Here is a 72089-nt window from a genome sequence, read left to right as displayed (position 1 = left end):
TTGCCTCCAGCAACCCTTGGAAGTAGCCTTTGTCTTCCATTCCTGCTTTGCTCCCACTGGGGCTCTCCCCTGTGTGGCTGCTGGCTTTTGAGGTGAGCTTGCTGTCCTGGGTGGTAGTAAACCTTGTGATTTTTCTCTGTGATTTTCACATGGAGGTTCAGGAGACTGCTCTTCAATTTTGTTTTGGTGTGTCTGTCTTTGCTTGGTTGCTGGTTCTGTATTGGTAGAGAGAGTCTGTGCCTGATCTGGGTTCTGTTGGGAGCCTATTTCCAGCTGCTATTCTGACTTACTTAGGATTCTCAGCTCTCTGCTGTAGATTGCTGGCAGTTCCCGCCTTTGGAAGGGTTGAGCAGCCTAGACTGCTTGTGTTTGCTCCTACGGATGTTCTTGTGAAGAACAGATGCTCTGGATGCACTCTCCCAAATGCTGGAGTCTGCTACGGGCTCCTGATGTGTTTTTGTTTATTTGTTTTGGGCTGGTTGTGGGCTTGAACTCTAGGTTTGGGTGCTGTCCCTCAGCTTTTCAGCTCAAGGCTGGCACCCTACCGTTTGAGCCACAGCACCACTTCTGACCCTTTTTGCTTTTGTGATGCTGAGGAATCAGATCCAGGGCCTCATACATCCATAGACTACTCTATTGCTGAGCCGCCTTAACAGTCTGAGCTCCTGCTTACTATCAGGTGCTGGCAGCCTGTGTTGCCCAATTCCCAGTCTAGGGTATATGGGTGGAGTTTTGGTGGGGTTTGGGCTTCTCTTGTCCTGGGCCTCCAGGTCTTTTGTTGTCACAGGCGTGCTTCCCGGGGGAGTGTTGTTTCCTGGTTTTCTCCCCTCTGTTAAGGCGTATGCTCAGCTTTTTACTTCAATTGGGAGGAGTTGGTTGTGTTGTTCAGGTGCCGGATCCCCGGGCCTGGTTCCGGCCCCAGCCTGGAGCGCGCTTGTTAGGCCTGTGCTGATGTGTATACCACCTAGGTTATGCAGCCTGGAGCGCACTTGTTAGGCCTGTGCTGATGTGTATACCACCTAGGTTATACAGCCTGGGGGACACAGTTCAAATTTCTTCTACTGTTGGTAGTCTTGACCCAGGGGCGCTGTTCCTGGCTTGGGCATTTAAGCTCCCTTCCAGGGGTGCTCTTGCTCTAGCCTGGCCAGCTGAGTGTGCTCCACGGGCTGGTGGAGCTCTCAAACAGTTCCCAGTTTTAGTGGGTCCTGTGGTCCGGGTGCTGGGGTAGGGAGTCTAGGTCAGGGTCTGGGGATTCCCTCCAGCTCTGGTCTCCCTTGAGGGATACACTTCCCCTGTGGGGTACTCACCCTGGAGCTGGTTGTTTCTGTGTGGTGTAGGTCGTCAGTTGTTGTTGCAATCCGGGCTGGGTTGGGCGGTGATGGCTCTGTGTGATTCTTTTCTGTCTCTGCCTCTGTCGAAGCTGTCGGGTCAAGAGTGTCCACGCTCAGGCAGCTTCTTCTCGGTACCTCTGGGGCCCGAGTGACCCCGCCGGGTCGTTGCGATCATGATCGGGCGGGCAGGTGGTCTGCAGACAGGACCCTTTGTCGCGCTGCTGGCACCGAGAGGCTTTGGCGGGATGGAACCTCTCTGCTCGGGTGGAGAGTGCTGGATCGTTGTGATCGCGATCAGGCGGGCCGGGTGGTCTGCCGACAGGTCCTTTTGTCACTCTGCTGATGCCAAGCGGCTTTGGCGGGATGGAGCCTCTCTGCTCGGGTGGAGAGTGAGGGGTGGGGGTGGGATACTCGTGGAGACTCCCGGCTGGTAGGTTTCTCTGTTCCTGGCGATCTACTGTTCTGCAAACCAGTACCTGATGTTCTGAAAGTGGCCCCCTGTGTCTCTGCTGTGTCTCTTGGGGCTCCTGCAGCCCCCGCCGGGCCGGCTGGCCGGCGGCTTGGCGCACTGCCGCGGCCAGTAAAGGTTGGGGGAGGGGTCTTCGCTTTTCTCTGTTTTGAAATTCTTCTTTTCCTCTCTTTCTTTTTTTTGTTATTCTCCGCCTCTGGTTTTTCTCTGAGTGTTCGTCTTTTTGTTGTTGTCGGTCTCTTGGGGAGATTAAGCGTTGGAACTCGAACTCTCTTTTTGGTTGGAGAGAGCTGTGGCGTTTCCCTACTGCCCGTCGCCATCTTGGTCCCCCCTCTTGCTAAAACATTTTTGAGAAAACAACAAAAATGTGTTGAAAGTGCTGACTTCTGATTGTCTCCTCTAAAATGGAACAAAGCTGGGCAGGGTGGCACACACCTCTAATCTTGACTACTCAGGAGGCTGACATCCAGAGGTTAGAGGTTATCTAAGCCACCTGGGCAGACTCCATTTCTAATTAACCAGCAAAAAGCCATTTTAGGTGTGGCTCAAGTGGTGCAAACAATCTAACCAAGGGACACTTCAAGCCACAGAACCTGGTAAAAAAAATAATCAAATAAAAGTAAAATATAAAACAAAATCAAAGAAAGGAGAAGAAAGCACAGAAAAGACCCAATAAGTTTTCTAGGAAAATTTGAAGAAATACAAATTATGTAAGACCTTTGAGGGCTCAGAAATAAAAAGATTTCTCATCCCCATCTTATTCTAATGAAAAACTAAAATTAAGCAATTGCTCCAGATTAACATCAAATCTAAGGTTGTCTCTAAAAGCCTTCATTAAAATCACAGAAAGATTTACAATGATGTCTGTGTTACGTGTACCTCCCACCTGAGACCATGAAGGTATTCATATTTTACCAATTATTAGAATACAGCCAGCCTTTCTTGATGATGTATCAAGTGCCCTGTTCTAGGCAAATTCTATACCACTTAATTTATGCCTTTCAATAAATAGGTATTACATCAGACAGAGAAAGGGTGGTGTTTATGAATACTAATGAAGAGCAGTCATTTCTCCTTGAGCTATATCTGCCAAAGCCTGCTCAAACTATAGATTTGGGAATTTTTTATTTTATTTTTAATGTTGACTATCACATAAAAATGGTGTAGGTAAAAAGAAGGTGCTAGGTTTATATTTGGGCTAGATGTTTTCTGAAATGTTCCCTTAAATAACAGTATCCGTGGAATTGAAAGATACCAATGGTATAAACATAGTTAAAATTTATTGTGCTAACCACTACAGAATTATATACCTAATTGATGCAAACAAAAACATTATGCATAGATAAAACAAGAAGATAGTCACTCAGGAAATTTCCCCAAATTATGGGACTATTGATGGTTTTGTTAATCCTTCTTTATTTTACAGTAATTTTCAACACTTCTAAAATATACATTATTACATTCAAACTAGAAACACACAATATGCCAATTTTTATAAAACCTCAGTGATTGGATGCAACTTCAGCACAAAGCAAAATTATAGCTTTCTGCCTGTTAGTTGTCATTTCAGGATTTCAAGGCAAATAAAACCCGAAATGTTTGTTTTACTTTCTTGAAAACATTTAAAAAATATGCCTGGGTGAGATGCTTCCCTCTTTTGTTTTATTTTCCAAACATTCTTCAGACAAAAAGAGCCAGTGGCACCCAGCTGATTTCTCATCTTTTGCGCAATAACTTTAAGTGTCCTGTAGCACATGGAGAAATACAGATGCACATTTTCCTGATCATGTTTCTAAAGAACCCTTCTATATAACAGTTTTTTTCCCTGACCAGATCAACAAATCACCACTCTCTCTCATCCCTCTTTCCTCTTTCATTACTGTATTTTTCAGTAATCTATAATGTTTATGAGTGTGCATATATGTTGTAGATATCATGGTTTTTCCAACACTAATACTTACTCTCTCATGCCTATAATATTCAAGGATTTCCTCACTTTCTCATGTTATTCAATCAGAACCAGAATATTCTAAAATTATTGGCTTTGAACTTATAACTTAGTTTTCATATACTTAGTTTTCAATATTTAGTTTTCATAACTTAGTTTCCCCATGTCCATGTGAGTAAAATAATAAAATGATTTGTTTTTGAGTAAATCAACGACTCAAATACAAACTCTACAGTGATGGAGACCATTTAATCCAGCCTTTTTATAATTACAAAGTCCATCCCTTTTATAATTACAAAGAACCATAAGGTTTTTTTTTTCCGCTGTGTTCGCTATTTAAAATAGCGAACCCGCTGTGGTTATTTAAAATAGCAATGTTGCAGCATCTTTCTCATCTCTTCCTTTGCTGTCAGAACTGCTCACTATAAATCCCTGATGCTGCTCCCCCATTGCAGATGATTGATCGGAAGTAGTAAAATTTCTATCAGCCAAACTTCCTGACTCATCTGAACCTTTATAAGGATGCAAAAAAACAATTTCAGGAGAATTTTGTTTTTAATTAGACAAAATAATAGGACAATCAGTAACCTAAAATTGTGAAAAGAAACACTAACCTGTAAAAATGTTATCGTTTATCTGAGGACAATTTTGTTCTGGGCTTTGTTAGTATGTTTCATGTTTGTATAGTTTTCCTATTGTGCAGAACAAGTGAATATGCAGCCATATAAGCAAAAATAGACCTCTTTGAAAGTATTAAATGTATGGTTAGTGTGGGTGAATATGTTATATTACTCTGGAATAGTAAACCATTGATTAAGTAAATGAAATACTCAATGATGCATTGAAGTTAAGTGACATGATACTTAAGAGTCTGTGTAGTAAAGGATATAACAATCTTTGCTCACATAATCAAAGGCAAAGAACAGAAATCAACTTTCTTTTATGCTACCAAACATTGAAATTATATTCCATAAAATTATTGCCCTTCATTCTTTAGTGCAATTACTGATGGTCACAAGATTTTGGAAAGCAGTTTGACACTATGTACCACAAGCCACAAAATATTTGCTATCTTAGGGCCAGTCATTGCATCAATAGAAATTATTTTTGAAAAGAATCCATAACAAGGTTTGGCTTAATGGTAGAGTGCTGGCCTAACATGAATGAAGTCCTGGGTTCGATTCCTCAGTACCACATAAAGAGAAATAGCCAGAAGTGGCACTGTGACTCAAGCATGAAAGTGCTAACTTTGAGCAAAAGAAGCTCAGGGACAGTGCCCAGGGTCTGAGTTCAAGCCCCAGGACTGCCAAAAAAAAATGTAAGAATCCAAAATAGAAAAAAGTATGAGTTTGTACGATAGTAAAAGAAAACAAGAATAGCTCATATGACTGAGATCAAGCACTCAATACTACACTAAAAGTAAAATTGAGCCTTATAAATATCATATTGTAGGAAATATAGACCACAAAAAAGAGATGATGTATTTTGCCACACTTTGATGATTTATTCTTATAAATAAAGTAACTAGAATGAAATCTAGAGATATAGAAAGAGCTGACAAGTAGGTCCAGATTACTTGAATTACACTGTCCAGACAAAAATGCTAGATATCTTAGCATCTATCATTTCCTCCTCTCTCCTCTTATTTCTGTATTTCTCAATACTATTAATATCTTCAAAAAGTATACTTATATGTTTAAGCATATTTTGCTTTAGGAAAAAGAAATGTTTTGACAGTTAAATGGATATATAGACATGAAAGCATATATAATTACATAAATATACAACAGAGCTATAATTTGGGAGATACCTTGTATCTAGAGTTTTGACCTCTCAGCATCATATAGCCTACTTCTTAGGAAGAAAACCACAACAGAAATAGAAGGTAGGGCCTCCAACAACAGATGCTCAAAAGGGATGGATGGTGGTCCTTTCCCAATTGCTTGACATCTAACTTTTGGGTACATGACACAATGCTCATCAGACATTATTTTTAATGGCATGAAATTTTGGGGAGTTAGTAAGGTTCTAAGTTTAAGCGACTATAGAAAATAGAGATATACCCAAGGGCAATTGTACCACTAACTACAAATCAGTCTGGATTTTTGAAAGAAATCTTAGTTCTGTCATATATACATAGGGATTTATGGATGAGTTTCTCAAGGATATGAATTACATGAAACTAAGTACCAAATAGTGACTGTGCATTTTTTTTTTGAGCTCCCTAGATTTCCTCTTGGAGACAAATATATTCATCATTTGAAATAGATGAAACGTCCTTGAGGTAGTTGGAATTACCAGTGTTCTATATACTTCAACTTTCATCCATCCCTTAGATATCTCATGGGACTTGAACATTTAATAGGCAGAATTTACAATAAACCAACATGTTATTTTAGTCAACTAATGAGTCAAATACATGAATCCATTTATTCAATTACTTAAAAATATTTATTGCCACCTTCCACCTGCTGTGCATGGTTTGGCAGAGGAGATAAGAGAACGGGAGTCATGGCAGACATTTCAGGTCAAGGATAGAGACAGATGCATGAAGTCATTGTAGTCTTGTTCTCCTGGAAAATTGGCACAGCAGATGTCCTGAAAATCTCTCACTACAAAACATCTAAAAGTGCCAGACAAAATATATACAACATCCTCTTTAATAAAGGAATGACCTTGCCAGGCAGTAATGAAAATCTGAGAACTAGCAAAAAAGAAAAAGGACAGTTCTCCTAGGTAGGTAAATCTTGCAGTCACTAACAAGCAGTGGTACCTACAATTCTGGGTGCGTTCAGAGTTAAATGTAAAGAGCACATGAATTTTACAAAAAGGAGAGTGTGGCCATTGGTAGAAATTTAATATTGATTTGAATCTAGGATTTCTTGTAGTTACCAATATTGGATTCCTGGTGGCTGCAAAATTCTACTCTTGACTACTTTGCTTGAAGATGAACATATCCTTCATCCTTTATATTCCAACACTTCCACTATTGAAAATGTAATCATAATTCTTCTATTACTTTTGTAGATATATGAAAGTACTAATATATAATTGTTATATAATATAGTTGCCATTATACATGTATACATATATATATATATATAATTACATTGGTATACCCATGTACAGACAGGCTTCATATGAGTCATCTTTGGGTCACATACATGCCTTAGAGCCTAACAACAGAATAGCACTTGGACTTTAAGCTTAATGGAACCGTGGGACCTAAAGGAAAGAAATTCCTAATAAGGAATGTCAAATCAATTCTGAAAACTTGTCAAATAGACAAGCAAAGGGAGAAATTCCAAATAAATTGGTTAATCATTTCATTTTATCCAGGAATAGCTTAAGCATAATACATTCTTAAATAACAGTTTCCAGTCTCTAATGAAACATGGAGAGTAAAGAATGTCTATGTGAACTCCAATGCAGTGCATAATGTAATGGATGTATCATTTAGTGTTATATTAGAAAATGGCATGAAAACTAGCTCCAACAAGCCAGGGAACCTGTGATGTGTCACTCATTTAGGGGATCATGTCAAGGATAAAAGATGTGACAAAGAATGAATGGTAAGATTCCCTAAAGTTTATATTTATTTCCTTTTGGAGGACAAGTAATGGGAAATGGAAAGAATCTATATAATATATCAACAGGTTTAGGTGAAAAATCACAAAAGGTATTCGAATCATATATTAAATTTATAAATATTACAAAGTTTAGGTGGTTTGGACACTTCAGATATAACTTAAAATGTAGTCATGAATATAGAGGTGAAGTTCAACCTCTGAATAGGAAATATCAAAATAAGATTAGGCTTTAAAAATGTAAAGTAATGCATCTGGGATGAAAAATTCACAGATAATCAGGGAAATGGAGGTACTATATTTGGAAAAAAGTGGTGTTGAATGAGACCTGGGAGTGATCGTTACAGAAAATTAGTATGAGATTGCATGGCATGATATAGTGGTATATAAAAACTGTTTGGGCAGCACATGCAGAGATAACACATCACAAGTCAGACAAGTGTGTCCATTTATGAAAACCTCAGTTGCAGAAAGATGTCATCTTACGGGAGTGAATATAGAGAAGGCTACAAAAATGATTGAGAGGCTGGAAGGACTGATGTGAGGTATGATGAAAAAGAACTAAATATGTATGGCTTATCCAAATATAGACTATGTAACCACAAAATGAGGTGCTCACATGCTAAGGAAAGAGGAAAAACTTTTTGAGGAAGTTTTAGCAAAGGTTATTGGGAACATTCTGAAAAAGGAAAAAGTTATGGTCAAATCAGGGTTCCCTAGTGGGCTAAGTAGAGAAAATAAGTGTACCACTTTTGTTCTTTGTAGACCCATTTTGCAAAGTGAAAAAAAAATACTATAATTCAATCTCTGAGTTCTTCCGTTTCCAGGCCTTTTAAACCAAAATAATGATACCTTCTTAGCAAAATAGCTTCTTAGCAGGACTGACAAGATCAATGCTGTCCTATTCCTTTTAAAAATGTTTAACACAAAGTCTAATATCTATACTAGGTTGTAGATGTTTTTGTTAACTGAATTAAGTTGATCTGAGAAATTTAAAATTGTTTAATATGCAAACGTGAATTTTCTATAGTTCTATAGAAGAGGCTACAGTATTGAATCAATACACATATTCAAGGAAACAGTCAAAATTTGTTGAGGTCCCTAATAAAGGTCCAAAACAGAACAACTGAGACTCTGAAGGTTGGAGGGGAGAATGCTTCAAGGATGTCATGAGGAAAATACCAAATATACACCATTTAACCAAGAATTATCATGTGTACATATAGTTGAAAATGTTTCAATCAGTCACTGAAATTCTACTTTCTATTTATAAATTTATTTCAAGGAGAATTTAGATTTCATTTTATTCTACTCATCTTTACCAAACCAATAGCCAAGGTTTGAAACACATGTATTTGTCATGTCCAACAAAAAATAGATTCATTTCAGGCCCAGAAATCTATTATTCATTATATAACTATAAATCCCTATGAAAAATATGAATGTGCCAGGCACCGGTGGCTCACACCTGTAATCCTAGATACTCAGGAAGCTAAGATCTGAGGATCGTGGTTCAAAGCCAGCCCAGGCAGAAAGTCCATGAGACTCTTATATCCAATAAACAACTCAGAAAACCAGAAGTGGTGCTCTGGCTCAAGAGGTAGAGTGCTAGCCTTGAGCTAAAGAGCTGAGGGACAGTGCCCAGGCCCAGAGGAGTTCAAGCCTCACCACCAACCAAAATAATAATAATAATAATAACTATTATTATTATGTAACCAGAGTACTCATTTCACGTATTAATCTCAAACCTATGATACTACTTCTTACTTTGTATGTCTAGAATCACTGACAACAATATTGAAGATTAAAATAAAATTTAAAAATAAATTACAGATATCAGCATATCCTATATTATCCATTTTAGAGGAGGCATTGCAAATTTAAAAGAAAATATTAGTTATATAAACTTCTCTTTACATCAATATAGTTTTATATCTTTTATATGTAACTCTATCTAACCCTTAAAACCTACTAGGCACATAATACCACCAATATATATTTAGTGAAGGCTGAGAGAGATATAAGGTGTTCATGTTTTAAGGAGGTATGTATGGATAGACAATAGAAAGTAAGAGCATTATAAATGAATTACACCAGAATAATTTGTTCTAAACAATAAGTATTTGGTTTTCCCTTGAATATGAAGACAGTTCAGAGGAAAAAAAGGTCTGGACAGCAAGAAATCAGCCAAATCCATAAAGAGCCAAGTATAGCTCCAATCTATCATCTGCAGCCTGTAAGAGCTGAGCTAAATCTCAGCCAGGAGAGTCAAGTAGAAAATATGCTCAGACATCCTGATTTCTCTCCAGCCTTTTACAGTCTACTTTAGCTTATGTTCATTTGGATTACATTGTCATTTTTTTTCAAAACAGGAAAACATGGATCAATTTAAAATGCTCTTGATTAGTTTCTTTAATAAATGCAAATGGTGGTTAAGTTCTAAAGTTACACAGTTGGTTAAGAATCTAGGTAGCATATTTTTAAATATATTATCTAATTATGTATGCTAACTATGAAGTTTTTCTCTCCTTCCTTCCTTATCTCTGTTCCTCCTTCACCCCTTGTTTCATTCTTCTATTTATCCTTTCTTCTTTCCTTCCTTTTATCTTCTCTCCATCTTTTCCTTTTTATTTTCTCTCCACCCTCTCCCCCTTGCATTCTCTCTCTCTCTCTCTCTCTCTCTCTCTCTCTCTCTCTCTCTCTCTCTCTCTCTCTCTCTCTCTCTCTCTCTCTCTCACACACACACACACACACACACACACACACACACACACACAATTGGCTTGTTGGTGGCTTCTTTTTATCTAATGGTCAGAGTTTACAGAACAGAGCTTTGATGAATAAATAAAAAATCAGCCAGACATTGGTGGCTCATGACTGAAATCGTAGCTACTCAGGAGAGGACTGCAATACAAAGCCAGCCTAGGCAGAAAAGTATGTGAGACACTTATCTCCAATTAGCTACCAAAAATTCACAAGTAGAGTTGTGCTTAAAGCAGTAAAGTGCTAGTCTTGAGCACAAAAGCTTGAGTACAGAGCCCAGACACCAAATTTAAGCCCCAGGACTGGCAGTCACACAATACACACACACACACACACACACACACACACACACACACACACCCCACATTTGACATTGAGATATTAATTTTGCATTTTTAATAATGATTTCTAGTTACTGCATTGCTAAGACCCCTGTGTTTACTGAATATTACAATGTAAGCTTTTGGTTTCAATTAATAATCGTTCTGAGAAAAGTGACTGAGGAACAAGTCAGGCAAACAGTTTATAAACTAGAAATTTCTTTACCTGAAATAATGTTTCTGTAGAAAGTGTAAGAACATGTATTACATTTGATCAGTACAGATAGGTTTCCCCTATTCTGAATTTCTCAAATCTGAAATGTTCCAAAATCTAAAAGTTGTTGGTAGCCAAAATGGTGTCCCAAGTGGACAACTCCATATCTGACCTCATGTGATGGACTGAAGAAAAAAATGTAGATATGCTAAAAATATTGTACGAAAGTCCCATCAGATTCTGGATATATATATATATATATATATATATATATATATATATATAGCATAAATGAATTTCATATTTAGGCATGGATCCCATTCCCAAGATAGCCCATTATGCATGCGAATATTCCAAAATAAAAAATCCAAAATGTGAAACACTTCTGGTCCCAAGCATGGGTAATAAGGGATTTTATATATACACACACACAAATACATATATTCCCATATATATACATATATATGTATGTATATATATATGAAACATATATATGAAACATACATATGTATGTATATGTGTGTATATATGATATATATGATAAAGTTTTGTAATATTTTATCATATTTTATTTACTTCTTTTGGATCAAATGATTGACAAAACTATTGTGCAAAAGCTACACATAAAATCAAAGATGTCTGTGACCTTTAAGAATTTACATCCCAGTAACTCCTTTGAGGAACTGTAAGAGGTAGCTGATCTCAACCTTAATGATCAAGTCAGTAGTATGGAAACCCTGGATGAAAGACATCTGACTATAAATGCAGGATCTTTCCATGGTTCCATGTTTCCGATAGCTATACTAAACAAACCTGCATCTCCATTGATCAAACTTTTCTAACAATCTGTAGTTTTGATTTCTGTGTTCCTATCACAGAATGTTACAGATTGGATAATTTATAATAAACAGAAATGTGCTAGTTCACAGCTCTGGATGATGGGAAATCTAATATCAAGGTCCTAGTAAGTGTGATGTCACTAGACAACATGATGCCCACACCTAAAATGGCACCTAGAATATGTATCCTGAAAAGAGGAAGCACATTGACCTTTACATGGAAGAAAATCAAAGAACCAAGAAAAAAAACCATTCCTAAAGCCCAATATAAGTGCTCAATGCACCTTTAACAAGACAGAAGCATTGCTACCTCTTAAAGCCCCACCTCATCATGCTATTTCAGTGAAATTCAAACTTCAACGTAAGTTTGAGAGACAATAGCATCCAAACCATTGCTTTTTCAAAATAAGCATTAGAATGTGTGTGTCTTCTCTCAGGTGAATCCCTGCTCTATTTTCTTTTCTTGTTCTTTGTTAATGAGTTGGTTTTATTTATTCTTATTTTTAATTTTATTGTAAAGGTGATGTACAGAGGGGTTACAGTTAGATAAATAATGAGTACATTTATTTTGAACAGTGTTACTCCGTCCTCCATTTTTCTCCCACTTCTCCCTGACCTGAGTCCTCTCTTCCCCAAGTTGTAAAGTTCATTTCCAACATAATGTCTAGTATCACTGTTGCCTTGGTTCACCTTTTGTCCCATGTTTTCTGTGATTCCCCTCCCTTTCCCCCAGTCAGATAACATTATGTACAAGACAAAGGATACAGTAATCAAAAACAGTGACAATGGGAAATAACCAAAGGAAAAAAAAGAAAGATAAAAGAAATAACTGCAAACAGTACACTAGAAAAACTTCCATTTCTTGAAGTCAACTTTTTGTTGTTGGTGGTGGTCGTGGGGTTTGAACTCTGGGTTTGGACGCTGTCCCTCAGCTCTTCAGCTCAAGGTGAGTGCTCTACCACTTCCGGTTTTCTGAGTGGTTTATTGAACGGAGATTACTGCCCAGGCTGGCTTTCAACCGCAATCCTCAGATCTCAGCCTCCTGAGTAGCTACGATTACAGGCGTGAGCCACTGGCGCCCGGCTGAAGTTAATTTTTATAGGCATCATATTATATGATCTTATACAGATACTTATTGAGCTATTATGATCCTCCGCTAAGAATATCCTAGACGCATTCTATTATTCCAAATGAGGGAAACCATGCAGCCTACGTTTCTTTGGGTCTGGCTTTCTTCGTTTAATATAATTTTTCCAAGTCTTTTCATTTCCTCATGAATGGTGCTTTCTGAGAAAAGCATCAAATTCTCCTGTGTATAAACACATTTTCTTGATCCATTCATCTACTAAGGGGCATCCAGGCTGATTCCATATCTTATCTATTGTAGAGTCTATCTTCTACTAACAAGAATCTGAGCAAATTGCTTACCTTTTCTGTGACTCTCCATTTGTCATGGGACTGTCCGGTCCAGCTGCGACAATTGTGGAAATTGCAAAATGGGAAGATAGAGCTGAGGCTAATAAGAGGAAATCGAGACACTTGCCTGGGTGCAACATGAAAAAAGAATGCAGTTCATATTTTACTCTATTTTTGGTGCAATACCAGGGATTGAATTTGGGATCTTGTGTTCTTGCTAGACTTTCTTCTTGCTCACTGCTGGTGCTGTTAGCTGAGCCACACCTCCAACCCCTCATTTTGCTGATTGTTTAGAAACAGAGTCTCACAAGACATTATGTTGGAAATGATCTGTACAACTTGGGGGGAGAAAAAGTAGGAGAAAAATGAAGGAAGGGATAACAAGTTTGACAAGAAATGCACTTATTACTTTACTTATGTAACTGTAACCCTTCTGTAAATCACCTTGACTATAATAAAACATATTAATTAATTAAAACAAAAAGAAACCCTGTCCTTGAAGCCTCAGCCACCTGTGTAGCTACGATTACAGACATGAGTCACTAGTGCCTAGATAAATGTAATATTATTAGAAAAACATATATGTTTATTTTTAAAATCATACTATGTAAATCCTGGTTGCGACAAGCATAAAGCAGGTCAGTTAGTCATTCTGGGTCTATGAAATTTTTTTTGCATTTAAGATAAAAGCACAATTGTCTTTAAAATTGTGATCTTTTGTTTAACAGTCTAGTGGGCAGAATTTCTAAAAGGGATCCTTCCCCAAGACTTCTTTACCTCATTCCCGGAACCTATAAATATGATGAGATGTGACTCTCAGGCTTACATTATGGGGCATAGTCATTAATCCCATGAGCCCTTAAGGCAAATAGCTTTCCCTGGCTGATTACAAAATAAAATGCAGAAGTCAGAGAGATTAGAAGAGTGGGAAGGATTCTACTTGCCATGGTTGACTTTGAAGGAAGCCTCAGGAAAGAAGAAAAAGGTATCCATGCAGAATGACAATGTCTAATAAGGAAATGAGAACCTTGGTCCTAGGACCACAAAGAACTAGATTCCAGCATTGGTAGGAACGAATTCAAAAGAGTACCTTAAATTGGAATTTAACTTTATTCTTGTAAGATTCTGAGTAGAACCAGCCATACCATGATAGACTTCTGACCTACAGAAATTATTAAATAATAAATGGGATTTTATTACTAAATTTGTAGTCATTTTATGCAGTAATAAAGTTGATAACAATAAATATTATTTAATTTTTGTTTTGACCATCTTGCAATAAATCATCGCTTATCATAATTACTAAGGATTTATTTTTTTACTTGGGTCAAGTTTCTTTACTTCCCTTAAGTCCAAATCTCTTAAGACTTGACATGATGTAAGTTTCAAATTGCATGACCCTATCATTAACCACATTAATCACAGGGCCTTAATTCTAATTTTTTTTATTGTTGTTGGTCATGGGGCCTGAACTCTGGTCCTGGGTACTGTCCCTCAGCTCTTCAGCTCAAGGCTAGAGCTCTACCATTTGAGCCACAGCGCCACTTCTGGCTTTTTCTGCTTATGTGGTGCTGAGAATTGAACCCAGGGCCTCATGGATGCAGGGTAAATGCTCTACCACTGAGCCACCTTCCCAGCCCCCATTCTAACCTTATTACAAGGAGTCACCTCCACCTTCCTCACTTTGTCTGTTTCTTTACTCATCTTCCCTATCTCCAGTAAGGTCTACTTTTCCATGCTTGTATCAATTCCATACAGGTCTGGGACTACCTAAATGATCACTTAATCAGAGTAGTACCATAAGGATATCAACACAACTCATAACATAAATCATCTTCTTTAAAAGTGTCCTGACGTTCAAATAACTTAAGAATTATTTTCCTTTCATATGTTTGGGAATTTATCTTCACTATTTGGAAATTTTATTTAGTCATTCATACAGCATTTTTGATATATACTACCAATCATTTTTATTCCTATAGATTTCACCTTTTATAAAACTTTATTAAAAATGATTTGCTAAATTTCAGGGATATGGGATGTTTAAGTCAAGAAACAAGAGTGAATAGGGAAGATGCAAACAAAAGCAAGAAAAGGAGTAGCTTTCTGAAGTAATGTGTTGTGAACTGTTACAATGACTCTCACTCAGGAGTCCTACTTTGTTATAAAAGGAAGAGAAGGGAAATGTAAGAGTCATTCATAACCACTCATAATGACTGTTTTCACTACAATTGAATCAGAGATATTTTATATCTATAGAAAGTGGTCATTTTTACTGGGCTTGTTGATTCATAGTGGCATAACTAATCATGACAACTTTATTAATTGCTTATTATCAAGGGTTTTCTCTTTTATTAGAGAACAAGTGACTTCCTTTCCTCGCACTGGTTTATGTATATCTCCCTGTGTGATAAAGATTAATGCATAAAGCTTTGCAGGAAACTGCCTCATTGATTTTGTTGCCTTTGTATTTGTCTTCCTTAGATGACTTCCACTAACGTAGATGGAGGATGCATAGTCCATTTCAATGGGACATCCAAGGCCTTGTCTACAGTGAATGGGGTTCTGGCTTGAGTACAGGCAGTTCCGTAAGTGACAGGTTAAAGTGATATCCAAAACATGAATGCAGTGTATCAATGGTTATTTTTAAGGTGTCTAAATATAGTGTTTGTTTCATGAGGGGGGTGACTTTAATCATGCATTCATTTTTTGCTTGTATTCTGTGTACTGATTAGAAACCCTATTAAAAATTGATGTGATGTTGTGTCCCACAATATTACTCAATATTATAATGAGCTGGCTATAAGTTGTCTATCTAATCTATGAATTTGAACAGAATGTTCAAATTCTTCAAGTTGTACGTTAACCTATCCTCTGCTCTATCATATAGCTTCAGTGTGTTTTTAAGCCCTGTGTCGACTTTTCATCCATTATTAAGACTTAAACTGAGCTCTGATAATTTTAGGTGGTAGTAAATTCTACTCTCAAACATAACTTAATCCAACAGCTTCAGAGCTAATGATGGATAAATGCAGCTTACCTCCATACATGGTACCTCTCCTCCCTCCCCCCGCACAAAAAAAGTCTATATTGAAGAAAAGTACAAAATCAGTACCTTTGAATCTTCTGTGCTATGATAGTGCATTGAATACAAGAAAGCTGATGGGGTAGTTTTAAAAAATGTCCTGACAGAGTCAAGGTGATGGCCATTTTTAGCTGCCCTGCTATCCATCACCTCTTTCAGCCAAGCATACTCCATCATATGCAACAGCCTCATGAATTTATGCATCAAGCTGTGCAGCCAGTCGTGCCGAGGGCGCTGGTGACAAGTGAAATTGCTGTGCGCCTCATTTAGCTGTTTATTGCGCCTGAGTACGTGTTGCAGCTGTCATCCCACGACGGGATGATAGTGCTCGTTAATAGACAAGACAGGCAAATAATGATGGAGGCCACAGCAAGAGATGCTCATCTGCCAATGGGCTCTGAGCAATATCACAAACATCCACGAAGTTTTCCATCAAAAGCAGCCCTGAAAGAAAATAGAGAGGGCAGGACTGTGCTTCATGGGACTAACAATGGAGATTAAACTTTTGAAAAAAGTGTAGCCCAATGGATCATATAACTTAAGGCTGGCATTTGTGTGTCTACTCTTATGCTCCCCTTGGAAAAGGATCACTGAAAAAGTCCCTATGCTGTAGTCAAGCTTGCTTCCCGTCCCCAAGTCCTACCACACACCATAGGCCTAACTTTAACCCATCCAAACAGCTGGCTTCATTCTCCTGTCAGCCATGGTACTATGAATTTGTCACTGTTATTTTTCAACTCTTTGAAGACTTGTTTCATACAGTCACAATTTTGGATTGTTATCTTTCAATTCTTTTCAGTAATTCAATGGACAGTAACTTGAAATAGAAATATTCTATCTTTAGATTTGAATTGAATTTTCTTTGTATAAAATTGAATTATATTCAAGCATTCATATCTTGGCACATAGCAAAGGACCTCTTAATGAAATCTTCCAAAGATGAAAGTGTGTTAAAACAACTGACTTTCATTTCTTTTCTTTCCCTGAATGTAGTCTGCTTAACCTTACAGTTGTTTCTTTAAACAAACAAACAAAAAACTGTTGGTCATTCACTAGTGTTTAAAGTACGTGCTTAAATGTGACTCTCTATGAAATTAACAATAAACCATTCATTTGTAAGAATACAGAGCTTAAAGAGTTAATTAATATGTTTATGTAATGAAATAAAGCAAATTCTGGCAATCTTTTTTAGGACTTTTATAAATTCACATAATCCACAAGAAAACTTTCATTCAATACTTGAGAAGTAAATGTTATTTTATAATCCAAAAACAGGAAAAAAAACAACCAAAGTCCAATTTCTGAGTTCCAGACGTAAATCATTATAAATATTTTAGAATGTAACAGAAGAGCTGGAAAATAACATAAACATAGACAACTGAAAATCAAATACAGGAATGATCCATTACACACACACACACACACACACACACACACACACACACACACACACATACACACACACACACGCACACACACACACACACAATTTAGAGAATGGCTATCTTGAATAATAATCTGTGACTCTGGTCTTCCTAAAGATGTTCATTGTACTAAGGGAAGGGCCTGCAGAAAGCTTAACAAAGACATTATCATTAATAAGTACCTCCAAACCATAGAAAGTCTTATGAACACTTACATAGAAAGAATACCTTCCTTGGAATCTTAGGGTAAACATAATGAAAGAAATCACCAGAACCCTTTAGTACAGACTCTTCATTTTAAAGACTTGAAAAAACCAATTCTCAGAAAAGTCAAGTGATGTGGTGAATCTGCAGTGAGTCACTTGAACCCAGGTCCCTGGATTCCTAATGCCACATTCCTCATAACCTTGTTGTAACTGATCTTGTGGAATTATTTTTACCACTAGGTAACAAAAGTTTTAGTTTTACTTATATATCAGTTCATCAGATCATTGTGATTTCTTTATATGCAAATTTATTTTTTGTATTTTTAGTTATTTTTAAAGAGAGGAATACAACATATCTAAAAACGCTTTAGATAAAATACCAACAGTAATAGCGCAATGAAAAGAGATGAAAGAATAGTAAGGACAAAAAAAAAATCCCTCAAGCCAATGATAATTGCTAGATTTAAAGATAAAATTTACCACTAATCTAAATGGGTTGATTCATTCTTAAATGTGATTATTGTCTTTGAGCCAAAAATTACTTCAGTGAGAATGGCCCTTATGTTTTATGATGGAAATAAAGGAGAAAATATAACTTAACTTGCAAAAGTAGTTTTACAATGCACATTTCAAATATATTCATATTCTATAAAATGAGGCCTATCTGTATTAATTATTTAAAGGTCCTTTTCTTAATATCTGTGAATCTATTTTTTTCTCAAAATGTAGAGCAAAAGTCATTAAAAACACCTTTGCATGGAGTATCTTGGTCCGGAAAGATCTATTTGCCATAGGATTCTGATAACAATGTATAGGGCAATGTATTTTCTACAAGAATTAATTTGGATGTACAAAGGCACAGCATTGCACTTGGATTACACATTGCAGTAGTGATTTAGCTTAGACTGTTAATGTAACATCCTAAGAACTAACCTGTAATAACTTTATATACTTTATTTCCTTTTCTCTGTTTTATGCTTACAATGAAACAATACAGTGGAGGTTATGTTATTCTGCTCCTGTGTTTTTCAGAAATAATGACAATGAATTTCTTTTTGGCATTTACAGAATTAATGGTCAGCAAATCTGAATATGTTGACTCCTTTTTTTCTTAATGAAATGGAAAAGAGATGTGTGATACATACACACACTCACAAAGTTTTATTAATGTTTCATAAAATGGTTGCTACAATCAAAGGAACTGCTCTGAAAATTAAATTACTGGGCTGACTCTGAAAATCAGCATAATATGCTCTGTTTAATTCAGTCATGCTAAGATGTTAGATTCTCCTTCATTCTCTCAGCTTCCTCTCTCCTTCACCTGAGGGCATCTGCTGATGAGTCTCTTCTAGAGGTTGTTTAATGACCATTTTACAGGAACTGTCAGCTCTCTAAAGCCCAGTGGCATTGGGCGTCACTGTATTACCAGCCTTTTTATACAATTTGCCTGACTGTAAATCGGAGGTATAAAAGTATAAGAAAAATGCCTATTTGATTTAATGACTGGCTGATGGGGGTCAATTAATCTTTCTATATTCAAATGTTTTACTCCTAAAGGTCATCTATTGTTTGTTTATACTCACTTTCCTTATTTTAATACAAGAAAGAAGACCATTTTGAGAAGAGCAGAGAGTAGCCTTAAGAAAATCCTTGTCAGATGCACTCTGGGATTCAGACTCAAATCCTAATTACACAGTAAGTCAGAGAAATGCAGCTTTTACATTAGCCTAATATAAGGCTGCAAACCATATTTGCTCATTTTGGTCACAGAAATCAAAGATAATGTTCTGATTTTGTTATTTTTATGTTTGCTTCTGTGTGTATGTTGAGAAATTTGTTTATTTCTATTTATAAAAATAAAGCTCTAATCACGGGAGGAAAATCTTTTTTTTCATTCTCTCTTCTTATCCCGTTTGATAAAAACAATTCATCTTTTAACAATATCATCTTATTTTACTTAGAACATTGCCTTTCTACAAGGTCAAAGATACTCTTTAATTAATAAAATGCATTCTTTAAAAATGTGCATTAGTTCACCATACTCTTAATATATAATACGTTCTTGCTTCTTGAATTTTAACATGAACACTCAGGAGATGCATCATGTTATTTTGGTCACTTTGAATCTTCACAGTATTGAAGGAATAAAGGGAAATCTTTGGATCAATACATCAGGCAATCAAAGCTAGTCATCAAGGTGAATGACCTAAAATCACAAGAAAACAGCATACATACAAAGACAAGGCTAAGGAAATATTTAATGTGTTTCTAACTCTATCTCCTTAAAATGTTAGCAAACAAAATAGAGTTGTTCTTATTCTCTTATCAGCCAAAGCATTATCTAACCATTCATTCCTGCAAACAAATGCAAAGGAGCAATTACTATAGTATTCCCCCATGATTAGTTCTTTTTACAAGTGACTAGGAGACAAACTGAGCTATCTTTGATTCTCATACCTGTAATTCCACCTGCTCCAGAAGCTGAGATCCAGATGATGGCAGTTTGAGGCCAGACAGGGCAAAACACTCACTAGACTTTTTCTCAAAAACAATGAGCAAAAATGCCAGGCTGGAGGTGTGGCTCAACTGGAAGAGCAATGCCAAACAAGCAAGCTGAGTATGAAGTCCTGAGTTTATGCCCTGATACTAATCAAGAAGAAACAGGAATATCACCAGTGACAATGGTACATACATGTGAGTGAAGATCATTGTAAATCACTCTTTTTTTGTGAAGAGTGTGAGTAATACAGAAATTGAAGTAAATAGTATCTGTAGCTCTTCATCAGACAGTCATGCATGTAGAGCAGAATCTCTGTAATATCAACTTTGCAAAATCTCTAGAGTAGGAATTTCTGCTATTACCAAGCAATTCAATGTGTCAAAAACCCACTTTAGTAAACTTAAGACCATTTGTTTTCTGTTTGAATTTCAATCAACAGTTTACATAATATCAAATGAACAAAATATGTAAGTAAAACACTGGGTTAAAGTCTGGTCATTTGTGTGTGTGTGTGTGTGTGTGTGTGTGTGTGTGTGTGTGTGTGTGTGTGTGTGTGTGTGTGTGTTATGCGTGTGTGTGAAGTATCCTTTGGTTAAAGTTTGGAGGAGGAATAAAAAGCTTCTGATAGCTATGGCATAGCATACTAAAATTTTCTAAAAACACAACTCAAACATCAGCAACTTTTTGGAAATTTCTGGAACTATTTTACTGTTCAGCCCCTTGCTCAAAAAGTTAATGCATTGAATTGCATTTATTTGTTTACATAATGATCATTTCTGGAAATGTTTTTTTTCTCAAAGGCTGTTTTATATTTATCTTGATATTTTCTACATATCCCTGTATCTTAAATAGTCTTGGACATATTGCAAGCACTTAATAAATACTCTTTAAATGAAGTCACCCAGTTAGAGTGTTTTTCATGTTTGCTACAGGTCTCACTAAAGTGTTCAGAATATTACATTCCTCTTTGGAATTCAGACTGTCTCCTGCTGCTAAGCTTGAAGGAGCACTGAGATTGGACATAGAGATGGAGACTCCAGGCTGGGCTCTGTCTCTGTGACTACCAAAGAATGCACTTAAACTTGTGATTATTCAATTCCTTATCAGTAAAATTCAGAATTGGGTAAATCCTGAGATCCTTGACATCTGTAATGCTCCAATTATTAGAACTCTGCCATTTGAATTTGTGCTCAGCCATTTCCTGTCAGTCCACTTGTTCCGCTTATTCCAGATAGCTAATATTTACTAATCATTTACTCATAACAACACTCCTACAGGTTAACTTTTACAAGTACAGAAATTTTAAAAAAATTAATGAAATACTTTCCCAAGGAATTACATGGATCATACATTATATATATTGTATATATTCAAGCACTGACCTCCCAAGGAAGATTTCCCTGTTCTTTCCATTGTGCTATCTAATTCTATTTGGGACTTATCCTTTTCTGGACTTCTAATGGATCACAATGTGATGTTAGAATTAGAATTCCCCAAGATCCTCTGAGAAAAGACAACTGGTGATTAAATCAGTTTCTCAGAATTCTTTTGTTACCAGAGGTGATGAGGCTCCTGTGATCCTCCAGATCTTTCTCTCATACTCTGGTGGCAAATGTCATGCTTGCTTTTTAAAGACAGATGGACAATGGACACTGTGGTCATAAAATAGAGCTCAGTAAGCTGCTCTCACAAGCACTGAACTTGTGACCTCAGCATCATTTGCACCACATCCCAAGCATCTGAATTAAATAGCCAAAGGAAAGTCTGACAAGCTCCACATGAAATGAAACATGGGCCTTAAGAGGTATAAATATTTGTCATTTGGTCCATTTATATATCTCAATTAATTTCCATTGGTGACTTTGTAAAGCAGTGCATTGGGAACTATAGGATGAATGTATCATCTGCATTTGTAGAGCACAAAATATAAAGAGAAAGAGGACAGATGTGAGCTTACAGATTGCTACAGGTCTCCGAGGAGGACAAGGCCAGGCCCATAAATTACAAAGGTAGAGGAATCCCCATTCAAATCTAAGATATCAGAAGGAGCTTTAAGCGGTAACCCTGAGAACATCTCTATCTCTCCATAGCTAGAGAGTATTTTGTGATCATAAATAGGCCCAAGTCACTACTTCAGAAGGGCTTTACAGTAGCTCACTGGCTCCTGCAGGTCCTTGGATGCCTCAGTCATGGAATTAGGCTTGGTTATATTCTGACTTTTCTCTGTATTGCGATATGTTCTTGTTTAACCTTGACTGCTTCAGATGGTTGTCAATATGATGTTTAAATTTCTGTGGTCAACTTGACAAGGCTAACGTCTTCTCCGTTAATTTGTGGGATGTAGTTCTAAAGTATAGCTCTGTAGGTGTCTCTAAAAAAGAGTAGCATTTGCATAGGTGCCCTGAGTAAAAATGGCTAGCGGTCCCTAACATAGGTGGACATAATCCAGTCAATTGAGGTTCCTGAGCAGAACAAGAAGGAACTAGGGTAAATGTATTCATGCTGTGTTTGAGCTGAGGTATCCATCTTCTCCTTCCCTGAGGTATTATTAGCTTTCCTGGTTCTGAGGCCTTCAGATTCAGTTCAGTTCTTAAACCATCACACACTTCATCCTCATCACCCCATCTCGGAACTTTGTATTTGTATTGAATTAAACCACCAGCTTTGCTGATTTTTCTAGATTGTAGATCTGGAACTGCTTGGTGTCTATAAGTAAGTGATCCAATTCCCATCCTATCTTTCTATCTATCTAGCTATTATCTATAATCTATCATCTACTTAAACTTTACTGTTCATTCATTCTCTGGAGAATCCTGACTAATACACCAAGTTTCTTCTTTGTTGCAAAGTCCCATTTCAGACAGAGCTCCTCTAGTCCTATCTATGTTCTGTCTCTTTAACTCTGAATTATGGCTCAGCTTTGTTAGTTTTCTTCCCCTGCCCTGCATGGAAGCTTTAACTAAAATTGCTCTCAGAATTCCTTTGAGCATCCACACAGTTCTCCCCAGCTTTTAGAGATTCTAGACATCTCAATTTGATATTTAGGGGTATCTTTTCATGTTAATTGCTTAGAATATGGGTTCTAGGAGCTAGAACCTTTTGAAGAAAGAAATAATGTTTTATTTTAAATGGAGTAAACTCAACTAAAAATTTAACTCAACTTCAGTTCTACTTTGAGCTTTATCCTTCACCTAATAGTCAAGCAACAAAACCAAAGGAACAGTGTCAGGAAATGATTTTCTTTTTTCCCTCCCCAAAATCTTAGCCTCTCCATCTCTACTGTCTTTTCCTAAAGGTCCCTTCTACTTCTGCAGTTCAAAGACTCTCTGTTGGTTGCCTGAATGAGAGAGTATGATGCTGTTATTTGACTGTTTTTTTTTTTTCTATAAATATAGTTGTTTCTAGGAATTCAGTTCATAAGATGGTTTCTTCTTTAAACTATCAAAAGAAGTACTTTAAATGGGTAGGGATTTAGAAAAACTGATTTCCCTCCAATATTGTCAAGAAAATAGTAATTAATACAATTGCCTCTCAGTCTGTGTCACCTCTTAAAATATTGTCCCTCAGAAGCTACACATGCTATTTAAAATTAACTTCATGTTTTATTATTGCCCTTCCTACCCAAAATTTTAAACTAAAAGTAAATTCAATCTCTTATTATAGGCCACCTTCAACATTCAGCTTCAATATACATTCAGGATTCAATTTAGTCAAGTTATTCCCCTGCATACACTTAACTGTTTCTCTTCTAATATTTCTATGAAATCGTGATGACTTAAAAAAAGTCTATAATGATAAAAAAGAATTACATTCCTACCAATAATTGCTTATCAAATAAAACATAACTGAACCCTAACTTGCTGAAAGACTGTTCTCTATTGCTTTAGCAGTAGAACTTGGGACTTACTGAAGTTTTCTTTCACCATTTCCCCTCAAAATATTACAAAAGTTTAATGTGTTATCTCAATCTGTAATGGTGATGGGGAGAGAAAATCTGGAGTATATAAGAAGTCATTTCTTAGGCTCATGGGCAGATTTTAAAACTACTATCAGTTTCTTTGCTGGCTAAAATATTTGAAAAAAAAGAAACCTATGCTGACTCACTGGCACTATGAGTCATATCAAATTATGAATAATATTCAGTGCAATTAAATGACTTGAGCTTGGAGGGTGAAATTTTTAAAAAACAGAACAGTAATGTGAGGTTTTACATACATATAAACAAAGCTTTACAATGGTTTATTATATGGAAAGGTGTATGGGTCCATATACCATATGTGGGGTTCTCAGTTCTTACGTGTTAATCTTAGACATGGGAAATTCTGTGAATGTAATTCAATGTTAAAATTGTAAAAGGATTGTCAAAGATATATGTATGTGAGGGAGTGTTTCTTTTATACCCTGTATAAGGAAAATGTGATTCAAAGTCTGAGAAAGGGTTTATTATCACTTAAAGTACTTCATAGGAAGCTAGAAAACAAGTCATTGTTTCTAGCCATCTATTCAGGTAAATATTTACCTCACTCCCTCTTGCCTCATTCCTACAGCCTTCTTAAAATTTAGATCTACCTACCCATATCCTAAATCTATTCCTCTTTCCCAACTGCCCTTTTTTTTTTCAATTGTGAAAATACCGTACAGAGGAGTTACAATTACATGGGCAAGATAACGAGTACATTTCTTATCAAACATTGTTGCCTCCTCTTTGTTCCCCCTTCCCATCCCTTCCCATACATCCCCCACCTCCCCACATCTGATCCTCCCCCCCTCACCAAAGTTATAAAGTTCGTTTTTCGACATAACGACTTGTACATCTCATTGTTGCAATGGGTCCAACTGTATCCCTAGTTAAACAATTTGTTTTTGCCCTTCCCCTCCACAAATTATACCAACACCAAATACAGTGAAAGCATGGGATATACCATGGGGGAGGGACATACAAAGCAACAAAGAAATTATCTTATAAATGTGTTAGAAACAATTGCATGAAAGAAAAAAATTTGAACACTTATCTTGGGGTCCTAACTGCCTTCACCCCCCCCACACTTTTCCTCTTCCATTTACTCATCATTTATTCAAACACATGACTAGTTTTCTTTCCAAATACAGAATCACCAGGATCTTACTTCCTCTAACATGCAGTGTAAATTATAATTCACTCTTAGAAATACTGTTGTTCCAAGGTCAGGGTTGAGGTCATTTACAAGGCAATGTGGAGAACAGCATATAATTTATTAGCCAGAATCACTCACAGCTAATAGATGGTGAGAATTCTTCCATCAGAAATCTATACTCATATAGCTTTCATAAGCAAATGCTTGTAAAAGTATTAAAATATTGTGCTGTGTGCTTAATTAAGAAGCATCAAATTACCCACTGGTTTGTTCACCTTCAGAACACATAGTTAGGAGCTGATAATTTGTGACATGTTGGTTGATTTAACAGGAGTAAGGAACTCACTCGGTATCAACATGTGCTATCCTTTGCAAATGAACAGAACGTTACTGATTCACAAACAGGAGCCCTGTAATTGTTTCTTTCTTCTTTTGGGAGACTGTAGTATTAATTATAATAGACTATTAATCCAGTTTCTTAATTTACCTGTGATTATCAAACTGCTTTCATTTGATAAAATAACTACCTTGAACAAAACAAGGTAAACATGGAATAAAAATATGTTTTACCCTTTACAAAGTGTCTTGTAGATTTTAAAGTACTTTGAAGGATCATAATTTTGGTGTTCCAAAACTTGTTTATGTGAGAGGGCAGCAATTGGGCTTAAATTCAGGGCATGGGTGTTTTCCCTGAGCTCTTTTGACTACTTGAACCACACTTTCACATAACTCTTTGAATGGGATTGGGAAAGATGGGGGAGAATCACAGAAAGGGTGACATTACTCAAGATGTATTTCACTCATAATCTGATTTGTTGCAATGAAGACCCTTTGTATAACTACTTTAAGCTTACAAAAAATGCTAAAAGAACAGAAAAGGCCAGACAAATATTTAGTTGATGTTCTTATTCACCATTACCAGTTACTATAAACTCTTTCTTCATGCTCTGAGGGAAAATAAAGACCATCAGGAAGGAATACAGAAAATGTTAACATCAAACATAGGTAGAATCCATCTGAGCACGAAAGCATAATAGGCTGTGTATTCTGAGCTCTGTATGCTCAGTTTGGTATTTAAAACCATCTTCATTTGCCTTCTCATTTCAGTACATCATGAAAAATCACCATTTCCAGAACTTCTTCCCTTATTTGTCCATTTATCTCTTCCTTCTTGTGAACATTCTTTCAGGGAATACTGCTTTCTGCAGAAGGTACTCAAATGCAAAAGAAATGAGGCCTTCAGTTCTCCTGTAGGAAATACAAATAAATAGAATGTACCTATTATATATTATCTTTATATTTATTAAGTGAGTTTCACCTACCCCATAGAAGGGACATGCAGTGCGTGCTGCAGTGGCAAGGAAAAGTGAATTGCATTGAATGAAAATCTAGCTTCTTACCCACCCTCTGTCAGCTAGCTTTCTTGTCTGCATGCTTACACTGCCTCTGCTTCTATACTTTGAGAAAGCTAGCCAGTGCTACCTAGCTTTCAGTCTTACCTATGGTAAAAAGTATGACACCTTTGGCTAGGTATATGGTTCATGCCTGTAATCCTAGATATTCAGGAGGCTGAAATCTGAGGATCATGGCTCAAAGCCAGCCTAGGAAGAAATGTCCCTGTGAGATTCGTACCTCCATTGAACCACTTAAAAGTCAGAAGTGGAGCTATGGCTCAAAGTGGTAGACTGCTAGACTTGAGCAAAAAGAGCTCAGGGACAGCACTCAGGCCCTGAGTTCAAGTCCCACAACCACCACCAACAACAACAAAAAGTATGAAGCTTTCAACCCTCTTTTCTTGTGAAATACTATAGTTTCAGGAATTCTATAGTATACTTTGCTCCAGATTCTTTTCCATAATTTCACATTCTTTCCTTGAGCCGTATTTTAAAGCTGTTAATTTTGAGTTTCCTGCATGTCCATGGCTCTTTGTGCTCGATGCATTGTTTGCAGAGGAATGAAGGGAGGGCTCATTCACTTACTTGGGTTTATCTACCACCTATACTCATATCTACATTGCTTTTTCCACTGACCTTCTCCATCACCCTTGTCTTTAGATTAGGTGGTATTGGAATGACTTTAGTATTTTGAACCTCTGGCTAAAAGCAAGGTGAGTCGAGGATATATTAGTTTGGGATCATAATTAGTTTATATGGTTAGCAATCACTAACTAAATTACTTACTAGCTAAATTACTACTCAACATCCATAAGCAAGAGTATCTTCCAGAAATATTCTTCAGCTCCACTGTGCCAATCATATGAAGAGAAACAAAGTAGCAGATGCCAAGTCCTGAGTCATGAAGTGACCTTGTCCTCTGTCTATAGAAGCTGAGGTGTGCAAGAGCACAAAATCTACTCTGTGGAAAAATTCTCCCACTCATCAAACATATTAAAGCACAAGTACAAAGCTTACCTCTCATTGATCCTGAGCCAAAATGGAAGCTGTGTCAGTTCAGGAATCTGCTGGAACATACCACAGATATAAATCTGCTTGTCCCTTTCTCTCTTTTTTTTTTTTTTTTGATCGTTTGTGGGGCTTGAACTCATGGTCTGAGCACTGTCCTTGAGCCTCTTTGTGCTGGATGCTAGCGCTCTACTATTTGAGCCACAGCAGCACTCTAGGTTTTTAAGTTTGTGGGGCTTGAATTCAGTACCTGGGTGCTGTCCTTGAGCCTCTTATTACTCAATCAAGGCTAGCCCTCTACTATTTGAGCCACAGCAGCACTTTGGGTTTTTGAGTGGTTAATTGGAGATAAGAGTCTCACAAAAAATTTTTTCTGCCCCAACTGTCTTCAAACTGTAATCCTCAGATCTCAGACTCCTGAGTAGCTAGGAATACAGGTGTGAGCCACTGGCACTGGGCTCCCTTACTTTTTTTTTTTTTTTTTTTTTTTTGGAGAGGACTAAAATGAGATGGATTGATCAAATGTTCATATTTTTTCAGGCTTAAATCATGTATGTGTATGCATCCGTGTGTGTGTGTGTGTGTGTGTGTGTGTGTGTGTGTGTGTGTGTGTGTGTAATGTCATATCTAGGGCATTAGCTCACTCCTTCAGAAGAAGTGCCCCCTTGATAATATTCCTACATGTTAATTGATGTTGGTTCACATAGAATAATATAAATTGGACTATACATTTCAGCTGCTCAGTGTATTTGTGTTGTGCCTTTCTATACTTGAAAGATCCTCAACCTTGCTTAGGTTAATTATCCCCATTTTTTAAAACTACATAGATTAAGTCACATCCAAGGCCGGCTAGGTGTTAGTGATAATAACATTCAAATCCAATTTTTTAATGTTAAAACCATACTAGTGTCTACTATGTTCTAGTTCCACCTATAGTTTTCTGCATTTTTAAAAAGTATTATTAGTTTTCTTTTATTTATTTGTTTTTTACTTATATATATATTGTGTGTGTGTGTGTGTGTGTGTGTGTGTGTGTGTGTGTGTGTGTGTGTGTGTCCTGGGGCTTTACCTCAAGGCCTAGGCATTGCCCTGAGCTTTCTGGCTCAAGGTTAGCACTCTTTCACTTGAGCCACACCACCAGCTTTTTGGTATTTAATTGGAAATAAGAATCTCACAGACCTTCCTGGAAGAGCTGGCTTCAAACTGGAATCTTCAGATCTCAGCCTCCTGAGTAGTTTAGCTACTGGCACCAGTGGCTAAACAAAAGTTCAATATCATTTGTTTTCCAAAAGATTTTTTTAATATTTTAAAATAATGTTTTTAAGGAAATGTTCTCATTCAGAGTGCTTTGTGTAAAATTAAATTAGCTGTACATGTTATTATGCCATATGTTTGCGTAATAATTTGCTAATGCAAAATTTAAAGAATACACTAGTTAAATACTAGCAAATTTGATTAATTACATTAATGGAATCATTTTTTTAATTTGCTTATAAAGCTTTAAAATTATCAATGTGTGAAAGTAATCTGTTCCCCTCACTTTAGCCCTGAAAGCTGATGTTCGCCCTTCTGAAAGTGGCTAACAGAACTGGAGTAATCATAGACGAGAAAATGAGTCCTTGGAATAATTAAAATGACAGCCAACTGAAAGATCATGACAAAACAGGGAATTACAGGTAGTGGAAATTAAAACCTAAAATTAATCAAAATATGAAATAAGCACCAATAATTAAATCCCATTATAGGAAGTAAATATAGTGACTCCTCTAATGATAAGAAGCCTTAAAGTTAAGACTCTATTACATTATAATACTGTCTGACAGTGGCAGTATTCAGTTCACATATATTCAAGTAAAGCAAACACAATATATTTCTTACAGCTTGAGAGCTATCTAAATACACACAAATTGTTCAACACAATATGAATTAATTCTTATTTTTTTTACAGAGACTACAGACAATTCACATTGGATAGGAAATCCTTTGAAATGGAAAAGGCAGGAAGGCAATAATATGCTTTAGTGGTACCCCTAAAGTTTTCTTTTTCATATGTAGAAATATTTCATTAACATTTTCAACAAAAGTAGGAGCAGACACTTAAAAAATGTAATACTTTATGTTTTTTAAAATTTTATTTTATTTTATTTGTGAACATACTGTACAGAGGAGTTACAATTACATGGGCAGGATAATGTGTACATTTCTTACCAAGCATTGCAGCCTCCTCCTTTGTTTACCCTTCACATCCCTTCCCAGCCTCCCCCACAATCCCAATCCTTCTCCTTCCCCCCCTTCTCCCCCCCCCCCCCCCCGCACTGACGAATTGGACTCATCTGTATTTGGAAGAAAGCAATAAGGAAATATCTAATAGCTAACAGCAACACATGAGGAATTCAGAAGTCCAGATTAGAAATAGACTAAAATATGGGCCATGTGCTGGAGGCTTATGCTCATAATCCTAGCTACTCAAAAGTTTGAGATCTGAGGATCATGGTTCAAAATCAGCCCTGGCAGGAAAATCCCTGAGAGTCTTATCTCCAATTAACCACCAAAAAATCTGGGAGTAGAGCTGTGGCTCGAGTGGTAGAGCACCAGCCCTAAGTAAGGAAGCTTAAGGACAGGACCCAGGCCTTTATTCAAACTCCAGGACCAACACAATACTACTGCTACTACCAACAATCTGGGTTTTTATATAAGCAAAATAAAACATTACTTGATTACAATATTGAATCTTGTTAGTAAGAAAAAAATCATTGGAGGGGCATATTTTAAACTTTCTCTAGCTTCCAGTGGGTGCATTCTAAAAATCTTCAGGTCATTTTAAAGACTGTAATGAGTCCATGTCTGTAACATGTATAAGATTGTACAGAAAGCATAACTTCTTTGAAAAAATGGAGCATGCTCACCAAAGAAAAAATACGTTTTTAGTAAAAACTTAAATTTTGTTAAGGGAGCCACATTTGATAGGAGAAAAAAAATGGATCATGAAATTGCCAGTACTTTATGTTATAGTAATTGTTAATAAGCAATTTTTCAATTTTAGTGTGCAATGTAAATTAGATATAGAGAGAAATAGAGAGAGAGAGAAAGAGAGAGAGAGAGAGAGAGATACACACACACGTTCTGTATTGTGTAAGATTAGCATTTCCAAACACTATCCCAATAGGCTTAAAAATCTCAAATAAGCCAGGACTGGTGGCTCACGCCTGTAATCCTAGCTACTCAAGTGGCTGAGATCTGAGGATCTCGGTTCAAAGCCAGCCCAGGCAGGAAAGTCTGTGAGACTTGTATTTCCAATAAACCACTACAAAATTGGAAGTGGCGCTGTGGCTCAAGCGGTACAGTGCTCACCTTGAGCTGAAGAGCTGAGGGACAGCACCCAAGCCCAGAGTTCAAGCCCCAGGACCGATCAAAAGAGAAAAAAAAAAAAAAGATCTCAGGTATATGCTTGCTAATCTCAGCTACACTTACAACTGAAGGCCACAATGACTTTGTCATGTCTCTTCAGAGCTATGGATGACACCAAAAAACATGATATGTTAAATGTTGATTTTTTTCAGCTTCTAAGGGATGTAGAATCAGATACTTAGAGGCAGAAAGTAAGGGAAGAAATAAACACATGACAAAAACTAAGAAGAATTTGTCTTTCTTCACCTGGAAACCATCATCATCATCATTTTTAAGTTGGTCATGGGACAGAAACTCAGGGCCTAGGCACTGTCCCTGGGCGTTTTCACTCAAAGCTAGTGCTGTACCACTTTGAGCCACAGTTCCACTTCCATTTTCCTAGTGGTTAATTGGATATCAAAGCCTCATGGCTTTTCTGCCTAAGTTGGCATCCAACTGCAATTCTCATATCTCAGTCTTCTGTGTAGCTAGGATTATAGGCATGAACCACCAAAGGCTGGACTGGAAATTGTTTTTAAAGAAGAAATACAAAGATACAAAGGAAGAAAATACTGTTCTTTAGAATACCATGATTATTGTCATTCTGGATTACTCGGAACTATTCCAAACTGCAAGAGCACACAATATATAATCACATATAATCATTATAAATATAATATAAATGCAGTTCATATTGAAGTTACATATGTATAATTTGCATCTATTGTGAGTATATAAATGTATAGTTTATATATAATTTTTATGATATAATATATAAATATAATTTGTGTATTTATAATCTATAATTATCTATATAATTATATAGAATGGAAATCAGAAATAGATAGTAGAGGGAAACAAAGAAAAACAAGTAATTGGGGCTGAGAAGTTGGCTCAGTGGTAGAATGCTTGCCTTGCATGCCTGAGGCCCTGGGTTCGATTCCTTAGCACCACATAAGCAGAAAAAAGCAGGAAGTGGCACTGTGGCTCAAGTGGTAGGGCGCTAGCCTTGAGCTGAAGAGCTGAGGGACAGCACCCAGGCCCAGAGTTTAGCTCCTACAACTGACAAAAATAAAAAAAAATTAATTAATTTAGAAAAGAAAAACAAGTAATTGCACTTAAATAGAATCAAATGCCTCTCAGCAATTCTCATTGCAGTATAGTATATAGTATAGTATATTAATATAGTATTTTTTCTCAGTTAAAGTACCTAGACCTATTGACATCAAGAAGGTTTGATTAAAATGTCTAAAATTTTGGCCTCGGATTAGCTATTACAAAGATAAAGGCTCTAGGAAGGAATTAAAGTTCATCATATGTCCTATTCCTTCCAAGACCTTCACCTATCCACCGTAACTGAGAAGTTCATATAAACTGCTTGAAGAATTTTATGATCTCTTTGTTCTTAATTTTACTTAGCCAAAAAAGCCTAACTTTTCTTTGGGGGAACAGAATTTGATAATGATAAAAACTTACTAATTATGTCAAAACCAGCACATCATATTTTAAATTTGGTACTGGTGACACTCATTTAATCTCTTTCTCTCCCCTATATGCAATAATACCACAGGTACTCAAAATGATCATGCTCTTTTTAAAATACAGGTTAACTAACCTTAGTCATTTTGATTGTTTCAACATTGGCTACCACTTCCATTTTTCATTACTTTCCTTCTCTACCTTGTCAACTGATTAAAATACAGAGTTCAAAAAGGTGAAATACCATCTTTTGAAGGTTTAGTATTGTATGCATTGTGGAGACCAATATCCAATTACCTACAGACGTTGCTAACTCATGGTTAATTCTAAAGTCTTTTTAAGCCACAGTAGTTCTGTCAGTCATGTCCAAATGTGTGTTTTTGAAACCATTATTAAATTTCTAATTTGGGTGAATGTTCAGTGTGATAATTTTTTTAAAGTAAGCATAGAATGCAAGGTCTCATGATTGCTCAGTGTGCTTCTTCAGCTAGTCCTCTATCATTTGAGGCATAACTCCAGTGTTGTTTTTTGCTGTTTATGTTAGAGATAGAATGTAACAGACACTTCTGCCCAGGCTGGTCTGAAATCACAATTCTTCGGGTCTAATACTCCTGGGTATCCAGGAATGTAGGTGTAAGCTATCAGTGCCTGGCTTCACGGTGATAGTCTTAACAGATATTTGCTCTACATCATGAAACCAAATAAATTCAAGTTTTCAGGGTTCTCATTAAGGGCCTTCTGATTTAATTATGAATTATTAGACATTTAAACTCTAGAAGTTTATCACCTGTTTTACATACGTAGAGGTAATGTGGACCAAGAAACAAATTGTCTAGTTGGTAGATGGTTCTGTCTAGAACCATCAAATAATATACATAGTTTGACTATTTTTAAAATTTGTCTTACGGCTCATTATGTGATAAGATCTATTTCATCAACAACACTTTGAAATAATACAGAACAATTTCTCCAATAATGGTTTCCATGATATAGAATATTTGTAAATTTATCTGAATGAGCTAAAATTAATTTCCTAATAATGCATTATTTTGACTTTCATGAAAACTTGCAAGAAGGTATTAAGTCTTAATTTTATTGAATTCTACAAAGAAAGAAGTATACTGGCTTGTTGCCAAGTTTGCAAATACCCAGGACTCCAACATATCCTTTTTGAAATTTTAGGCCTTTTGGAACTTTAAGGAAAAAGCATATGATTCTTTGAGGAGTAGGAGAAAAGAAGCAGCTACTGGGAAAGGAAGAGCTATTCTCAGGTGCTTGAAAATGCAAAGCAAAATTACATAAAGCTGTCTGATGCTGACTTACTCCTGAATACGCTCTTGAGTTTTCACAGTTTTTCCTACGAGTTGTGACAAGATGACAACAAAACTACTGCCTTAATTACATGAAGATTGGAAGGTGTGGAACATCCCCTCAAGATTACCCAAGAATATTCACATGTAATACAAAGTTCAAGACTAACATTTAAATATGTCTAGATAAAAATGTAAAGGGAAATGGAGACTGTAATCTTGATATACTTCACTTTTTTCCCCAATATGAGCTACTTTTTATGTTTTGAACCTGAGCTCTTTAAGACAAATTCAAATGTATTTCCTGAAACTTAGGCAAAATCCTTATTTGGAAACTTTAATATCATAGATATTAAAGTGATGATATCAAGTGATGCCATTCTAATAATGTATCACTTTTTCAATGACATTATTTTTGTTGCCTGTTAGGCCAAAATTCTATAAAGTTCTTCAGGAACCAACCCACAGCATCTCACTTCTCTCTGTATATGATGATGCAATTTCTGATCATGATTTCTGTCCAAATGAGAATGGGAAAAGGAATGAATATTCAGTATTCTCCACCTGGACAGATGACTTCCAGGATCTTTTGCATTTTTCCATTGCCTAGATGTTAAATTTAAAACCATCAATGCATGCTAAACTGCTCTGACTCAACTGTGCCAGGTGCTTTGAAGTTGAGTACCTAAGAAACCTTAGTGTTTTATTTTCTATTTTTCTTTTCTTTTTGAGTCTTGTGTTTCCCTTTAGTTCACTATATAGCAGAAGCTTAGGAATCTGGCATCTGTCATTCATTTTTTGCAGATTGACAGTGGTAGAGGTTTGTGCTGTGGTACTCACCACAGCTCTTCTGTGCTGGGAGGCTGGCTGAGTTCCAGTGCTTATTGTGAATTATCTTGCCAGTTAGTGTTGTTCATGTCTGAGCCAGTGAATTGAGAAGACCAGTCTGAATGAAGAGCTAGACTGTAATGAAAGCAAGGTTCAAGCAGAACAATGGAACCCTGAATAGGGATCAACCCTATCTTCTGACCACTGAATCATCCCCTGTTGCCACCGACTTCAATGTGTGCCTAGGGAATCTGGAGAGACAACATGATTAGTGGAAATAATACTGAAATCACAAACAAATATCTCAAAAGAAAAAGAACCATTAGTATATTCCATTTATTCAAAAAGCAGTGGGTTTCATCTGTAATACCTCTACATGTTTAAATTGAAGCAAATGAAATATTCTAAAGAGTATGTTAGAACAAATAGCCATTCATAAATGAAAATCACCAAAGTGTGGTTTCTGGCTCTGCTTAGGAAAGACAGGAGGAAAACACTTGTAGAGTGAATGTGTAATCAAAACGTAGGACAAAACTCAACTGGATACAGTGACATAGTGGCCTTATTTGTCCTGCCATGATGGCAAGTTATATAGCTCGAAGTTAGTTGAAACTAAATTCCATGGTTTTGTGAAATATCAGCATTTACCAGAAATACCCAAATTATCTCACTTATATTTGAAAATTAGACCAGTTCAAGGTTACTTCTAGGGCTATTTGGCTTTGGGTATTCAGTGAATACTTAAGCCTGCTCTCCATTTCCTTTTCTCTTAACAATTCTTTTATCTTGCACACCAGCTATTTAGAGTCATGCTCAGTTATATAATGTTTTTCATTCTGTAGCCCTCAAAATATGACAAGGAAGACTTTAGTGAGATTTTTAACTATTTGAGTTTATATAGATTTGTTGCTCGTTCCCTGTGGAGATCATCTGAAAACCAGAAAACCAGAAGTGGTGCTGTGGCTGAAGTGGTAGAGTGCTGGCCTTGAGCTGAAGAACTCAGGGACAGGGCCCAGGCCCAGAGTTCAGGCCCATGACTGGGGAAAAAACAAAAAACCTAAAACAAAGATTCCCTAGAGCCAAGATTTAGACAACTAAATTAACCAGAAGAAATAATTGCTTAGCTGATGATAAATTTATATCTGCTCTTTATAACTTTTATATTTAGGATAACAATTTCTTAATTCAGCTATGTCTGTTATGTTATTCTGCTCTCTGTCTCTATGATAATCTCACAGCTAGGTAGTCTTGTTTTTCCATTCAGATAACTGAATGATATGGATAAACCATACCTGAAAATACTAAATAAAATAATAATGAATTCATTTACAGAATATCTATTATAAGCAAAGGGCTTTTTACTTCTATGAGCCAACTCTACATTTCATGTTATACATATTTTATAAGTGAATAAAATGAATATTCCAAATTCATACTACTAATAATTAGCTTAGGTTTCAGTATCTATCTAAGTGTCTATCATCTACCTGTTTGTCTGATTACCTATCTGTCTGTCTATCTATCTATCTATCTGTCTGTGCATCTATCTATCTATCTATCTGTCTATCTATCTATCTATCTATCTACCTACCTATTTATCTATCATCTATTTATCTGTCTTTTTTGTTGTGGTGGTGGAGTGAAGCCAGCATGCTAGCATTCCACCACTAAACTACATCTACAACCCTTGATTTTTTTGAGACAAGTTTTCACTAAATGGCCTAGATTGTATTTGAATTTGTGGTACTCTTACTTCTGCCTCCAAAACACTGTTTGTAGGTGTGATCTGCCATGCCTGGCATCAATGTCTGTATTATTTTAGACACTTTGGACATCTGCTACCGCAGTAGCTCTGCTTGTCTTTATAAAGAGCTTTTTAGAGGGTTTCTTGGTGATTTAAGATTTCCCCCACTCATTATTAGCTTAACAAGAATATGTGCAATGCTTCTTATAGAGACACTGCTTTCTTTTGGGCACAAGATCAAACTTGTCTATTTCTCTTTCCTGCTAAGATTCTTTTTCAGGATGGTTCTCCTTGCTTTCTAATTCCTAGAAGCCTACTTTACATCTGTTTTAAAGTGTCTAAATCTTTGCTCTTTCTCTATTCCTAGAATCCTGAACAGGGTCTAATATATACTATGTTCTCAGTAGGATCCATTGAATTTACGAAGAATTAAAATGATTTGAAACACAATTCATGAACAAGGCAACCCTGATGCTACTCCCCCCTGTCCCCCCCCACACACATATACACCAATTCTAGCATCATAAAGTGCCTATGTTTAATGCTGTCGTACACATTCCCTGGAGAAAGTTACTTTTTCTCCTGATGCTAAGAAATAGCTATTTTCTCATAAGACGTTTGTGAAAATAAAATGAAAAGCAAGGAAACAAATCTAGTATAGTACCTGGCATATTTATAGGCTTTCAGTAACACCACTACCTTCAATAGATTTTGTTCTACTCTCATGGATCACATTGTTAAAATATTACTTCTTTTTTAGAGAATCTGTAAAGACCAAAGTATAGAAAAGTTTGTGTTAAGCAAGAAAGATTTGAAAAGAAAACATAATCAAAACAAAACAAAACTCACTGCCTACAGGCTAATTTTCTTATCTACTAATCGGTTCCCTTTCCTCTTTTAAATACCAAGATCAATTCCCATTTCCTTTTCCCCCCTCTATCTCCTTTTTTCTCTTTCACCTTCTTCAAGTACCCTGTATTTTCCTCTTTGTTATACCCAAAAGTCAAGCTTTAATGTTTCTGCCTCTTAAAATCTACCTGAAGTCAGTTTCTTCCTCCTTTCTCTCCCTCTCCTCCCTGGTTTGCCTTAATTATAGCTCCATCATTTTTCTGTAACACTCTTCCAATACACAAATGCAGGAAAACTCACTGTCTTCCTCTTCTCGAAATGTGAAAACATAATCATCCAAATCTACTGGATTGACTAGTATCAATTCCAAAAGTTGTCTTCATGTGTCAGTAGTAGATTCTGGGAGGCATTGTTCATCTTACTTAATTTTTCTCATGAAAAGAAATTACTTTGTTAAACTATAAGCCTCATTCTAAAAATTGAAAATATATAGTGTCACATCCTTGAGTTACCTGGTCTCAAGAAGAGTGACAGAATGTCTGTGATTGCTCCTTGTTCCCATTTCAAATGAGTTGCCCTGTCCTGAATCAAAGACTTCAGAGATCTCCATTACAAACGTTCAGCAGCCAACAATGAATACTTGAGAAACATTTTCTCATAGGCTTATGTGGCCTCATCTTAAAACCAATGATTTATAACATTGGATTCTTTGGGAAAAGTATTCCAGATCCCACATAACCACCTACCAAATGAATATTAACATTTCTAGGTAGGTGGCTAACTTTGTTAGGAAGAAAATGGTACATGAAGACTTCTCATCCCTAGCCTTAACTTTCTAGAAAACTTGTGAAGTAATTGTGTAATTAATGAGCAGGATAAGAATATTTCTCTTAAAGCAAGACTTTTACTCTGTTTAAGCTATCTAGTATATAGAAAATTCTGGAAATCTTTTAGTCTAGTTTTACTTTTCCTTTCCTTCATCTACGTTCAGTAAGATTTCTTGAAAGGTCTCAGAATATTGTATGTTCCTCAGTAAATTCTAGCAAATTATTTCCCTGTGACACAGAAAAAGCGTGTTAGTCAATGATAACTCTGTTCAATAACCCCCGTATGAAACACTCATCACTGAGCGGAATGACTAAGAAAACTGGGATGCCAAGAACTTCACAAAGCAAATTGTATTTTCTGAAGATTTGCCTCACAGTTCTTCCAAAATATTTCAAAACCATTTATCTATTTCATGTTGACATCCTCCACTGAAGGCATCTTTCTTGTCGAATTTGATCAGAAACAGAGGGACATGTATAATTCTATACCAGATTATGTAAACTCTCTACTGTACTGTTACTCTGAAGATTACTTTAAGAAATTGGATTTTGTAGCAAAGTTATTTCCAGTTGTCACCAAATTCCTCATGTGGAAATAATGGTGATTTTGTTCACTACTGAAAATACCAAGTTTATTATGGCTTTCTTTAGATGAGGGAAATTAGAGAATTGTTTCTCAGAAAATATAAAAAAATAAATTGATTATGTAAAAATATAGTATCTTAACCATCGTGGGAAAGCCCTGTTCTTGGCTTCTGAATATTCCCAACAAAAATACAGGACCCAGAGGCATCCTCGTGGGGATCCATCACCCTGTCTGTGCTCTTTGTAAGTCCTCAGCCATTTCCCATAATTCACAATTACTGATCATCAAACAAACAAGGCTCCTCATTACCATGCATAATCTAGAATCTGTAGGGTGTTTTAAATAATAAGATGTGGATTGATAAAAACAGTGCATCTTCTTTCTTTAAATTGGTTAAATACATGTGTGCATGTTGTTACTTTCCAATCTGTTCTAGCAATAACAACCTCTGAGGGAGAGTTCATTGTTAATGATTGGTGAGTTTAAAATACAACACTTATTCTTCTACTTTAATAAACATGTTTCAGTGCAATGATGGAAAATGCATAAAATATGTTACAAGATTCAAACATTACAATTTATTTAATGTAATGAAAGCCCAATGTCACAGATTAAGATTTGTTTTGGCAAGAGAAAGCAATCTGCCTGGAGATAAGTCCAGACCTCTTCAGATGGTCTGTGGGACAGTAATGAGGATATTGGCTCCTTTCTAAACCTCTGGGTTTTTTGTTTTGTTTTGTTTTGGTCCGTTGTGGGCTTAGGCGCTGTCCTTGTGCTCTTCAGCTCAAGGCAAGTGAGCGCTCTACCACTTGAGCCATAGCACAACTTCCTGTTTTCTAGTGGTTTATTGGAGATTAGAGTCTCACAGACTTTCCTGCCTGGGCTGGCTTTGAACCACGATCCTCAGATCTCAGCCTCCTGAGTAGGGTAGGATTACAGGCATGAGCCATCTGCGCCAGGCCTAAACCTCTGTTTTTATCACATATACAATGGTAACAAAATCTGCCTACTCTATATGATTGTTGGGGCAATTAAGATGTTGAGAGTTCATCATCTTGCACACAGAATATGCACTCATACTAACTTAAATTGATAGCTTGCACTGGGGGAGTACTATGTTTGATAATTTCCCTAAAATCACACAAAATGAAATATATTAACAAATGTCTATATTTGGTTGAAGAAGTTACAGTTTGAACTCTTGCCTAAAATGAGGCTGACAGGATATTCTGCATTTCATTTCTACAAATTCAATTGACAGTACATGATACCTGAAATATGTAAGCTTTTCTAAACTAAGATTAAGCTTTTCTAATTATACTGATATTTGTCTTTCACTATTTAAGAGGAAATAAGTGTGGGGATAAGTAGTTTTATAACAAATTATGAAAACAGAAGAAGACAATAAAATTCACATGCAGTATATTACAGCTGATCCTGGAGACTGCAAATTTTTCATGATATTTACCAAGCAAATTGGCTTGAATCTTTGAGATTTATCCTATTAAATAGTTGATAATACATTTAATAGGAAATTGTAAAAATGTGCATTTTTTCATACTTCTGATTTTCATCTGTTCTTTATAGAAGAAATTGTCTAGCAACCACTACTGATTTTGGCTGTCCTCAAAGTAACTCAGTGATACACAATCTCACATTTCCGAGTTGAGCAATCTAGAGACATATGGGAAACGTGCAAGCCGGTCAGCAAATCAGTAGTGCCTGATTCAGTTACAGAATATCAATTAGGGAAAAGAATTAAATGCTCCTTCTAAATGAGAAATGCTAGAATATTATCTCCCTTAGCCTACACAGTGACAGCCCAGAAACTTTGGTGCCTGGACCTATTCATTCAGCTGTTCCAATAGGCTTTATTTTTAATCATGTATCCAAGCTGTGACTTTGCTATAATTTTTCCTTCATGTATTTATATGTGAACTGATCTACTACGTGTACCGATATTGGCATTCAGAATCTTGAAGTCACCGTACACAATCAACCAAAACCAGTGTGGCTCTAGTATAAAGATGAGCCTATTGTCAAGTGACTGAGTGCTTAAGTATTTGCTTCATTCATGACAGGAGAAATCACCTGTCCTCTCAAAGGTGTGGATTTTGTGTAGAAAGAAAGAATGAGATGGAAGAAAGAGAGAGTGCACATATACAGGGCTTATCCCTATTTACATTTTCACCCGGTGTCTGCTGGATTGATTCCCTCCTTCATGTCAGCTCTCCAGGCTGACAGCAAATCTAGCAAAGAGACATGGAATAAGAGGGACTTTGATTCATCCCCTCCCCCCTAAGTCCCTGCTTGTCATTGTCTGCTCCTGAGTAAGCAAAGTGAATATGGTCAGAGCGGTCTGGGGCTGCTGGAGCTGTGTTTTCCAATCTCAGGGGCAGCGACCTTCTCATCAACAAATCCATGCAAGCATTCTATGCATTATGCCGCTTTTCACTCAGAAGTTCTGTTCTTCACCACAGAAGCACTTAGCCCAAATAAGACAATTCACCGTGGAATTGTGTGTGTGTGTGTGTGTGTGTGTGTGTGTGTGTGTGTGTGTAGCTAGATTGAGTGATAGACTGAGAATTTAGATGATTTTTTAGCTTTCATCCCTATTTTTTAAATGTTAATTTTCCCCTCCCCCATATTTCTTCCCCAAACCACTCTGTGATGTGATCACAAATACTCATGTGCATAAATTCCCATTATCATAATAGGAGCACTGCAGTGAGGCTTCTTCTGAAAATAAATTACTCCATAGAATATATTAGGAAAGACTAAACCCAAACAAGCTAAATTGTATGTTCTCCCATCCTGTAAGTTAAGCATTTTGGCGATAAAAAAATCAATTGCACTTTTTAGTTTACATGTATTTTATTTTCTTATTCTATTTGCATCTTATTTGGTTCATCTCTTCGCTTTCTCTTTCTCTGAGGGTAGATGATATGTCAACTATTAAATTTCTTATTTTCTTTCACTTGCCTTAATTATTCACTATAGTTTCCCTTCTTTTTTGAACACATTGTAGTCTGTGTCAATATCTATGGTTGACTTCAAACACATGAATATGTATATTCTCAAAGAAAAGAGAAGTGCCCACCAGGATGTATTTATTATGGGCAGTCTAAGGACAGAGAACAGACGGAAAGTGTGGGGTCTGTATCTTGATATTTGCCTCGAGTTATTTCATTTTATCCCTCCTTGTTTCTAAACACAGGACAAAACCTGCTTTCCTACAAACTTCCCACAAAGCACATTAATGCAGATGAAATCATATACAGACAAAGACTATAAGCATTAGGATGAGAAAGACTAAAAAAGTCAAGGTGGTTTCAGTAAATTATGATCATCCTAGAATTTCTGGTCAAGGTTTGCTAACAACTTTGGAGTACTTTTAGAGGTAATTTAAAATTTTAAACTCCTAAGGAAGTACTTACAATTAACCTATATTCAGAAGGATGACCATGTTTTTCCAATAATTGAATTATAGCAGGATATTACCCCTAGTGTTGAAGGTTACCAAAAATAATAAAATCACCTTTCAAATGACCCAGAGGCACAAAGGCCTCGCTTGCTCCCTCCTCTCTGGTAATCACCACTGTCACTGATTCAAGGGTAGATAACTAATTAAGAATTACCTTTGATGACATCTGGATTAATTAAAAAATGTATAAAATCTTGCTCAATGTGTTTTGGAGACTGAGCTTTGAGGGATTTTCTTTTGAATTAAGAATGAGCTTAAGTTTATGAGTCAAATGGATATATTAAAAATTTCTTTAAGTTAAGGAAGACACTTGTTTAAAATTTGTTTAGTATGAAAGGCATGGAAAAATGTCTTATATTATGTATAAGCATGTTTTAAACATCTGTCTTCTGTGAGGCAGGCTCCTCTCGACTTTTTTAGGGATCTATGAAGAAGACTCTTACACTGAAGAGTTGATATTGGACCAAGCATAGTGGTGTATAACAATTGGGCTCATACATTAGATACATGTATTACTCGTTATTAAAATTGCATTTCTGCCGGGTGCCAGTGGCTTACACCTGTAATCCTAGCTGCTCAGGAGGCTGAGATCTGAGGATCACAGTTCAGGAAAGTACATGAAACTCCAATAAACCACTAGAAAACTGGAAGTGGTGCTGTGGCTCAAGTGGTAGAGCACTTGCCTTGAGCTGAAGAGTACAAGGACAGTGCCCAAGCCCAGAGTTCAAGCCCTATGACAGACAATAAAATTAAATAAATAAATAAATAAATAGAAAATAAAATGCATCTAGCCATTTTTATCTTTCAGGAACTGTAATTTTTACATCAATTTGAGCATTTCTACTGTTCATGCTATTTTCATGTCTTGGCTGGCTAGAAAATGCTTGCCCAATGGACTTTTCAATGACACACATAAAACAAGAAGCAAACTCCCTCAAGCCAAGCAGAGAAAGATTTGAAAGTCAGTGTGCATCCCTGTTACGGACAAGAGAGCCTACTGCCAAACAAACAGTAAAGAGAAAATTCTATCCTTGGAAGCTTCATGATGGTACAACCACAACTTTTCATGTACTAGCTCTAATGATCCCACTATAGCCATTCACAATGTGATGAAACAAATTACTTGCTATCTGTCACAATTATAATAGATAGGATCCAACAGGTCTAAGTTGGGAGGAAAAAATGACATCTCAAAGTGGATCCATTTTAGAAAATAGCAATAGATTAGGGAAGGAGGGATGACACGTTTTTTTTCCTTCATAACAATATGGTCAGACATTTGATCTATCTAAACCAGTAGATTATTGTCTTGATATATCTTTCCCTTGCAATTTTCCCTTTTATTTTATTAGAGCCTGTGAAGAATCCCTGGCTTCCCATGTGAATAAGAGACCTAGTTTAAGACCACACAGTACATTTCAGTGAGATGAAGAGAGGAAACTGGTATTGTCATCACTCTTAAGGTAACAGGTAATTCTACTTGACTTTTGGGTTTTCATTTTTTCTGAGTTTTCCTATTACTAACAGAAATCTCTAGAAATATAGAGACAACAGTTATTGCACTAGTCAAATAAAAATGATAGAGATCTAGCCTATAAATTAAGTAGATAATGCAATACATTTTAAATAGTTATGTGATCAATTATAATGTATCACACATAAGTTCAATCATTAAATCCTATAGATTGAAGTATTTTCTCTTAAAAGAGAAAGAATGCAGATACTACAGAATATACAGAGATTCACAGGATGAAACCTAGCACTAATCATAGCTATCATTTTCTGAATACCTGTAATAAACCAGCTATGATAAGCATATAGCTATGACAAAGCTTTATTACACTTTTGGTTTTTATAATATTTTATTAAATCCAAATTTATACATGAAGAAACAGAATCAAAAAGGCTGAGAGACTTTCAAAAAACAATGAGCTATTAAACTATAAGAATTAGAATTAGAATATGGGTATTTTTCTTACCTTGCTTAATATAATTTTTCCAAGTCTTTCCATTTCCTTATGAATGGCACCATATCCTTCTTTCTGATGGATGAGTAAAATTCCATTATATATATATATATATATATATATATATATATATATATATATATATACCACATTTTCTGAATCCATTTGTCCACTGAGGAGCATGTGGATTGATTCCATATCTTGTCTATGCTAAACAATGCTGCTGTGAACATGGCTGTGCCAGTATCGTTAGTGTGGCCTGGATTGTGTTCTATCGGTTAAATGCCCAAGAGTGGAATTGCTAGGTTATAGGGAAGCTCTATGTTTACAGTCTTTTGAGGAAATTATATTAAGCAAAGTAAGGCAGACCCAAAGAAACATAAGTTGCATGGTTTTCCTTGTTTGTAGTAACTAGAATGTGCCTATAAGTAAACACACTGGATGGTTTAAAACAAACACTGGGACACATTATATTATGTAGATCTCTAGACAGTCATACAGAGTGAGACCAAAGGACGATATTTTTCAGAGCGGCACAATAGCTATGTGCATCTGATCATATAAACATATATCATATAACATTTATCAAAATAAACCCCAGGAAATGGAAACAAGAGTTTTTGTTTTTGTTTATTTTTCCTTTTGTCTTGTTTGTTCATTTTTCTGTCTTTGGAAGGGTAAGAGTAGACATAGAAATGGAAGGACAAAGGGTGGACAAATGCAGCAATAGTACTTACTTGTCTGTCTGTGTTGAAAATGAACTATACAACTTGTGGGAGGGAATAGGATAGCAAAACTGGAAGAGAGAGCAAGGGAAGGGGTGACATTATCAAAAAAGAAATGTACTCTTTATCTGACTTGTGTAACTACACCCCACTGTATATCACCTTTAAAATAGCAATTCAAAAATAAAAATAGTATCTTTTTTAGAGTCATGTGTTACCTACTAACTGAGATTGCTCAAGTTAGAGGATTATTTGTCTTTTAAGATCATATCATTTACCCATAGAGTATTACAGGTATCAGTACTTATTCAACACCACAAAGCTTAAAATAAAATACTGTCTCTATGTAAAGTGATGGGTACTAAGGTATTTGTTAGTATAAATCTAACTGAGAATGGACACCTTCTGAGTGCCAAGTTATAAGATGATTGTACAGAAAATACAGAAATATATATATATATGTATATTATCATGGAATGTAAAATAAATAAATAAATAAACTGAAGATAAGGTTACTCCTGAAAATGTGTTCTACATTCCCAGCTGGAGAAACTTCTTTGAGCCATACTTAACCCAGAAAGAACACAGGGTTGAGGGCCTTGTCTGCATTTTGGGAAACAGGATCTATAAATGTTCTGAAGGCAGAACACTGTTGTTTTCCTAAGATGCATCCTTTATACAGGACATTCCACCATTTACTCTCAAACTACCACCACAGACTAAGGGAAAATGGATCTCTATTCAAAAGGTTACAAGTAAGTATACACACACACACACACACACACACACACACACACACACACAGATCTAAGCCTGAAGATATCTCTTTACTTCTCATTAGAGTAGGAGATCTTCTTCTGAAGATATAAACTTTAAGATTCAAAAAAAAATCTACTTCAGTAAATTAGAAATAGCAAGAAAAGAAGAAGAAGTTAAATGATTTCTTGATATGCAAATAAAACTCAATTTCATTTATGGGAAATGAAAATCTAATATATATATATATATATATATATATATAAGAGAGGGAAATATTTCTTGGAGTTTACCAAGAAGATTATTTTGAAATAGTTCATTGATTGACTGAAAAATTGAGTGGAGGCCAAACAGAAAGAGCTCTTAGAGGATAAGAACTATGAGTTTCCTGTGTTCCCCAAAAAGGTGAGATTTTATGCACAATAATAAATAGAATTAGTTGCAAGGACTAAACTAAGACTTGATGAGAATGATTTAGTACTACAAATGGCTAATATTTGGTATATTTTTTGGGTATTCCAATATTAATAATTAAACAGCAAACCGAATGGGAAGGCCAATGAGCTTTCTCTCAAGAGAAATAATGTCTTAGAATTGGTTAAGGAAAGTTTTATACACAAAAAGAGAGAACATAAATTAATGGTAACTGTCCCATAGAAAAGCCTAGGAGACAGGACAATAAAACATAGGGGTAACATGGTCATTGACATGAGACTCCATATCCCAGTCTGTGATTGAAGAAGGTTCTGGACAGCTCACACTAAGCAAAAGGAAAGAAATATACATAGCACTCAATGTGGAAGAAATAGCTGTAATTTCAAAGAGCAGAGAATTCACAAACTTTATACACCACAATAATGACAATTTGCTTCATGAAGGTTAGAATGTGTTTGTGACTTTAACTAAGTATCACTATCTCACAATACTGTGAAATTTGTAAAATTTATGTAATCAATCACAATAAAAATTATTAAAAATGGAAAGAAGAAAAGAAATGAAAAAGGAAGAAGGTTTTGAAAAGAAAAAAGAAAGAAAGAAAAAGGAAGGAAGGAAAGGAAAAGAAAAAGGAAGGAATAAAAAGTCAATCTTGTCGGAGAAACATCAAAGCAAGGAAAAGAAAAAGATTTTTTCCCGGGCTGGGAAGGTGGCTCAGTGGTAGAGCACTTGCCTTCATGCCTGAGGCCCTGGGTTCAACAACTCAACACCACATAAGCAAAAAGAAAAAAGCTGGAAGTGGTGCTGTGTCTCAAGTGGTAGAGTGTTAGCCTTGAGCTGAAGAGCTGAGGGACAGCACCCAGCCCTAGGGTTCAGGCCCCATGACGGGACCCCAAAAAAAAGAAAAAAAAGAAAAAGTTTTTTCCCCTCAAACACTAACCTACTAAATCAAAGGACTCTGCCCCATCCTTTTCTATTTTTCTCATTATCTTTTGTTTTTAATAAAGGCTGAAAAAATTTACCAATTTGATGCTAGCAATGATTATACAAAAACTGACACAGAAAATGAGAGATAAACAGACATAAGGAAGAAGAAGAAAGCTCTTTTTTTTAAAAATCATAGAGCATAAGACAACTGAAGAGTTGCATACAGGATTCTGAAAATAAAATATGAAAGTCAAGCAGCTTATTGGAATCATGCATACTAGTGACTCAGTTAGCTAGCCACATATAGCTTAGGAAATAAAACAGGACAAAAATCAGGTTTTATTTATAGCTTTGGTAGCTTAGGAATGAGGTTTCCAAACTCATCAAATTGAGTCAGTAGCTTCCTCCTTTGTGCTCGAATTCATCTTTGTGGTCTAAGTTCATTACAAGACATTTTCAATTGCTTTTCTTGTGTCTAGTTATGCCCATTACACTGTAAGCTTTTTGAGTGCAGTGACCATATCTTACTCATCTTAACCTACCTTGGGAAATAGTTGGCTCAATAAGTATTTGCTGAAATTAATTGAATCAAATTAAAATGATACCACAGGTTTAAAATATTAACGAATCCCAATTGGTTGATCCATGCTACCCACAGGACTTAATTATGATTTTCATATAGCCTTGCTATTCAAAGTGGTCCCCAGAACCAACAGCAATGGCCTCACCTAGGAGCTTGTTAAACACAGAGACTCAATTCTCAGACCAATCCCCAGACCTTCTGAATTTTAACAAGACCCCCAGGTGATTCATCTGCACATTTAAAGTTTGAGAAGCACATTTATTGTGTGTCTACTGTGTGCAAAATATGGTGCAAAATAGTATAGATATAGTAGAAAACAGTGCATAGTGTCCTTGGTTTTAATAATGCTTGCATTTCTAGAAAATAAACAATAAAAATTTTTGTGCAATAGATGATTTAATTAGAATGTAATGATTGCTCTGTTGGAGAGAGAGAAAAGCCTAGTTTAAGGAAGAAAGGACTGTTTTCTTGAAAATAAATGTTTAAAGTAAGATTTGAAAAATAAGTAAGAATTGACTATGAAAAAGTATTCTTTGGAGTAAGGAAGAGCTTCTAGGAGAAGGGACAGCCTACATGAAGACTCTGGGCCAAGAAAGTAATGTGGCATTTTGGGAGAATTCAGAATAGCCAAAGTTCATGTAATTTGGAGTAATATAAACAGAAATTTGGAGATAATATTGAACATCTTAATTTTTATTCAATGGATATTGAAAAGCTACTGAAAAGCATTAAGCAATGTAATACAGACATATGGTATTTTTTAATGTTTATTTATTCTTTTTTTTTTGTCACACTGGGTATCAAACCCAGGGCCTTGCACTTGCTAGAACAGTGCTATACCACTAAGCTAGAACAACTTTGACTGTAATGTGGAAAATAGAAGACTTTTAAGGATTAATGACGAGAGGATATTGTTTTGGTCAATTATTCCCTGATTTATGTAGTGTTAATTGAAGGATCTGGACCTGGAAGAATTGCCTCTCTCTCTCTCTCTCTCTCTCTCTCTCTCTCTCTCTCTCTCTCTCTCTCTCTCTCTCTCTCTCTCTCTCTCTCTCTCTACCTATTACTGTTATCATTTATCTCATCTATAATTCCAATCATCATCTATCTTCTGTCATCTATCCATTTATCATCTATGGCTATATGTATCAATCAGTTATCTCTATCATCTATTATCTATGGCCTTCTCTCTTTTTTCTCTTTTATTGATAGTTTATTATTATTGCAATAAGCAGTAATGTAGAAATTTATCTCACATCTTTTTTAAAATTTTTATTTTATTGTAAAGCTGTTACAGTTACATGAGTAAGGTAATAAGTACATTTCTTATAGAACATTGTTACCCCCTCCTTTGTTTTTTGTTTTTTTTTTTTTTACAACTATCTCTTCCCTCCTCCACTTCTGTACTTCTCCCCAGCCACCAGGCCAAAGTTGTAAAGTTAATTTCCAACATAGTATCATTGTTGCAAGGGGTCATCCTGTGTCCTTGTTTCAGCATTTTGTTATTCCCCTTCCCTTCCCCAAATTAGATAAGTGTATATAAAAGATGCAGGATACCATTCTTTCCCTCCCTTGCTATAAGAAATCTTATCATCCAATGCCTTTCATATAGCTTGCACTTCTAACAGTGTGATAGTCTTAAGGCTTTAAGAGGAATGCTCCAAATCACTATTAAGTTCTGCCAGATATTTAAAGTTTGAACCTGGAAATCAACACAGCATGGATGACAGTAGTAAAAGAAGCCAACTTGAATTCGTGGAAAGGGTATTAGAAATCACTACTGTATTGGAAAATGAATAAAAGTGTTAAGTCTACCTTTAATATTCCATGAAGACTAAGTTGACAATTGTGAGAGTAAAAATTACATATCGGCCCATTTTCTTATTTGGAAGAAAAGCCTGAGATGTGAATCCAAAGGAAAAGTGAATTCAATATATTCATCCATAGACAGTTGGAAGGTCGGCATGCTTCCCAATCTTGGCCAATCAAATGTCCCTAAACAGAATGGAAACTCTGAAGGAGGTGGCACTGACTTTGTTATTATGCAGCTCTATTGATAACTTGAGACAACTTCAAAAGCAATCTCCAGTTGTCAGTACCCAACACCCTTAGATTATTGTTCTAAAAGTATGTCACCAGAGTTGTTTTTTGTTACCTGAAATACAGAATCCTATTCAAAGCAGTAGTTGAAGCAAAAGTTAATGCTAAGTGGTACTCAATGACAGCTATGAAAAGGACAGAATTTAACAGATTTGAATTAAGTAGATGAAATAGATTGGCATGGGAGTATTGAATAATATAGAATGAGGGAACAGATTGCCTACTGTATGGATAATACTGTTGTATTATCCATTAAGACATGGTAGGTTGGTGTTGCGCTTGGCCATGCTTTAAGTTCTGAAGATGTTGATGTTGAAATTTCTGTAAGATTTAAATAAAGATGGAAAGTTTTCTATATGATTTGTAGTTCAAATGTGAGCTCTTTAGTAAAAAAAAGAGAAACACAACGCTACCTTTTTCCATTTTCAGTAAAGCTCTGTGAATGTTTGAATGACCTTGGAAAGAAAAGACATGACTTCTCCCTCTGAAAATATTCTTCTGAGTAGAGTTTTATTTGAATAGAGAATTGTCCTCTAAAATCTAATTTCCACATCTCTTAAGAACAAAGCTTCATTATTACTTTAGTGAAGTACATAGGAGAAATTGAATTAACAGAGGCAAAGAAGCTCTCTTCAGAAGTTCTGAAGATCTGTTGTCCTCTAGGTCACAAGTAATATATAGATCATAGTGCAAAAGTAAGTACATAAAACTCCCATTCTTTTGGCTCCCAAGTTTTCCAACGACACATATTTACACCTAAAATCCAGGAAAGATTTTCATGAAAATTCTCCATCTAAATTTTAACTTCCTGCCAGTAGGCTGAATCCTTAGCTACTCAGGAGGCTGAGATCTGTGGATTCAGTGTAGGCAGGAAAATCTATGAGATTCTTATCTCCAAACAATCACCAGAAAACAAAAAGTGGAGCTGTGGCTTAAAGTGGTAAAATGAACGTCTTGAGCATAAAAGCTGTTATTGCACTCAAGCCCTGAGTTCAACTCCACAACTGGCCAAAAGAAAGAAAGAAAGGAAAAAAGGAAAGGAAGAGAAAGAGGAGGGGAAGGAAGGAAGGAAGGAAGGAAGAAAGGAAGGAAGAAAGGAAGAAAGGAAGGAAGAAAGAAAGAAGAAAGAAAGAAAGAAAAAAAGAAAGAAAGAAAGAAAGAAAGAAAGAAAGAAAGAAAGAAAGAAAGAAAGAAAGAAAGAAAGAAAGAAAGAAAGAAAGAAATTCCTGGTAATTATTTATATTATTAGTGCTCTCGACAGAAACCTATAAGTAAAGAATATCCTTTAAATAGTTAACTGACAGTTAAGAAAAATGAATACCAAGAAGCTGAAATGTGTTTTGTCTGAGGGGGTTTGTGAAGATCAAGGGAAGAAGATGGAGGAAAGGTAAGAGGAAGGGTGGGTGAACACAGTCATAATACTCAATGTATATGTGAAAATGGAATTAGGTAACTTCAGGGGATGGAGTTGCATGAAACTTAAGGAAATGGTTCTTTTATTTACATTTTTATTATTATCAATTAGTTCTATGTGGGGTAAACTTGTGGAACATATCCATGTATATGTGTAGGGTTATCTTGACTTACTCTCTTAAGCCAGTCTCAACAATCCACATCATTTCATTTTCATGTATTGTTATTGAATGATTTGAACATATTCATCTTCCTTCACTCCCTCCCTTCCTACTGGTACCACCACTCACCTGTTTTAAATTCCTATTATTCATACTTTTTTGTGTGTTTTCATTGTTCAAAGGGTTTTCACATTGGTATTTTCATATAAAATATTTTAATATTGAATATTAAATGTATATACTGTATTTTAATCAGCTTAACCTCTTCATTTGCTATTGGGTTACCATCTCTACCCCCTCTCATTTCTGAAGTTGGGAATGGATTGCTAATTTTTCCTTCATCTTCTACCTCATATTTCTGTCTCTAGTTCCCCTCACAATGCGACAAACTGAATGATTATATGATGCAGAACTTCGCACTGCCAAGTTGGCAGATCCAAATCTCATTCCTTTGCTTTTCCAGGTTCAAGATTGTCTCTTTTTTATCCACCTGTTTTCTGATTGCATTTCTGATTGCATTACCTCCATCCTTGACATCATTATGATGTCCTCAAGCTTCCTTGTCTTCATATCAAGCACATCCTTCTAGTATCAAGTACATTGGAGAATCCTGCTGTTTCCAATTTCCTTTATTGTTATTTTAGAGGTGATATACAGTGAGGCTATCTTTACATACATCCAGAAATAAGTACATTTTCCATATTCAGACTAGAACTAGATTTTGACTAGCTACCACTACTATTACCACCACCACCACCACCACCACTACCATCAGGATGGTAATTTCCACATGGATGAATGTAACCAGATCAACTTCTATCCATCCCACTTTCTCACCATAGCAACTACAGTTCCTTTGGCAACATAAATCAGACCTGACACTTGCACACACTTACACACAGCCTTTTAGTGAGACATCTCATTTTTCTCACAATAAAAGTAGAAATCTTTACCAGAGCTTCTGAAGTGGTACATGATTTGATATATGTGCCATCTTGCTTTTGCTCCAATATTACTTGGCAGCAACTGGGAGGAATGGAAACAAGATGAGGGCTTTGGCTATTTGGAGCAGAAAGCTCTAAATGATGGTCCGGGGTTTAAGGAGGACCTTAAAATTTGATGAAAGAGTCTGTGAAGTCAGAGATGTGCCTGCAACAGGCCATTTTATAGTAAATTCACCAATCACCAATGAAATAGAATTATCTTCCTGGGTGTTTCTATTATACTCTTGCTGAAGCATATTTGTTCTTGCTTCAAAGAGGAATATAGTTTAAAGAGGTCTATACATTACTACTCAGAACTATTCATCTGATGGCCAATTATAAACTATTGACAACCAGATAAGCAAGAATTCCTTTTATTGGAGAAGACCACAGTTGTAGTTCTGGCTTTGCATTCAGGAGTGTTAGAAATCCTGGTTATCTAAATTTGGAATGGGATGAGTTCAGGATGTGAGGATTAGGGCACTAATCTGCCATTCATTGCTAGCTCTTTGAAAGAGCAGAAGCAAATAAAAGCTTTGATCAGAGCCAGAGTCCTAGAAGAGAACTGCAGCCCCTCTGTACCCTTTGATTTGGAGAGTAGCCCTTCACAGGAGGATTCAAAGCCCCTAACTTTACTTTTAGAACCTTTCCTGCTGTGACCATGAGCACTCTGGTACTTTGTTTCCAAAAGGACTCACTTAGACTTTTTAGATAGTGGCAAGTCTCCCCCCTTCTCCTCCGCCTTTTCCTCTTCTTCCTCCTCCTCTTCTTCCTTCTTTGCCTTCCTGTCTCTCCCCCTCCCTTTCTCTCTCTCTCTTCCCTTTTCCCTCAATCCCCATTCACTTAAGGACAAAACTTCAAGTGACATTTAGTTTAGTGCTATTTTATATTACAAGCGTGAAAGACTCTATTCAGTCTATTCAGTATTGGTTGTCATCTTTTCCCCTTTCCTCCAGTATGATACACTTATGGCATGAAAGAAAAAAAAGTGTTTTAAAGATATGTGTGTGTGTGTGTGTGTGTGTGTGTGTGTGTGTGTGTGTGTGTGTGTGTGTGTGTGTGTGTGTGTGTATCACTACAAGGTACAAGAGTCTTGCCAAAATTTTCTCTTCAAATCTCACCATTGCCTTGAGTTAGTTCTTATGACTCCTCTTATTGGATCACATACAATTTTTTGAGGACAGACAGGAAAAGTTCACAGGCACCATTATGCCTGCAGGTGATAGTTATAATTGCTTAAATATCAATATGCTATCTAGTGGAGAAGACACACGCACAAACTATGTGATACAGAAACAAAGGAGGGTCTGGCATATGCCTTGGAAGTAGGTACACATGAACCCAAGGGAACTGGGGTAGGGGACCTGAATAGGGGATATCTCAACTAGAATAAAGTCAGAATGAAAGGGTTTGCCAGGTTGTTAATACCCAAGTTCATATAATAGGTTTCTAAGTGCAAGACCTCGTGGCCTTTTATTTCAGGAATTACAGTCATTACTAGGAGCCAGGAAGGTAATTGACATAACATTCTAAAAGGATAAAAATACAAACAGATGTATTTTAAAATATGTTGGAGCTGAAATTTTGGAGGTTGGTCTGTTTATTTCTTTATTGTCTGCTAGTCAGGCTTTCTGACAAGCTCTTGTCAGCCTGTTGGGATTTGACTGTGGTTAAATAAGGATCTGAAAACCATATTTCAAACATGAAAGTACTTTTTCTTTTGTAAATAAGTGATAACAAAAAGGGAAATGTATGTTTTATACCCTCAATTTCTGGCACAGAACAGGTGGATTTTCAGAACTCTGCTTTGTTAAATGAATGATTATCATTTATGCGATGAATATTATTTTTTGTCCCTGGAAGAGGATGTTTTATGACCCTGATCATGAAAGCCTCCACATACATATGCACACACTACAAACTTCTGCTAAAATAATTTTAATTTCTTTTCTCTCCACTGTAAGCATCCTACGGTTTGTAGACATGTCTTCATGGCGTTTTTGTTAGCCACTCTTTGTATATCATCCTCACTTCAAGATTCTCTATCTCACTCATGTTGCTTTATGTATACCCAGAGTCCAGTTAGTTTATATGTTAAATTTCAGTCTCTATGTTATCTATGTATATTTTAAAATTCAGACAAGATTTGCTTTTTGATGTCTGTAACCAAATAGTCTCACATTCCGAAAGCCCCTTGCAAAAATGGCACTGAGACCCTTATTGACTACATGCTACCAAAAGAAAGTAGTTAACCTTTCATCCCATCAATAAATATTCTCAGGAAAAGTTTCTATCACATTAGGCCTACTCTTCTAATATCTATTTACAGCTGCATGAATGTGTACACACTCTCTCTCTCTCTCTTTCTCTCTCTCTCTCTCTCTCTCTCTCTCTCTCTCTCTCTCTCTCTCTCTCTCTCTCTCTCTCTCTCTCTCTCTCTCTCTCTCTCTCTCTCTCTCTCTCTCCTCTCTCTCATGCTCTCTTATGCACTTAAACACATACCACTACCAGGCATTGTTTTGGTCTTCAGATTTGGTCTTGCAGAGCCTTAGTCTACTGGCAATGCCCCAGAGTATGTACTCATATCTTTCCTTATCTCCTTTGCAAATGTTTTTCTCATAGCAGATTGACACTGCCATTCTCCCACCTAGTATAGACATAAGACACCACCTGAACAATAACTAAAGCAAAAATGGTTTGGAGGTATGGTGCAAATGATATTGTGCCTCATCTGGCAGGCTTGAGATCCTGAGTTAAAACCTCAATATTACCCATACCCTACCCCACTTCCCCCTGAAACGGAAGGAAAATCAGGAGAAACCACAAAAATTTGTACAAAGAGCTCATGGCATTTCATTGCATGGCTTGTTGTAAAATTTTTGATATATTGATTTATATGCACTAAATTCCATTGTTTTTAGTATTTTAAAAGTCAAAATTTAACTATGAAAAATATAATTTTGTTTAAAGGAATGACTACTTTGAACATATTTCAATAAAGTATCTGTGGATTAATGATGAAGTATGGAGGTAAACATATGCTTAGCATACCCAGGGCATGGGTTTTATCCCTAGTATCACCAATTTTTTAAAAAATGTTAGTATGTGTGTGTGTATTTTTGTGTTTGTGTGTGAGTATTTGTGTGTGTGTTTTTGTGTTTGTGTGTGTGTAATGGAGAGAGACTACATTTTGAAAATTATGTAGTAATACACATATGTAGATTGTTACGTTTCTACAGAAATTTGATAAACATCCTTGCCAAAATCTGGGCATGAGAACAGATCAAAAAAGAATATGTAGGCCGGGCACCAGTGTCTCACACCTGTAATCCTAGCTATCACAAGAGATTTGAGGATCATGGTTCAAAGCCAGTCTGGGCAGGAAAGTTCCTGAGACTCTTTTCTCCAGAAAATCAGAAGTGGTGCTTGCCATGAGCTGAAGAGCTCAGGGACAGCTCGCCAGCCCAGGGTTCAAGCTCCACAACCGAGAAAACATAAAATAAAATAAAATATGTTACCTTTCATTCCCAATGATCTATACATCTGAAGCTGTAATTGGCAGGAACTATCTGTAAATGGTAAGTGACATGCCAACAATAACAGAGGAATATGTTCTAGGCTCCTGCAAAAAGATGAACTACTGTAGCTATAAATTATAGATGAATATATAATATCTAACCTAATAATCATATACATTTATACAAATAATTCTTTGATAAGAACTTGATTTTGGATTTCTTTCATTAGGAGATTAAGAATTTTAAATAGAGCATCCACATAGTATTCCTTCTGATCTAATTTTGTTCTAAATCAGCAAAAATAAAATGTACTTTTAAGTTACATTTAAAATGAGGGTTATATCCTTTATTCAGAAACAACTGAATTGATCACGGTGACATGTGTTATACCTCTATCGGTGTGTCTTATTATTTGCATTCCATTGTTTCTATTACCAGAATTTCCTTAATTTAAGAGGAGAAGAAGTCAGATAGTTTAAGAAGAAAAATTAACATAATGAGATTTGAAATACTATTTTATACTCCCCCCAATTGAAATAATTTAAGGCGTCTTTCTGTCACATGAGTAAAGAAGAAAGGTCATGTCCTCCATTTAAAATCCTGTTCTTATTTTCCTGAGTTCTTCATTCCCGGAGGAAAAAAAAAATATGTGAAGATTGAGAAAGCACCTGGCCTGGCTAAGGAAACAGAACATTTTACAAAAAACATTTGCCACACTGAAAAGTACCCCAGCCTGTGTCAAACATCATTTATTTTATGAACATTTGATTTGTGGTGATGCACTTTATCCTACAACATCCCATGTATTCCTGTGTATATGTTCACCCTAGCTACTATTCAAATCTTTGTGATAATCTGCAGTCTGACCATTCTTATAACCTGAAACTAAGCATAAAATGCAGACCATCCTCTTCATCTTCATCATGCAATCAGATGATACTATCATTTATGACTCTCTATTCACAGAGGTTAAGTACTGGGAGTCTATATTTATGACAAACCGCCAATTAGTTCTTTCAGTGTCTCCCACAAAGTCTAAAGGATATGATGGCTCTAGTATTACCAAGACTTCTGCCTAACTGGTAGTGTGGTTTGAAATGGGAGAATAATACAAGTTGCTACTTTATGGCTGTTTCTGATTGATCTGGTTTTTGTTGTTTCAAAAATCTGCATTAGAATACAAGTGACATCACTTTCTGTAGTGTGTTCTCCTCTTCCTTCTACTTTTTAGGATCTGTTTTATCTGTGGAACTCCTAGGTTTATGCTTTTGGGTTGAAAGACTGTGTTTCTTAAAATGAAGTTCCAGCCAGGTTCACGCCTTCGATCCTAGCTACTCAGGAGGCTGAGTTCCGAGGATAGGGATTTGAAGCCAGTCAGTGCAAAAAAGTCTCCATGAGACTCTTCAAGAAACTATTCAAAAAAAGCCAGAAGTGGTGCTATGGCTACAGTGGTAGAGCACCAGCCTTGAGCACACAGAGACTCAGGGACAACACTCGGTCCCTGAGTTCAAGCCCCAGGACTGGCAACTACAAAAAACCCACAAAATTCCTGATAGAATAGACCTTATTTAATGATAAATAAAAAGAGTAAATTAGCCGGGTGCCGTGGCTCACTCCTGTAATCCTTTGGAAACCACCAGAAAACTGGAAGTGGCGCTGTTGCTCAAAGTGGTTGAGCACTACTCGCCTTGAGCTGAAGAGCCGAGAGACAGCACCCAGACCCAGAGTTCATGCCCCACGACCGACAAAAAAAAAGTAACTTAACCCTCACAGTTCCATGCTGTTTCGAATTGTGAACATGCGAGGAAAGATCATGTACCTGAGAATCCATAGTCTCCTCTTCAACCTTTATCCCAGAAATCCTCAACCAATGCATCCAACACTCCACTCCCACTGTCACGTTCGAGAATGCATATACTATGGCATCTGAGGATTAGGAGAAGGTTGACTGCAGGGTCTCTCATTGGCTATCTTACCTCAGAGGGCTGTCACAGAGGCTCTGTGTGAATGATCACACATTAACAGGGAGCAGTGCTGACACTACTAAGCTGTAGAACAGAACATTAGTGGGGGTCAAACCCACTAGTGGGGCTCAGCACAGCAGTGGTATCTTCTCACAACTAGCTATCACAGGACGTTTCAGACACTCCACGCTCAACAAAATGTTCTATAGGGAAGTCACTATACATACACTCACAATGAAAATCTCTATAGCTCTTTAGACCCTGAGAGGCAAGGATAGCTTTAGACTCTGAAGCCAAGTTGCGCATATAGGTCATGTACTTGGAAAAAAATAAATATTTGAGATCTACATAAAACTATGCTTGGCATATCTGATCGACTAATTTCTAAGATGGCTCCTAATTCCTGCCCTGGTGTACAGGCTCTATATATCTTCTTTGCTTTGACTATGGGTGGTATTGGTGAAAATGATGGGATTTTCTTCTTGTGGAAAACGTGAAGGGCTTTTATGAATGTAATTAAGGTTCCAAATTAACTAATCCTGATTGAATCTTTGTTGTTTTATTTAAAGGATATTTTTTTTTTAGTAAGCCAAGCTTAATCAGGACCCTTCCCTCTTGGTTGGGAAAAAGCAATCAACTATATTGAGAACTTTCTATTGAGAGAAGCGGCCTCTAGGCTGGCCTTAGACCTTCAAACCAGGGGGTGGGGGGAGGGGAGAGGGAATTGACATTAAATACTGCTAACAAGCCAAATTGTGCTCACAGTCTGAACAATGCTGAAAGAAGACATTAAATTTCAGATAAGAAAAAGATAGCCCAGTGAACACAGTGCCTTATTATGAGACTGAGCAAATACCCCAACTAGAGTATGCTTAGGAGATTTTTTTTAAAAAGTGACTTAATAAATGTGTGTTGTTCTAAGCAGCTTCAGCATGGTCATTTCTTATCAGCAGTAGGAGAATAACGTGGCATACTTCCATTTTAGTTATTATATACACATTTTCCTTGGCCCCACCAGTCCCATCATGAGAAGGACTTTATGGAACATTATAATCCAGATTGGAGAGATAAGAGTTTGGGCGAGCTATGTGGGTCTGAACCATTTTCTTCTTGTTTCTGTCTGATAGATAATGAAGTCCTCAACACTTTCGAGAGACACCTTCAGTTTCCATTTTTTTTGACTTATGTGAAAGGGGAATCCTCCAAAAATTCCCAGTCTGTCCACACAGGCCCTTATTTTTCTCTCTACTAGTAAGTAGAAGGTAAGGTTGCTAATAAATGCTGGAGGAAGAGGAAGAAATGGAAGATGTCCTTCATCTTCATCAGAACAGGTTTATGTATTCCCAGTCTTAGACATGTAAAAAGCAATCAGCAATAGTAAGTTTCTCCGCAGATATCTCTACCATTTATGAAGAAAACTGAACTGAGAACAATCATTCTGCTTATTATAAATCTTCCTCTTCTTTTGTTTAAAACTTATTGTTAATAATAGGGAGAATTCTGAAGAACGTTCAGTAACTGTCAAGAACCTTCATGAAGTCCTGGCAGAGTGTGTCTGCTTGTATCTTAACTGTACTAACTCATGCTCTTTTTTTTTTTTTTTTTTTTTTTGGTTGTGGGGCTTGAACTCTGGGCCTGGACACTGTCCTTGTGCTCTTCAGCTCAAGGTGAGCGCTCTACTGCTTGAGCCACAGCGCCACTTCTGGTTTTCTAATGGTTTATTGGAGAGAAGAGTCTCACAGACTTTTCCTGCCCAGGCTGGCTTTGAACCGTGATTCTCAGATCTCAGCCTCTTGATCAGCTAGGATTACAGACGTGAGCCACCGGCACCCAGCAACTCATACTCTTAAAATTGGAAGTTCTTCCATCTTCTTCTCCTGACTGAAATTGGGATATTGAGAATATACTTCCTTGGTGATCACCAACCTAACTTGTCTAGGAGCTAGCTGCCTTAAAAAAATATGTGTGGTATTTTGAACTGTGGCAGTATCACCAATATTCCTAATGCCTCCCTGCATTTTAAGTCCCAAAATATTCTTATAAAATTACCCTGGAAAATTCAATCCACGACTCACATAATTCCATTGGTAACTGTTCCATCCTGTTCTTCAAGCCTTGCCCATCAATACATTCTATTACACTCCTGAAATCCATATCTCTTATTGAGTGGGATTCATCAAACAGTGTTACTATGGTGTTCTCTTTTAGCTCTCTCCAACTAAAATCCACTAATTTTTATTAATTTTTTTTAAGTTCACAACTCAACAGGGCTGTAATGACTCACATCCAAAATCCTAGCTACTCAGGATGCTGAGTTCTGAAGATTTTGATTCAAAGCCAGCCTGGGGAGGAAAGCCCATGAAGCTCTTGTGTCCAATTAAGCACCAAGAATTAAGCTGTGGCTCAAGTTGTAGAGCACTTGTGTTGAACATAAAAGTTCATGGACAGTGCTCAGGCCCTAAAGTCAAGCCCTAGGACCAACGCACACAAACACACATACCCTCCCTCCATACCCCATCCTATTAGCACTAAAGGTGGCATTAGGGCATGCCACTGCTTCATTCCTGTAGTATACCTTCTTCATATATAGTAACTAATAGTTTATTGTGCACCATATAATGATATATCACAAATGAAACTGTAATCACAATATATGTGTGTATGCACATATATATAATATTGCACAAAATATTACTAAGTAACCTTTATTCAAAAAGGTAATAAGGTGATTATGAGAGGAAACAAAAAGAGCTATGGAAACAATGATGGTTTTATTCAGTTTATTTGTTTTCTGTGTACTTAAGGAACCTATATACCTATAAATAAATAAATGAGTCCTCACGGAAGGAGGAATGGCCAAGAAAAAATAGGTAGAGAATAGCCAGTCCAAACCTATTTACACAGCTAGGTATTAAGGACACAGTTCCTGAGCAGTCACCTAAAGAACATGTCTGTAGAAATGTCCACTGGATCACACACTAGACCAAAACTGTTAAAGCACACTTAAACAGAACCCAAAGTTGAAAAAGAGACTTAGAAAGTAGTTTTTTGCCACAGGGAACATCTTTGAAACTCGTACAGACAATTCCCAGATGGGTTGTCTGTAGATGCAATCTGGACCAGGGCTGTCTGTCACCTCCAGCTAGGAGACAATCTGGAAGCACATAAAAAGAGCATGTAGTTAAAAAGAAGCAAGATAGAAGCGGTCAATACGGCTCTTATTTATTAAGTGGCCATGGTTTCCTGCCACTTTGCTCTTATTTTAAAACTATCCTTCTTTTATTTTGTTGGTATTTTATGGAGAAAATGTAAATTCTTTCTAGAAGATATTGCATCTGTTCAAATGGAGACCCACACATGTCCCCTTGAATTTAGTGTAATATATATATATATATATATATATATATATATATATATATATATACATATATATGTATTATACATATAGAAGTACATGAAAGGGCGAGTATGTGAATATTCCAAAAAGAAACACTGAATTCACTATATATTTAAAAAATATATGTAAAAAACATGGCAATCAAATATCAGCAATTATTATCTAGAAGGTTTAACCCATGCTAAAGAAATCTATCCATCAATAGGAAAAATAGGTTCAGAAAATCAAAGAAAGCAAGTAAACATTAGGCTATGAAAGAATGTTAGTAAACACAGTTTCTAGATGAGGAAATTGCACCCAGAACGATGTGCTTGCCAAGAACACATCACGAGGAGATAGCGGGATCAAGATTAAAAAATGCCACTTACCTCATTGTCACTGCTACTTTCTGCAGTTTCACTGTTTAGCATCGAACAACAATTAATTTGGTTTCAACAGGTAGCAGTAGCACCATACAGGTAGCATGAGTCTGATGACTACAAATGATAGGAAAGCTAGAGCTATCCTGATTAGAGTGCAACACTTGCAGACCTAGATGTACTTTTCAAACATAGCACTCTTCAGATGAGTAATATTTAGTCAATCTTCAAATCCATCTTCCTGAAGAAATGTATAATAAAGTTTACTGTGTGCCATATACTGAGAATAAAAATCTCTGCCTTCAGAGAGAACTGTATCAACTTTTCTCCATTGTTGTCTGTATTTTGTATGTTTTCATTCTCAAAGTATGCCTCATGTATTTCAGTAAAGAATAACATATTTTCCTTTCTCTTGTAAGAATTGTTTGTTATTGTATTTAGCTGTCAATTAAGTTTGCTGTTTTAAAGCAAGGCTCACAATATAAAGGGAACCTGTTTCCTTTGAGGATTATTCTGAAGTCCTCAAGTTCTCAACATTCGAATATCTTTGGGCTCAATTCTCAGATATTTTATTTCCTACCTACATTCATTTCCTCAATGGTTTTAGTCAATCCCATGGCTTTTAATGCCATCCATATGCTGGCAATGAGTTAACTGATGATTCCATCCTAGAACTTGTCCATGTTTTCCACACTCATATGCTGTATCCAGCTGACTACAGGTCATATAGCAGCCTACTTACCACCCTTACATCTTTAGCCTTGATATCCCTGTTTCCATAATTGGCAAGTTCATTCCTCTACTTGATCAAGTTAATAGCTTAAGTGTGTGTGTGTGTGTGTGAGAGAGTGAGTGTGAGTGTGTGTATGTGGGGGGGGGGTTAATCAGAGATAAGAGTCTCATGAGCCTTCTTGCCTGGATTGGCTTTGAATTGTGATCCTTAGATCTCAGCATCCTGAGTAGCTAGGATTACAGGTGTGAGCTACTAGCACCTGGATGTTGGAAGGGGTGACATTGAGCAAGATATATTGTATTGACAAACTGCTTGTTAATTGGCAACTCCTTCATACAACTATTTAAAGATAATTTTAATTTTTTAAAGTATTGTTTGGCTCCTTTCATTTTCTTTTATCCCACAAATGCTCTGGAAATCCTAGTTTTATTTAATTTAATATATTGTATTCTGGAAAACCTTATTTATAGTATATCCTATTTTTTATCCTCAAATAGTCTTACAAGGGAAATCCACTTTATCATGTTCACTTATGTATACAATGAATCTTGATCAGTATCATTCCTACCATTTAATCCATCCCTACCTGTTATCTAAAATTGCTTAGCTCCATTTCCACATATGTACATTAAATATTAGAACTATATTCTCAAAGTGTTTCTCTCACACTTTGTCCCTTCCCATTAGCCATCCACAGTAGACAAGACATATTTCAATTTCCCAGTATTTATTTTGTGAAACTGTTTGTTACTTGTTCAAAGGAGCCTCACCTTCTAAACTTACCTTAGCAGCTTGATTGTGTGTACATGTGTATGTGGTCCTGTATGTGTTTTCATATATGTTTACAGTTTAGGTCCTACTTCCACATATGTGCATCTTTTTCTTTCTGAGCTTGACTTACTTTACTCATTTCCCTGATAATGATGTAATATTATTTTTCTTAGTTATTATTCTTATTTTTATGGATGAATTATATATTTATACATATAATTAAGATATGTAATGAAAATACTGATATAATGAAATTTTAAATTGTATTTTATTTTCTTTAAATCATTGTTCAAAGGAATTACCTTTCAACAAATCATTGTGTAAGTATAATCACTTCCCAACAATTTTCTTATACATTGAATATTATGACTACCTTCTCCCTCTTTTCTTCTAACTCCTCCCCTTGACCACCTTTCCCTATCATTCTAAGTACCAATATCTTAGTATTCATTTTGTTGCACTGAGTTTTCATATATAAATATATGCAATCCATATGGATACATCTTCATATGATAGATATACATGTATTGTTTCAGTTGTAGGGCATCTGAGATCTTTCTATAACCTAGCTATTGTAAATAGTGCTGGAATGAACATCAGTGTGCAGTTGACTTTACTGAATTCCTCCTTATGGTTTTCCTCCTTCCTTCCTCACTCAGATAAAATAACAAAATTTCTTAGAATCATCTATATGTGTCTCCAAATTCAAATTTGCTTCTATTATCTTCCTTACCTCTCTCACCTATTTTCCTGCTACTAGTGGCTCCCTTGACCACATTCTTCAGAGCCTTTAGAGCTCTAATTTTTCTCTGCCTAGAAGGCTATTCCGGTGGACATCATCATGATTCATTCACTTCCTTCAGGTTTTCATTCAAGTGAACATTTCTCTGGCTATATTATCAAAAATTACCACCTTTCTCCCATCACACACACACACACACACACACACACACACACACACACACACACACACACACACACACACACACACACACAATATTCTCTCCTTTTATTTTCTTAATACATATCCTATTTAGTTCTCTGTCTTCCTCATTTTGGACCCAAATCCTGCAGCTTTCAAGGCAGGTGCTCTATCCACGTGAGCTATATTCCCAGCCCTAGTTTGTTGTTTTAGATAGGACATCAGTTTTTGCCTTGGGCTGACCTCAGACTGAGAACTTCCCACCTTTCTGGAAGATGGGATTACAGATATTTATTGCCAAGCCTAGTTTGTTGGTCAAGATGGAACCTTGCTAGCATTTTTGCCTAGGTTGGACATAAATTACAATCTTTCTGATATTTCTCTTTAAATATCTAGTCCATTTATTTATCCACTTACTATTCACTCTTTCCTTTATTCCTTGTTTCTTTCCTTGCTTGTTCTATTTTTCTTATCTTTATTGTTCATTGGTTTGATTATCTCACTTGATGCTACAGTCCTAAAACTACAGCTCACAAACCAAGTTCAGAGTCTCACTTTTTTTATTAAATAAGGATTAATTGAGCACAGCTCACCACATTTGTTACATATTGTCTATGACTATGTTCATTAAACACCCTAAGTAAAAGATTTCCTATTTGGCCATTTTCAGGAAAAGCTTGCCTACCTCTGAAAATGAGCTTCAGTGGGGCAGGTGTTTTCATATACTTTACTCACTTCTTTGTCAGAAGAGCTATAGAGTTATTTTCAACATATTCAATGTATCCAGTAAGAATTTGTTGATCAGTGACTGTTTAGCTGTACTGGAAGAAAACTGATAAAAGCATGAAGTTGGCATGGACTTCTATATAACTAGGAATCCACAGCAGACATTTTGATGAAGTTTTCTTTATTTCTTTGCAACTGAAAAAGTCATTTTTTTCCTATCTATCATTTATTCTAAATAATAGTGGTCATTTCCTGGTGTTGACTTTAAATGAAATGAAAAACTAGCAGTGGAGGCATTGTTGTTAGGCCAAGTATATTGTTACAGAATCATACCTATAATAGAGCCATTAAGCAAGCCCTCTGAGAGTAGTTATTCAGGACTAAAATTGCCTTGAGGTGTGAATTGAAATCACCTGTGTGACCCTTTTGGTTTTGTTTGCTTCTTGTTATCCACCAAATGAGAGATAAGAGCAAATCCTTTCTGAATGCAGAACTGTAGTGAATATTGGTTATCCAAGTCCAACAGGAAATGTAGGGCTCCCCCTGGCTTTATATTTTTAGGCAACAAAATAACCAATGGTTCCCAATAAGAAGTTAAGGTAGAGAGTATTTTGTCTGACCTCTGGTGGCTTCTAAATCTCTTCAGAGAGAGGAACTGAGACTTTTACAAGCATTAATGTTCCTCCTCCTTTTTTTTTTTTTACATGATACCTCAATACTCCATCAAATGCATGGGTTTCTGGGTTAGACTGATTGATGGTGAAGATGACAAAAGTGTTAGCAGTCTGTTAGCTTGAGCTGAAAAATGTGTGCAGCTAACTGCCTTAAACAGGGTAAAATATAACTCTGTAGCTGTAGTAAAGGCTGTCGAGCTAGGACTCAGGATTAATTGTTCACTGTTCAAAATGATTTGTGAATAATTGCAGGACCTTAGCAATTAAACTGTACTTTCCACAAAACAGACAGCACATGACTCCATCTTTGCAGAGACCCACAGTTTTTTTTTTCTTTCAGATGCACAAACCTCTGTAATCTGTTTGAAGTACAGGGGACATTGTCATAGGACCCTGGGACCTCTTTGACATGTGCTATGTCATAAACTTGAATGGTGAAAGAGAAGCAGGATTCCTTCAGCCTCTAATTGCCTCGATGCAGCACAGAAAATGAGCAACTCTTTTCTTATTCCATTAAATTCTTTTTTTACTTTCTCAAATCATTTATCAGTATCCCCTGAAAATGAAAAATGATAAGTGCAGTGATATTTGGCACTGCACATCCAGTTTGTTACCCAAGGCTTGGTGTGTGGGTACAAAAGTATTAGTGATGAAGTCATACCCTGGAGAGGATGCAAAAGGGAACTGGCTCTTCAGTTCTGGCTGAATTCCCAGGTTTCGGCCAATGTGAGTCTACCGGAATCAGTGATAATGTTTTCTGTCATGGTTGTAAAATACTTTCAGAGAAACATAAAGTTTTTATGAGAAGAATAGTAAAAGAGATGACTTCTTCTATGCCTGGGGGTTAATATTTGTTCTTGTTGGCTCATTTGAGAATAGCAGAGGTTGAGATGGGGAAATGAAGACATGAAACCCTGTATCTATCCCCCCCCCTCCCTTGTCAGGGCTTGTTATAATAGTAGCTTCGAGATAGGCTCATTGCTCAAAATTTAGATGCCCTAACATACTTCTGAGTTAACTTGTTTGAAACAATAGTACCTGCTCATTTTACTGAAGCCAGAGGTCCCAATCGCCACTGTCTGCTTCTTATACCTTGTCTTCTTTATTACCCCATTAGAATGAGAGAATATTTTATTTCTGAGAGGTTTCAAGTGTTATTTATTTATAATAGCTTAATGTAATATGTCAGTGAGGTTTAGAGATTTTCTAAAAAGAATGGGAATGTTAAGATGCTCAAATCACAGGCTGTCGAAAACGATTGTAAGTGCCCCATTTCATCAAGTAAATGCAGTTGGTTAAATTGAATTTGGAAGATGTTTCTCCTCTTTGTGATGATCAGAGACTGATTATCACACCTGTGATAGTCCTGACTTCCTTTTCCTACAAGTAGAGTCGTCATACCAATCTTGAAGTTTATTAGAGCTTTAAGCTGTCAAGTTATTACTGTCAGCTTCGAGAAAAGAAAGAGTTACTGATGTAAAATTAATTTATTGAATGGAATTGTTTTGCCCTCAGGGAATAACATCACCATTTAATTTAATTTTCCCATCATATTGTCTCATTCGCAAAGGAAAAAAAACTTTTCTTTTAAACAGAATAAAGTGCATTATGCTGCACAGTGTACTTCATCCTCACAGGTTTTACTTTTTCTAGATCATCAGTTGTCATAACAACATGAAACACTGTGCAGCAACTCTTGCTTGCTGAATTTAAGAAAATAGTTACTGATTTAGATATTTACGTATAAGAAAAATTAGGAGGACTTAAAACATTGATGGGAATTTTTCTCTGGTTATATTATATTTGCATACTCATTAAAGGCTATCCTACATTTTTTAAAGAACTGTGCTGTGTTCTTAAAGTCTGTTCAAAACACTGGTTCGCCTCATTTTCTTGCAGGGGGTATTATAACTTAAAGCCAAGTCTTAATATTGAATTATCTTTAAGTAGTTGTAGAAAGAAATTGCTATTCAACAAAGTAGTTGTTGAATACAGTGCACCATGATCAATGTCATCCTTTCAACATTCTCAAGCCCCTCCCAACCTACCTATTCTCTCACGTTTCTTAATTTTTAGGTTATATATTGATTTTTTTGCTATATAACAATGCAGTTTATGTATACAATGCACCTTGATGTATGTCAGGCCTTCCACATCTTCATGCCTCCCCTTCCATTATTTTTCTCACTTCTGTGATACATGCAATGAATTCTTGCCTATATTCTCCACCCTTCTACCTTCTTTCTTCTCTTCTGCCTTTGCCCCCATCCTCTTCTCTTGCAAGAACCCATTTCCTGGTAGTTATTTTGTCGGACATTGACTTAGTCTTTCTAAAGAACTATACTATTTTAACTCTACATATAATCTATTATACTTTAGCTAATTCATTTATGACCACTTCCCAGTTTACTTACAGAGTTTTAGGCACATTCTAGCTACCATAAAAGAGGGAAATCATGCAACTTATGTTTCTCTGGGTTTGGATTACATCATTTAATGTAATTTTTTCCAAGTCTTTCCATATAATATTCCTTAAAGCCACAAGCCAAATTTTTCTCCTTTCTCCTTGAACATAAACATTAAAAATTAATACCAGTTCATCAAACAGGTATAAAACACTATTTGAGATGCATAATTTTTGACACTATAGATTGTAAAAGCAGGAAGTGGTAGAATTTCTCACCTCATAGAGTTTGCAATTGTATAAGAAAGACACAGATGTTCCAGTCATGTATACATAGTGATAGTTGCATACGTTGATTAAAAAAAAATGTACTCATATCATACAAATTGATTCTGGCTACCTTATCATGTTATGTGTTTTTTCTCAAGTAGTTCTACTTCAAGAAATGAATGCCAAAGATCTCATTAGAGCTGTATACTACAATTTATTTATGTGTAATATGAATTCAGAGTAACTAATGCAAACATCCACCACTCAAGATCCATAAGGTTGACTATTGCAAGCACTCTGCTAGGAATTTCGTTTTCTCAACTCTTCTTCTACTGTCAAGTGAAGCATGTTTTAAAAACTCACACTGCAAGACCATCAAGGACCCTGCCTCAGTGAAGAAGTACATGCTAATTGATAAAGTCTCAAGATGAGAGGCTGTTTTAAAGCTACTTAGGCATCCTCTCTGATTAAAAAGTACTATTAGATATTTATCAGGTTGGAGTATTTGAAAATGCCACTGTTTAGTTCATACACATCAAATATCAGCAATTTTATTGAGCTCACTCTTTGAAAGCCAGGTGTTAAAACACTTCTACAGGAGAGAGGGATGACATGCTGTTATGTAGAGGAATCATGGTTCTCTAACTTGGTTGTCCTCAAATATCACTGTGCATCTGTGAGCCTGTAATGTCCTTAAGACACACTCTGTCAATAATGATAGGCTGGAGTAGGTAGAGTCTGAGAATATCTAAGTCTAACACAGTTCCCAGCATTACTGCTGGTAATCCTGAATTCACTCTGAAAACACAGAAGGCTTCCCCACTTTGCTTCACTTCTCAGGATAAAGTGCTATTGCTTTTACTACATAGCTCTTAGGAACCCATCAAGAAAAGATAGCCACTGTCACTTCTGAATATTCAATAGTCAAGGTGGGAAAATATTAAAAAAATACTCAATGCTGAGAAAGGTAAGGTAAAATGGATGCTCTCATGAACTACCAGTGGAATTTTAAATTTCTAAAATCTTTTTGAAAGGTAACATGGCAACATGTACTAAAAAATACTCAATACAAGACATTTTTTTCAAATTTGCCGGGGGGGGGGCGTGGAGGAAAGGGGACATGGGGGTGGGGGTTTGCAGGGAGATGACAAGGGATGGTGAGGGAAAACAAAGGAGGAGGCAACAATGCTTGATAAGAAATGTACTCATTACCTTGCCCAGGTCATTGTAACCCCTCTGTACTGTATTTTCACAATAAAAAAAACTCAGTAATGCATGTGTTTTTGCTCAAATAGTTCTATTTCTAAAAATGAATACTAAAGATATCATCAGAACTGTATACTGAGATTTATGTATGAGCATTCACCAAAGCACTATATACAACACAAAGTCAAAGTAATCAACTCAAACATACACTTCTCAAGATCTGTAGGATGGATTATTGCAGAAACTTACAAAAATTTTCTAAGATATTTGTTATTGTTATTGTAAAGGTGATGTGCAGAGGGGTTATAGTAACATAAGTTGGGTAATGAGTACATTTCTTTTGAACAATGTCATTTCTTCCTCCCCTTTCTCCCAGCTTTTCCCACCCATTCTCCCTACCCCACCAAGTGTATAGTTCATTTTCATTTTCAACATACTGTCTAGTGAGAATCATTGGTAACACTGCTGCATATGTTCACTGTTTCTGTTCCACTGTTACCACTGTTTCTGTGCTCCTCCTTACTCTCCCCCAAACAGATAAACTGACAAACAAGACAAAAGGTACAGAAAATGAAAATAGCAACAAAGAAGAAAAAAATAACAAAATCCTTCTTGTTTCCATTTGCTAGAGTTCATTTTGATAAAAATCATTTTATATGATCATATGCACATAGCTCTTGAGGCTTTGTGATCCTCTCCTAAGAGTATCCTCCTGAATCTCACTGTGTGAATATGTAGAGTCCTGAATAATTTATCTAAAGTTTATTTTTAAATTTAAAAATGTGAGTGGAAAAAAGTGCTAAAGTACTATAAGTAGAAAGAAGCTATATTTAATGCACAACCATATGCATACTGTACATACCTACAGTATGGATAGTCAAATATGATAGAGAAACACTGAAAGAGGTGAAAAATGCAGTGCTAATCATAGTTCTCTCTAATCAATAAGATTATAAGGAACTTTTAATTTTCTTCTTATGCATTTTGGCATGTTAACTATTCTGCATGATGAAGTTTGTGAGATGTTGTAAACCGGGTCCACAGCTCCATAGGTTTATTGCTACTAAGAGAGTAAATTGGTAAAATTTTCCAGTTCAAATATTTTTATTCCTTGATCTAGTAATTGCACTCCTAAAAATATTACCAACCCCCCCCAAATCAATGTACAAAGGGTTCAGATATGGGGAAAAATTGTTTTATTTTGTAAGACCGCTAAATTTCCAACCTCAAAGCTCCTTTTCTAAGGGCATAATCGTTCTCACAGTTATTTGGACTCACTTTTCAGCCACCATGTAGAAAATAAGATTAAAAAAATGAATGAGTCACTGGAAAACGTTGGAAATGGCTAAAATGAATAAAACCAAATCGCTCTTGTTTGTCTCTTTGGTCATTAATAACCGATGTATCACTTATAAAATAGAGAATGGTGGTATAAATGCCCTGTAAAGATTTAGGAAATGGAGTTACTTGAAGGGTGAGAAGGTTTACTATTTTTTTTAGACAGAAATCCAGAGACACAAATCTCTGGAACTGACATTGAAGATTCCCACTTCAGTTATCAATGTTCACTTTTCTACTTACAGCCATTCTGGAAAGCAGCAGCAAACACTACCGATAATTTAGTTTCAAGCAAAATGGGAAATATAAAGGTAGCAAACCACTTGTTCCTAGATATTTAACTATGACTAGTATACCCAGCCTCACTGCATTGGTGAAACTGCCTCCCTTTCATATGTTATCTAGAAACTGGTAATCTTCAGATCTTCTCTCCTGTAAACCCAAACCAGGCAAATAAGACTTTCCTCCTAGAATATTCTGCTAAAGCAAGGTTATTAGATGGAATAGCCTTAAGGGGACTATCTGAATCCCTTAGAGTTGCCCCCATTCTTTATTTACACGTCTTGGTTATTTAACTCTTCCTTTACTTCAATCTGTAACTGTATTAGTTAGCTTTCTGTCAGTGTGGGAAAATATAGGAGAAAACTTAAAGGACAAAATGTTTAATTGGGTTCCTAGATGGAAAATGTGGGGGTCTACCTTTACTTGGCTTCATTGTTTCCAGTCCTATTATGAAGCAGAACATCATAGAAGATTTGGTGATGTGCAGTGGGTTCTAGGATGGTTGGTAAGGAGAGAGAGAGGGGGACTCCCTTTGCAATTTCTTCCCCTCTGGCTATTTCCCTCAATTAAACTTCTCTTCATCTTTCCCATCACTTACAAATAGTCCATTCTGCTATAAATCGGTGAATGAATTAATCTATTAATGAGTTTACAGCCCTCATGATCCAATCACTTCTAAATGCTGCTATGTAGGAACCAAGTCTTCAACAAGCCAGCATAATGAGCTAATCTCTTCCCAATAAAGTCTCCATTTTCCATTGTCAGTGAATATTTTTGTTTCTTACAACACAGGACTATTGCACAATTTGCAGTTGTAGCACCAACAGTGTGTAGGGAAGGAAAAAAATGTCTGGGAAAGGGAAAAGGAAAGACCCTTCTAGTATGTAGTCAGGTCTACCTCAGGAGACATCATAAGAAATACATCCCTTAAAGGGTTACTGTGACTTGTTATGAGGCTTTCCTTATTTTCTCTACTTAAGAAAAAAAAAAGATTCTGCTTTCAAGGGGTCAGCCACACTAGCTTCCTTCCTTTCCTACAAAACAAAACTGTTCTTGTCCTCTATGTGGTCTTTATCGGTCCTTCTGCCTGAAATATTACCAGTATGACCTTTCAACTAAACAAAACTCCTGCCATTGTTAAGGTCTTAGTGCACTGCCATTTCCAGAGGGAAATCTGTGTCTACATAGTAAAAACACAAAATCAGCTTCCACCCACTCCTTGAAAGCAGTAAAACTACTTATACTTAAATAATTCTCTTTATGGCTAGTCTGTCTACTACTGTCTGTCTACTATGATACAAACTCCAGATCTGCATAGGACCATACCTTGTCTAAATGTACTGATTTCATATTTATCAGTGCA

The sequence above is a fragment of the Dipodomys merriami genome, unplaced genomic scaffold (assembly GCF_024711535.1).
Source record: "Dipodomys merriami isolate MVZ:Mamm:240054 unplaced genomic scaffold, mDipMer1.0.p SCAF_8, whole genome shotgun sequence".
NCBI lineage: Eukaryota > Metazoa > Chordata > Mammalia > Rodentia > Heteromyidae > Dipodomys > Dipodomys merriami.
Note: the sequence above shows the minus strand (reverse complement) of the source record.